This window comes from Diospyros lotus, chromosome 10 (assembly GCF_014633365.1).
Source record: "Diospyros lotus cultivar Yz01 chromosome 10, ASM1463336v1, whole genome shotgun sequence".
NCBI lineage: Eukaryota > Viridiplantae > Streptophyta > Magnoliopsida > Ericales > Ebenaceae > Diospyros > Diospyros lotus.
Window position 1 is genome coordinate 10,443,415 of NC_068347.1, and position 72,089 is coordinate 10,515,503.

Here is a 72,089-nt window from a genome sequence, read left to right on the forward strand (position 1 = left end):
ATATGTACAGTTGTAGAAGAATTATCCACTAATCCAAAGGATTTAAATTAGAATTTATTTCAGAATTATTAACAAAATACCTAATAGTTGGGCTGGATGATTTACCCCTCACAAAAACCATATTTGTTTGTGGTTTTTGAGCAAACTGAGGAACACGGTCTTTGGGTAGTTGGCCATTTCTATGATAGCAATCTTTTGCCTTGTGATTCGTCTTCCTACACACCCAACAAGCAACCACTTTATTCTGATTGGTTGTTTTCCCTTTCAGTTTTTTGTTATTATTATTGGTCTTATAAGATTTTTTCTTGAAATTATTGGCCTTAGGCTTATGGATATTTTCAACCCTATTTTCCCTCACACAAAAATCAGGATTAGGTGACATTTTTTGAGCATTTCCATGTCCTTCTTCAATTCTGATGGAAATTAAAAGATTAGTAAAAGAAAAATCCTTAGGTTTTTGTTTTAACATTCTTGCAAATTCATTCCATGAAGAAGGCAATTTGTTTTTATCAAAGATGTAACAAGTTGTAACGGCCCACCTCTCGGAGCTCCCGCTAGCTTATGAGATCCATGAAAAGGTTGTCAAAGAAGTGGTACAAAATCAAACTTAGCTAGAATCAAACATACGACCACTAAGATATAGCACTAATTTCCAAACAACTATTTGTTTCACCATGTATCCCACATTTTTAAGACAATAAATTACAACATTCAACATTTACATTAGGCTTGTACAAAAGAAATATCGCTTCAAGCCTAAAACACAAGGACCACTTTCCTTACAAAACAGCAGGACACGTAAGACTTTTTTACAAGGAGAGCTTTGTACGCAAGACTATCACCCAAGGATCAAACACAAGTTTTACCAGGCATATCCATCGCCTCAGATCCCATCTTAACAAGAATGATGGAAAGCAAGGGTGAGTCACAAGACTCATTAAGTATAAAGAAAGAATGAGAAATGGTTAAGGATTGAACCTCCCCAAAACATAACACATACCATGCCATGAACGAAAACATACACCAATCTTGCATACACATAAGTGTAGGAAGAGAAATAACCCAAGCCACCAGCACGCCTTGTGCACATCATATACACATCCAAATCATGAATCCTAAGCCATCCAATAAATGCATAAATAAATATGCACATAATGGTTCTTAGGGCCCACATAAGAAACACACATTAATGCCCAAGACCCTATATACAAGCTTGTTATCAACCATGAACAAGCTACAAAATCAACACTACAAACACCACCACATCATTACAAACCCCAGCCAACATCATCAACATGTGCCAAAGCACTCACAATAATATCACATCGAGCCTCTACTCGTATATCAAGATCATATGCATAACCACATCACATCGTGCCCCTGCTCGTATATCAAGATCATAAAATATGCGCTTCCTTTCCCCCAACTCAACCAATCACATCCTCATCATGCAATACAACACATAAGAAATGTAATGACTCTTGTAGCATAAATGCAATGACAAAGCTCACATAAGCTAAACATCAGGCCATACTACACCCACGTAGTAATTTACACATGTGAATGCTCTACATGCATATGCTTTCCTATCATACACGAGTCATCCCTCAACACTCCCAACAAATACAAAGCATAACCCCCAATGAATGCAACCCATAACCTAACATCACAATGCAATGCCATATAACAACAAGTTAAAATACAACAACAACCTAATAGAGACCATCTGGAACCTATCCCAATAAGGTGCGACATCGTTCCACAAAGAAATGTAGTGATAAACAAGCCTTATTTGGCTGTTGAATACAAAATGCATCAAGATGCTCATTAGACTCATTTCACTATCTAAGGAGTTCGATGTTAGAAAATACAATACATAGCCCATCAATAGCTCTCAACCATACTCCAAACATGCCCTAAAGAAATCTATTTATTCCCCAAAAACTAGAGCAAGGTAGACTACCCAGAATAAAAGAATTTCAAATTTTAGGCAAAGATTGACAGGGCTACTATGGGTTCAAAACATAACCAAATGATTAAGTAATATGTAAAAAAAAATATTATGAAGTCTAGTTTATGAACAAAAAGCGAATTTCAATTTGAATATCACCATAGAAAGTTATATTCAAAAAATCGGGGCATGGTCAGATTATGAGGAAATAGAGATTCCAGATTCGAGCATGTATTTCACAAGGCTCTAATAGGCTCAAACATGGCCAAATAATTCGAGTAATAAACCAAAATGAACCTTATGAAGTCTAGTTTACAACGTAAGAAGCATATCTCGAATCGGATATAACCACAAAAAGTTATATCCTAAAGAGTACAACATGTGCAACTTGTCAAACAAAAACGATTGACAGATGGGGAAGTATGTGTCGACTGACAAAGGCTTTTTTGTAGAAATTGTCGACAGATCAAGGAAAATAGTCTACCGATAGAGGCTTGGAACGTGAACGACAAATGAAAAACCGCAATTATAGAAATGTACACCCAAATTATTGCCTAAATCAAAACCCTAACCAATAAAAGAATCATTTCTTAAGGATCATAGGGTGAAACAAATCCTATTTTGAAACTCAAAAGACCCAAACAAGAATAATCAAGAATTGAGGGAGATTTACAAACCTTTCTACATAACTCACATGTAAGACCATCATCTTCAAAAATAGAGGTTTTTCATGCTTAAATCCTCAAAATACAACATAATCCAAGGGTTTAGAAGCGAAATAAAGGATTAGAACTTGCCTAGTTTAACTTCTCTTTTGATCTAAGCTTGAAAAGAGCTACTACACAAGAGAAAATCCTCAACCACCTTCAAAACAAGAGGAAACCAAGCCAAGAAGGAAGGAGAAGAATGAAAAATCAGCCACAAGCTTGCTTAATTTCTTCTTGGAACTTTGATCATCAAAGGAGGAGGAAAATGAGACTGGAAACCCTAGTTGTAACACCCCGTTCTTCCAAAGCGTGCGTTAACCCAAAATTTCGAGGATATATTTTTTTTTCAACATACACTCAACATAAAGTAAACCCCGACAATCCCAATTGACCTTCTCAGCATATCAACAAGGGAATGAGCTAAGACAAGTAATATCATCTCATCAACGGAAGCAAGATCAAAACCTCAATGATACATAATCGTAAATTCTTTATTCATAACATAGAATTCATATCATTGTTTGATATGACATTTCAAACCAAAATACAAGAGACTCATCTCTTAACAACAACTACTAACACCTCGATCATAGATAAAATATATGCTAAAGATTTCCAATGAAACAACAACTATGTCTCGAAAACCTTCTTTCCTTTGGCGCCGCTGCTTTCACCTAGAACGTTTGAATATTTCAAGGACAAAGTCCAAATTAGATGATGAATCATCTAAGTGAGAGTTCAAAAATATTTTCACAAATATATGCAAAACCATGAATAAAACTGACGTGTCCCAACCTAATACTTAACCCTAACTGGGGAAAATGCAATCTCTCTAAAGGCAACACAACCACATCGATACATTGGCATAAAAAAATCCTGCTTAAGAGGGACAACCTCAACGCATGAACTTGGGTATCACCCCACTATGATGTCAGGCTTTAAGCTCCGACTCAAAAGCATTTCGGATCTCAACACAACACAACCCTGGCCACAAGAAGATCACAATGGCACTATCTCTGGAATCAACGTCCACCTTAACAATAATGTTATCGCTCAAAGGAACCTGAGGTCGTGTCCACTCTTAGCCTCGCCACTTGAGCCAATCTGGGGTGGTGTCCACTCTCATCCCCACCACTTGTGGACCCATCAGGGTGGTGTCCACTCTCAGCCCTCGCCACAAGTGGGCATTACTCCTTAGCACGTATCCTTAGTGCTATCCCTTAAGGGCAACATCCCAAGTTGACATCCCACCTCCCACATGGAACAACACATAAACATGCCAATGCCACAACATGCATCATATAAAATTAACATTTTAATGCATGTATTTTAACTCATTAAATTCAATGCACATGTATGAAACATTTTGGGACAAATCTCCCACATGAAACAAACCATTCATAGGTTGAACCATTTGTATGAAATCAAATCAAGTATAGGGTCAAACCATCCACAATATACCATGTTTGAAGTAGAAATTCTCACAATAAAACAAAACTTTGGTTAGGAACTCTCACAATATACCAAGTTTGATAGTAAGACCACTTGCCTTGAAGGTTTACCCTTGGAAGTTATGGTTTCACAACAAACGACTTAGATTTCTCGCAGTTTTTCTGATTGTTCGGCACGAACTTCGGCGATGCTTCGGAAACTTTGGAGAGGCCCGTTCTCCTTCATTTCTCCTTTGATTCCTTCCCTTCTTCTTGCAGATTTCCCTCCTCTTTCTCTAGCACAAATCCCTCTCCTCAATCTCTCAAATGGATCTCAAATGGAATGATTTTATTTTATTTATCTTTTTTAGATGAATATGGAGCTTATTTAGGCATTGATTGACATCTTCTTTAGTTTTATCTCAATTCATAATTTGAAAACTAAGTCACTCTATTGTTAATCAAATATTAAAAATAAATAATTAAATTTGGTTTATTCCATCTAAATAATGAAAATCCTTCTATAAGCTTCAATTCATCCATCTTGTGGCCAGAACACTAGTGATGATTCATGACTTTGGGACCCAAGTACAACTCTAATAACCATTTGTCAAGCTCAAACGCCTGGTCATGCTCCTCAATGAGATGCTTCCCAAGTGACTTAGAATCATCACAAACTGTGGGCATTGCAAAGAAAAATTAACAATGAATTTCAACAACAGAAGAAAATTTACACCATAACAAAAAGAAGTGTTGAGAAGATCTTCATCTATGTTGAGTATTCTCACTTGAATGAAGCTCAGATTCTAGATCTATGAAGTGTGAACCACAGTACATAGAGTGTTGAATTTTCTCGTTATACTTCCTGTAGAAAGGAAGGGTGAAAATCCCACTCTCAGAATATGTCTGAATACTTCTTTCAAGGTTAAGAAACACCATACTTGAAGAAGAAAATCCCCTAGATGCTCTTGACTTTAATTTGCAGGAAAAATGAAGGAAAACTAATCAATGAATACACATTTAGGGGAAAATGTTCAAGATCATTCCTTGTATCAGGGAAAAGAAAAAATGGCAGGAAAATGGGGTCTTTAACTATAGTTTCCATTGAATACAAAAGTGCGTTAGCTAGCCAATAACCATAAGGACACAACCATCAGATGGAGTCCCGCACAAAGTCAAAAAGAACAAACTTGCAAGATTTTCAAGGTTGACAAAACAATCAACTAAGCAAAGGAACCAGGTTTAATGAAGCTAAAACATAAAGCCCTGAAAAGGTGTCCCAAACAGAATCTTACTCCGAATCCGTGATTTTAACTCCAACATGTTTAAGTTCCAAGAGCCACGAAGAAGTTTATCAGACTGAAAAATATATAAGGTTAAAACATATGGCTCTTTGAGAATTCCTGAATAATGCAAAAAGAAAATTTGACAGACCCTAATCACCTTTTCAGATGTGTGGAAAAAGAGACCAGAGAAGGAAATGAGGACTTGGTAATTTATCAAAAGCAGCAAGCGGTGTTATACAGAACAATGAGTAGACAAGAATATTACTTTTTTTCAAATGGTGTAGAGAAATATATAATGGATTTACAACGTAAAAAACAATAAATTATTGTATGCTTCTCTTATAAAAAGGTCAAAATTTTACCTTTCAACAAGCCTTGACTTCTCCCCATGCGGTTTCACAAGCACACGAACTCCACAGACAAAATGAGGATCCCCTCTCATCAAAATCCGTTTTAATTGTCTCAGCAAAGACAAAGGTTACAAACCCAAAGATCTTTTCCAGCTGGGAAGGAATCCTCACATGTAACACCCCCTCTCCTAGCACTACCCGAGAAGTGGTGCTATTAGGGAAAAGACTGAAATAAACAAAACTCATCATCAATTGAAATCCGATACCATAAATAACTCAACATGTCATAACTGGAAGCATCTCAAACAACTATAATAAAAACTTCGAATCCAAAATAAACTGGAAACATAATCTACTGATGAAGGAAAAATCCCTCAACTGATATATAAAGTAATCTAAACTCACAAGACACTATAAAACTAACAACTCCCAGACATCTTTGGTCTTGAGTGGCTCCATGTACACACACTACTAACCACTGCTGCTAGGCTCCACATTTGGTACTCCCCCGCTAAGACTTAGAATGGTGAAGAGTACAAGGTGAGCTACAAAGCTCAACAAGTAATAAGTTGGAAAGAATAACTGAAACTGAATCGAAGAATATTGATACTGATTAAATACTTACGGAACTTGTACTGAGCATAACCACTATCTGTCTACATTCACAAAATGTAATACACATAAACTGTAACTAAATGCAAGTATGCAACTTTGGCTCATAAGCCTACATAATCTGATAACACATACATGTCTGATCTGAGTCCTACATACATAAAAATTGTAAGCATATACTATGGGCAATATGCCCCTAGCCCCCTGGTCGACATCAGACGAGCAAAACATAAACTGAAACTGGTGAGATCCCCGCGGACTAGCTGCCTGGCGCGCATAATGCAATGCTCACATACATGGCACACGATATATAGTGCTCTATAGAAAGTCATGCTCAAGGCTCATACTAGAATGTATGCACATATTATCACACATATAATAATGCTAAACGTGTCTTATGATCATCATCAATTATATTGGAATACAAAGATTTACTTATATTTTCCCTTGAAATACAAAATTTATTGCTATTTATTTAATTATTTAGTTATTTATTTAGTTTACAGGTTGCAACATGAAGACTTCCCAGGGGGGTCATCCATCATAGAACTACTCCCACCTGAGCACGCTTAACTTTGGAGTTTTGAAAATATTGGAACCAAATATGAGAAGGATGGAAATTTGGTGTTAGTGTTATACACCATAGGCCCATTTGGACACATCCAGATACAAATGAGCAAGGTCTCATCTGGATACAAGACACAAACACGATTGGACACATCAAGATACAACACAAAGTATTCGGATATCACTCACAAAAAGTCTTAGACTCATCCGGATATAACACGAAGCATCCAGATATCACTCACAGACAACTAGACACATCTGGATACGACTCAAGGCATCCGAATACTACTCACAATCATTACTGGACACATCCGAATATGAAAACGAAGCATCCAAATATCACTGGGCCATCTGGATACGAACAAGAGCTATCCGGATACCATTAACATGAATCTTTTTGACTCATCCAGATAGCCTCTAACCCATCCGGATGCTACTCACATGCTCTGAAAAATCCATCCAGATATGAAGGAACTCATCTAAATGTAACGACCCATTAGAGGACCCAATATTTATTCAAGAATGATTTAATTAATTATTGAAGTATTGATTAAGAGATTTTGCCAATTAATTATTTAATGTGGCAATTTAGAGATTTTGAAGGAAAAGAATAGCATTTATTTCTATTTAATGTTGGAGTTAAAGGGATTTGCTAATGTGGCAATCTAGTAATTTTCAATTGAGAAAATAGCATTTAAAGGCATTTATTTATTATGAAAATTAAATGCAAGGACATGTTGGTCATTTAAGGATTTGATATTAGCATTTAATTATTAAATGGAGTTATTGTGATTAAGGGATTAAGAATCCATATGAAAGGAGGATTGTGATATCCATACGTGAATAGGATTGGGATTGAGAAGTCTCCTATTTGCATTAGGAGAAGGAGAAGTGGGCTTTAGGGCTGCCTTTTTTCTATATATATATATAGTCATAGCAAGGAGCTTCTCACGCCGCATGGATGAAGAACAGAGAAGCCAAGAATGAGCCACAGTTTCAAAGTGTTGCATAGAAGGCTCTCGTGAAGTCATTAGAATTGATCAAAAATGATTGAAAGGCAAGTATCCTATCTGTAATTCCTTTCATTACAGATTCAAGTTAGTTCATTCTCAGTTTATTCCAGCGCTTCAATGATTTCTTAGATTTATATCAGCTTGTTTTTATATGTTCCTATATGCGTGTTTAGATTAGCGTATCAAAGGCTTCATTGAGCAAGCATCTATCCCTGTAAAACATTCTTATGGGATCATGATTCGATGATTAATCTCAGTTTTTTTTAGTAACTCTTTTGTTGAGTTTCAGTTGTTACAGACAGTGCACGCATATATATATATATCTATATGTGTATGTGTATAACAGTGAGTGCATGAAGAAGTTGTGCATGATTCTTTATAGTGAATCTTTTAAATATGATCTTCAAATCATTTTAGCAGTGATCTCAAAATACCAAGACTCGTTGATTTGAGTTTCCAGTTTAATCAGATGGTATGTTTAAGTAGATGCATATAGATTCATGCGATATATCCTTATCCAGTGAGATGTGATAAGTCATGCAAAATTCTTTTCAGCGTTTTTCTTTCAAAAATGATTGATTTATCCATCTTGATATTATTTTATATCAATTGGGATTGTTCTCCCAAGATTTCTTTTGGAATGGTGTAGAAATGTTAAGTTTTGATTCAAGATGTAGTCTCTATTATCGTGAGTTTTATTTCTGATGAGATTCCAGTCATTCGAATGAGTCTTGTGTTGTCATTCGAATGAGTTTTGAGGCATCCGAATGAGTTTTTAGTGTTATCGTAAGTTTTTCCCTTATAATGTATCAGTCATTTGAATGAGTCCCTTGTCATTCGAATAAGTCATGTGATATCATATCATTCGTATGTGTTTTTGGTCTGTCATTCGAATGAGTTTTCTTATCATTCGAATGAGCCCTTGAAGATGTGAGTAAGTTGTTGCTTTGTATAGTCTAGCATTCGAATGAGCCTTCTTATCATTCGAATGATCCATAAATTGATTCGAATAAAGTTACTGTTGCATTCGAATGAGTCGCTTTTTGCCAGTTCAAAAGTTGGAAATTTTCAAAATTCATTCGAATGAATTTGTGAGTCATTCGAATGAGTCCCTGATCAGATCCGAATAGCCTTTGAACATCATCTGTCATTCGAATAAGCCCCCTGTCATTCGAATGAGTCTCTGTCATTCGAATGAGTTTTCTGCCATTCGAATGAGCTTGCTGAAATCCGTTTTTTTCATTCGAATGGGCTGCTTTTTCATTCAAATTGCTTCCTCAATCATCCAAATAGTATCAAATGGCATCCAAATGGCTTCCAATAAATTCTCGATTCAAGTCTTAAATTTAATATAAATATTCAATTATTCAAATATTGAATTTTTATGCCAAGATATGATAAAATCCAATATGCCACGCCTATACTCAGAAATCTCAGAATATTTGTATCTCAATATAGCTAGTAAAAATCATATACCATGTTTAGCAGTTAATTATGGCATGACCAGCATTATTTTGTGAGATTATGTGCATACATTTTGATAGGAGCATTGAGCATGACTTTATATGGAGCACTACATATCGTGTGCTAGCATTTATGTGAGCATTGCATTGCATTATGAGCGCTAGGAGGCTTGTCCGCGGGAATCCCATCAGTTTCAGTTTCAGCTCAGTTTATGAGTTGCTCGCCTGGTGGCAACCAGGGGACTAGGGGCTTTGCCCACAGTATGTGCTTACAGTTTTTATGTATGCAGGTTTCAGTTCAGACAGGTATGTATTATTAGATTATGTGGGCCTATGAGCCAAAGTTTGCATACCTGCGTTTAGTTTATAGTTTATGTGCATTACATTTTTATGAATGCAATTAGACAGTGATTATTTAGTTCAAGTTCAGTAAGTATTTATCAGTATCGATATTCTTCGATTTGGCTTCAGTATTCTTTCCAGCTTATTACTTGCTGAGCTTTTGTAGCTCACCTTGTACTCTTCACCCCTCCAAGTTCTAGCAGGGGAGTACCAGATGTGGGGCCTAGCAGCAGTGGTCTATAGTGTGTGTACGTGGAGCCGCTCAAGACCAAAGATGTCTGGGAGTTGTTAGTTTATTAGTTAATGCTTGATCAGTTTAGATTTATTTTATATTCCAGTTTAGGAATTTTCCCTTAGATGTAATTTATGGTTTTCAGTTATTACCTCAGAGTTTTATTTCAGTTGATTGAGATGTTCATTTTGGTATCAGATTTCAGTTTATCAGTCAGTTTATTTTATTTTTCCTCGTAGCACCTCTTCTCGGGCAGTTCTAGGAGAGGGGGTGTTACACTAAATGTCTGCAACCTGATAACCCAGAAACGAATGAACACAAAGACTCCGTTCTTGAACAAATCTTAATAAAGCTACACCATTCTGAATTAAAACTTGGGGAAACAAATCCCAACTGATATGAAACAACTTTAAGGATGATTCAACGATGATATTTAATTGAATCGTCGTAAAGAAATCATGCATGAACTGATATAAACTCATTGTATATGCATATATATATAACGTATCTGAAACTGGAACTGATACAACTTGATAACTAGAGCAATCAATCTGGAATAACTGAGATCAAATGCTAATATACTCCAGTAATAAAGGATTACAAGGAGAAGAAACTTGTCTTTCAATCTCTCTGATCGATTCAAACAACTCCAACGGAAGATCTAGACGTTACTGCAACTTGAAGACTTCTCTGTTCTTGGCTTCCTGCTCCTTCACGGCGTGAGAAGAAAGCTGAGGTTAATGGACTATATATATAGGGATAGAGCAACCCTAAAATCCATCTCTTCAATCGCCTATTACAACTAGGAGTCTTCCAATCCAAATCCTACTCACATATGGATATCCCAATCCCTTAGTCATAATAACTCTGATTAATTATTTAAATTCTAATAACTTCTTAAATGACCCTCATGTCCTTGCATTTAATTTTCACAATAAATAAATATAATTAAATGTTATTTAAATGTTATTTTCTCAATTAAAAATCTAAATTGCCACATTAAACAATTAATTGACAAATTTTCTTAATTAAATACCTCAATAATTAATTAAATAATTCTAATTAAATACTGGGCCCTCTAACGGGTCGTTACATCACATCTTGGACAGGCCCAAATTTACTACAGAAGAAACGATACAATAGCTTACATGCAATGAAACCAAATTCAGAATTGCACCAACTAGTATCAGTAGGACATCGATCGTTCCTACATGAAATAGTTGGAAACATCTTGCTCAGTGAAGGTACTCTCCCCTAGAAAAGTAAGATAAATCTACAGAGAGCCGGCAACAATTCCTCCATTATCACTTCTTTCACTGTTAAACTCCATGTACACTGGAAAATCTTTTACCAAAATTAATGAATGCTAGCCATGAGGTTTGTATGACAAGTGCAACCTAGATTGAGAAAGATTGTGATTCGGAAATAAAGCACCTCATCAAGAATGCAACTAAGCCTGAGACAACCAAAAACTCACTTGTCAATGAGACGAATGTTGTTCTTCAGTCGACCAAGAAGTTTAGTCAGGTTGTAACCAGCCTTACCATGTCTCTGGCTCTCTGTGAGGTATCCCTCAGCTTGTAGGGCTCTTCCATATTTTTCATAATATAACATTGGGAAAGAGGCAATTGGAACATGACACCCTCGTCTTGCTTTCAAGAGTTCTGTAACCTCCATCTCTAACTTCTCAAGCGACTTGGACATGAAAGAGTGATCATCGTTTGGGAGTTCATTCGAGAGGCTTCTCGGCATAGGAAGGTTGTGGAAATACCTACAGTTGATTCCATGCTTTCAAAACCCCTTAGTGAAGTAATGCCAGACCTTAATGGGAAATTCAACCAGAGCATGAGGCTTTTAGCTAGATCATGGGCCTAATACGGGTTTTGGATAATAGTAGTAGTTCGACAAATCTAAACCAACAGAATCGACAGAGTCTAACTGATCTTCCAGAGACAAGTTGGCTTTGGATGTGATAGTCACTGATGACCAAGTCAGACCAAGGTGGCACCAATTCCAAATTATTAACTGGTTGCAAATCAGCATTGACATGGGAATCCAAGTAGGGATTTGTACTCGAAGACTTGCCGGCAATGGAAAAGAATGAGATGAGGAGAATGCTATATATTATAAGGGAAGATCTGAGACAAATGCTTGGTTTACCTGAGAGGGTGAAATTGGCATTTAACCTATGATAATTGTAAAGAAAATTCCTTGCAAAATCCATAAACCCACAGATTAGACTAGAGAAAAAATACGAAAAATAGTAAGTTAAAAAAACTAAATGAGAAACCAAAAGAACAAAAGAAAAAGAACTCTCTATTATGGCCAGTGATGGAGGAGTTGAAAGTGGGACTTCAAGGCTCAGATCAATCGGTCCAAAACCCACTAAGGTAAAGCCAAGAATCAGTCTCAAGGGAAACCCAAAACTAGCCCTCAAATCAAACTCAAATCGGAAGAAAATAGCCCCCAACCCGAATGAATACCAACAGCCACTCGCGTCTCCTCTTCGACAATCTCTCTCACTCACTCTCACTCTCTCTTTCTCTCTCTCTCTCTCTCTCTCTCTCTCTCTCTCTTTCTTTCTTTTTCTTGCCTGTTAAAAAATCACTCCCATAAACACAATATATACGTTGATTGTTAGTGTTGGTTCCCGAATGATAGATTTAGATGGCATCTAGCATTTATAATTATGGGACTAATGATATAATTCTTGCAATATCTAATAAAATATGGTTTCATATTTTAAGGTCATATCTTCATTCATAGCTCTCCAATCATTATATATGAATTTTAATACCTAAATATTTTGGTAGGAATAGAAAATTTCACGAGAAATTGGTATCAAAATACCCTGAATAAGTGACCGAATCAACTGTAGGGAATGCCCCGAATCTTAGATATCAAAGGAGAATGATATAGGATTGTCGAGCATCTCGAGGCAAGAATTATGGCATCGAAAGCAATCAAATTGGAGATAATTTTTAGTATAACTATGAGTTAGGCTAAAAAATCGAATGGTCATATAAGGAATTTTTGAAAAGTCAACAGAACCTTGAGGAGACTTTGATTTTGTAAGTAGAACAAACCTGAGGTGGTTTTAGGATAAAACGAAAGGATTCTCGACCAAAATGTGATCCTACATATGTTCAGGCCTAAGTGCGAATTATTAATTTTGGCCAATTATGGTCAAAACAACGATTTTTCAGAATTTTTGGGGATGAAATGAGGAATTTAGAACTTATGGGCTTAATGAAATGTTGAAAAACTCAGGGGCTTCATGAAAGGGATGAAATGGTATTTGGAGAAGCTTGGGGGTCAAAGTGCAATTTTTTAAAACTTGGCAGTGTGAACACTACCATGGACGACCAGCCGCACTACCACTATTAGGGAGGGTTTATCTCTACTGGTGGGGACCGTCTAGGGCCATCAAGGCCTAAGCCGAGGCTTGGGGGCCAAGCTTGGCCTGTGATTTGCCGAGGGTGTGGCTGAAATAGCTATAAATAGAGGATTTTGACCAAAGGTTTCTTCACAACTTTTAAAAGCTAGATACCTGAGTTTGGGGAGAGATTGAGTGAAATAGATAAGAGGCTTTTGCTCTCGAGGTTCTAAAGATCATTTCTAGAAATTTTAAGGCATTTTTGTGTTAGTTTAAAAGGGTTTCGAAGGGTGGCCGAAAAATGCAAGCTCACTAGAAATTGAGGCTTTAAACGACTGATTAAGGGTCTTCTGGTTGGTGTTTCATGCAAAGGAAGGCACCATAGTGACCGACTTGAAGAGGTCTACAACGTGGTGTGATCGGGGAAGATTTTACGCACAAGGCATGTGGGTGGCGCGTGAGTGATAGGTATTTTCTGAATTTTTTTTTAATATTTTGAGAAAAATATTTTAAGAATTATGGTGTTGGAAAATTTGAAAAAATGTTTGAGGAGATATTTATTTTGGAATTTTTGAGGGAAAAATAGGAAGAAAATAGAGAAAATTATGATAAAATTAGGTGTCGATATTTCTTTGAATAAATATGATGGCCAGGGTAGGTTGAAGATCAGAATTGAGTGTGAGTACAATTATTGAGTTCGGACACAAAAATTAAGGTTGAGCACGAGAATCGAGGCGTTCTGAGATACGTTCGATGTGAGTGGTTCCAGTCGAAACTTGGTTTATTGTGGGTGTTTTGATCCCAAACTTGGTTCATCCCAAAATGTTTTATACATGTGTATTGAATTTTGTGTGATAAATGGTGTACATTGAAATATTATTTTTATATGATCCATCGAATCATGGTATGTGGCATTGGCATATTTATATGTTATCCATATGGGATGTGGGATGTCAACTTGTGTTGTGTCACTTGAGTGATAGCATTAGGGATGCGTGCCAAGGATTAATGCTCACTTATGGTGGCGCTGAGAGTGGACACCATCCTAGATGGACCGAAAGTGGCGAGATTGAGAGTGGACACCACCCTATATTGACTTAAGTAGTGGGGCTGAGAGTGGACACCACCCCAAGTTCCTTTAAGCGATAACATTGTTTTCGAGGGTGACGTGGTTTCCTAGGGATAGTCTTGATCATCTTGTGGCCAAGGTTTGTGTTGACTTAATGCAGAATGCTTTTGAGTGGAAATGTAATCCCTGACGTGATAATTGGGTGGTTCCCCAAATTCCTGTGCTGACGTTGACCTTTCCGTGTCAGAAGTGGTAACGATGTTTTCCTTTATGTCAGGGAGAGACGTTGATGTTACCCTCTTAAGCCAGGACTGTGTTATGCCAATGTGTCAATGTGGTTGTGTTGTCTTCAAAGAGATTGCTCTTTCCCCATGGTATGGGTTAAGTGTTGTATGGGATTCTCTTAGGCTGGGACATGTTGAGATATGTCAGTTTGTTTCATGGTGTAACGACCCGTTAGAAGGCCCAGTATTTAATTAGAATTATTTAATTAATTAGTGAGGTATTTAATAAAGAGAATTTGTCATTTAATTTTAATGTTGCAATTTAGAATATTTTTAATTGAGAGATTAGCATTTAAATAGCATTTAATTCTTTTTAAATTGTGGGAATTAGAATAAGGATATGTTTGTCTTTTAAGAAGTTCTTATTAGAACTTAATTAATTAATTAGAATTATTATCTTAAGGGATTGAGATATCCGAGCGTGAGAAGATTTTGGATTTGTAGGCTCCTAGTTGCGTTAGGAGAAGAAGAAGTGGGCTTTAGGGCTGCTTCTCTCGCGAGTATATAGAGAGAGAGAGAGTCATACCCTTAGTTTCTTCACGCCATGAAGAAGTAAGAAGCCAAGAACAGTGGAGTCTTCAAGTTACAGTAGTGTTTAGATCTTCCCTTACAATCGGTTGAATCGATAAGAGAGATTAAGGCAAGTATCGTTCCCCTGTAAACCTTTCTTACAGGTCTTGATTGAGTTTTGATATCAGATTTCTAGAGTTATATCAGTTCCAGTGCATGTATATATATATGCGTTACAGTGAGTTCATGGCAGATCATGCATGTTTTCTCTAGCGACTTTTATAAGATATGATCGTTAAATCATTCCTAAAGTTGTTTCATGTGGATTGGGATTTGTTTTCCCAAGATTTTGTTCGGAATGGTGTAGTTTTATTTAAGTTTGAATCAAGAACAAAGTCTCTATGAGCATTCGTCTCTGGGTTTAAAAGTTGCAAACATTCGGATAAGTTCCCTCATATCTGGATAGATTTTTTAGAGCATGTGAGTAGCATTCGGATAGGTTAGTGGCTATTCGGATGGGTCAAAAAGTTTTATGTGAGTGACATTCGGATAGATCTTGTTCATATCCGAATGGTCTAGTGATATTCGGATGCTTCGTTTCCGTATCCGAATGTGTCCAATAGTGATTGTGAGTAATATCCGGATGCCTTGAGTCGTATCTGGATGTGTTTAATTGTCTGTGAGTGATATCTAGATGCTTTGTGTCGTATCTGAATGAGTCTAAAGCTTTTTGATAGTGATATCCGGATACCTTGTGTTGTATCTGGATGTGTCCAAATAAGTTTGTGTCTCGTATCCGGATGAGACCTTGCTCATCCAGATGTCTCTCTAAGTTAAGCATGCTCGAGTATGAGTAATTCTTGTTAGTGTAGGTGCTCTAGATCCAATCAGATTGAGCATGTTATGCACTGACAATTGTAATCATGTTTATTATTTGTTTAAGGAGTTGTTCAAATTCACAAGAAGTCATTCTATTAGTTTCTTGTTATTATTGTAATAACCAAATGAAACTAGATAGAAGTCCATATGATGTATACTGTGATTAATCTATAAAGTTGTGAGATGATGTATCATAGTTTCTAGACATTATTAAACATCCCAAGTCGTAGCAATGTTAAGAATGGACATTGACAATTGTCATAAGACTTGTATGTGCTATGTTTTTGCTATGTGATAGTAATGGGGGTCTCACACCCATAGGCATGGGGATGTTTAGACAAGTATATAGGTGACTAATGTTAGAGAACGTGTCACTGGACATGACTCGCCATGAGAATCTATTTTGGTTATATGTTGATGGAATTTTCATACGAGATGGGTGTAACTAATCCTTGGAGCTGAGGTTGTCACGGTCATCTCATAAGAAGACTGGTATGCTTTGACATCGTTTCGATAGGCCTAGACAAAGGCTGCACGTGGGCAATCGTTGGGTATATTGTGAGGCTTATGGAGATGGGTGCATAGCCAAGATAGGACTCGTTTATCCCTTGATAGAGGATGATATATCTAAGGCACCTTCGGTGGATATTCACTTTAAATCCATGGCCATAGTGAAAGAGATCAATAAGGAGTTATTGATTCACTTTCTATTAAGTGAAGATATTCGAATGACCGAAGAAAAACTTATGTGATCATAATCAAGCAATACATTGCCAACTTGAGATCACATAGGATACATTGACGAGAGGATCGAATTACACAGTAATCATGCTTGTAAAAGGTTATTTAAGGATTATGAATCCTTCTGAATAATTGGGTAGGCATGATGCCTTGCTAGAGGCCAATCTTGTCTTATGTGTTTGTACCGACACATTGCCAACATATTAGGAAGCTTAATGAGTCATGCGCAATAGGCACGGTCCCTGACTTAAACCAGGAGAACGAACGTATGGTTAAGTGGGACACTTCGGCAAGAAGTTATGTCGTCGTAGGTTCTCACGAAAAAAAAACAAATAGACGTAATGACATCGATATGATGAGGGGTCGTCATAATGGAAAGAGTTTCCTAAAATGGCAATTGATTAAATTAGAAAGGAGGTTTTAATTTAATAATTTTCTATTTGCTAGAGTGGCAAATAAGAAATAAAATATATTTAGGCTTAAGTTAATATTTGGACTAAATTGGATTTGGGCCAAATATTAAATTAAATATTATATTTGGACTAAATTAGATTTGGGTCAAATATTAAATTAAATATTATATTTGGGCTAAATTAGATTTGGGTCAAATATTAAATATTATATTTGGACTAAATTAGAATTGGATTAAATATTAAATAATAAATATTTGGGCTTGAATTAGATTTGGGCTAAATATTTTATAAATGGAATTGGGCCACTTAATTATATTTCTAATTGGACTAGAATAAACCCACTTAAGATTCTAGTTTAACTAGGATTAATGGGTTAGCCCAATTCATTAAGGTTTAAGAAACCCTAGGATGTTTTCTCTATAAATATCCCTTTATAAGTTGCCCAAAAATAATGGTTGGTTGTGTGGTTTTTCAAGAGTTGAAAAACGAATGTCATTCACTCTTCCCCGTTTCTTTTTGGCATCGATTTGAAACGTGGGCGTTCTTTTCCGTCCATACACAAGCCGAAAAAAGGAGAAGGAGCTAGCACTCATATTCTGCTCTCCTTGCCAATGGACGCGTGCCGCGCATCATGAGTTAGAGGCCCGACGCTTGGACGGCTCGAATCCGCGAATGACTCGATAATCTAAATGTTAGATTTATTTATTTATATGTGAATGATTTGATTTCGACGTTAATCCAATCGCCAGGATCGGGGTAAGTTCAAAACATTTTGAACTATGTTGTTTGCCCCGTAGCGATCTTGCTTTACTTTCAATTCTATGATGAGTGACCCCCTGGGAAGTCTTCATGTTGCAATAAATAAATCATTAGATAATTAAATAAATGTCAGTAAATATTACAATTCAAGGGGAAATACGAGTAAATCTTTGTATTCCAATATATTAGATCAGATTACATGTTTAGCATTTATTTTGACATGATCAGCATTATTTTGTGAGATTATGTGCATACATCTTGGTATGAGCATTGAGCATGACTTTCTATGGAGCACTACATATCGTGTGCTAGCATGTATGTGAGCATTGCATTATGCATGCCAGGTAGCTAGTCTGCGGGGATCCCACCAGTTTCAGTTTCAGTTTGTGTGTCCCTTGCCTAATGTCGACTAGGGAGCTAGGGGCATATTGCCCATAATATGTGCTTACAGTTTTTATGTATGCAGGATTCAGATCAGTCAGGTATGTTTTATCAGATTATGTGGGCCTATGAGATAAAGTTGCATACCTGCATTTATCTTACAATTTATGTGCATGACATTTATGAATGCAAACAGATAGTGTTATACTCAGTTCAAGTTCAGTAAGTTTTTCTTCAGTATCGATATTCTTCAATTCAGCTTCAGTTATTCTTTCCAGCTTATTACTTGCTGAGCTTTGTAGCTCACCTTGTACTTTTCACCATTCCAGGTCTTAGTGGGGGAGTACTAGATGTGGGGCCTAGCAGCAGTGTCTAGTAGTGTGTGTACGTGGAGCCACTCAAGACAAAAGATGTATGGGAGTTAGTTAATTTGTCAGTTTATTTTACATTTCAGTTTAGGGATTTTCCCTTAGACAGAGTTTATGGTTTTCAGTTTTGTTGACTCAGAATTTTATTTCAGTTGATTAAGATATACATTATGGTATCAGATTTCAGTTTATCAGTTAGTTTTATTTTATTCCCCGTAGCACCTCTTCTCGAGCAGTTCTAGGAGATGAGGTGTTACACATGGTCTTGCATACATTCATGAAAATTTTTTTGTACCTTCACTTAGATGATTCAACATCTAATTTGGACTATATCCATAGAATATTCAAACGTTACAAGTGAAAGCAGTAGTGCCAAAGGAAAAGGGGTGATCGAGATGTAGCTACAATATTAGATCTTTTGTAGGTCTTTTTTGTCTATGTTTGAGATATCTAGATGTTATGTATTATTTTGATAACGTCATGAGAAACATCGATTCAGTTACTTTGTTATAAATGAGGAATTAACGATTATGGATCTTTGAGGTTTCAATCTTACTTCCGCATATGTGATCATTACCTGTCTTAGTTTATTGATTATTAAGTTTGATATGCTAAGAAGGTAGAACGGGATTGTTGGGAATGATTTATGTTGAGTGTATGTTGGGAAAAAAAATATTCTCGAAATCCTGAGTTAACGCACACCTGGGAAAAATGGGGTGTTACCTGAATAAGTCCTTAGATTTCCTATTAAATGTCTTATTCTTAAGTGTTAATAATATGTGACAAATGATCTTTGTGATAAGGATATCTTAATGATAATTTCCAGTCCTTAGACTTCTTAAAAGGGGAACTATGATTAGTCGATTACGGACTGGCATATGGGATACTACATTTGATTAGTATGAAAAGCTAATGCTGAAGGATGGTGTGTCGCATGCCATAATCCATGAAATAGATATAGTATGCATGTGGGTAGGTGTTAGTGGAACACTTACTGAATGTGATGCATGTGATAGATCACATGGCTGAGAGGATCTATGGTCTACCATAGGCTTCGATTGTGTTACTAGTCCTTAGACCGGAGGTAACACAGTTGTCTTGTATGTTGGTACCAAGGATTTGTCATTGCTAAGAATCATCTAGTTACTAAGTAGGAGATGCACTGTGTGGTCCCTATGTAGTGGTATATGGAGGCAGGTGATTGCTAATGGGATCCGTCGACCTCCGACGTAAGGTGAACATCCTATGCAATCAATGGTTGTCTTGATTGTAGAAACCCTTGACCAAGGTACACTTGACTGGAAAGTGTTCCAATGTCGGAAAGAGTTTCGATGTGTCATCTCAATCTCACCACACTAATTTTGGCATAGTCATCGAATTAGTGAGTTTGATTAGTCCATAACTCTCACTTGATCGGGATGATAACTAATAGAGGGATTATAGTATACAGGAATCGAAAGCCCAAATAAGTTCTATTCATGAAGTAAGATTTCATTACTGGTAGGATCACCCTAACATAATACTAGTTATCACTTAGAGTCTTTCGAGGTACTTCGAGGACATGGATAGATCCTTGTTGTAAACCAAAGGTGTTTGGTCAATGTCAAAGCTATTGACATTTCCTGATTGCTACTTAGTAATGAACCTAAAAGGTCACACGTATATCCGGTTGTGATGGTTAACTAAGTGATTAAGGCTGAAACCATCATTAAGAGTTAATGACGTTTACCTTTAAAGAGTTAATGGATTGGGTTTAAATGATTAATAATGAGCAAACATCAAGAGTTAACGGACATGCCATTAAGAGTTAATGGGGACCTCGGTTTGATCACGAGACAGTGAAAGTGTCATAAAATGTTAATGGCGGGGCCTAGATGTAATTTTTGAAAAGTTAGCATAAAGGGTAGCAAACTGTCGACAGCCTTGGGAAACTATCGACAGTTTCCTTTGAAATGTCGAGCCAAATTATCGACACTTCCTTGAAAACTGTTGACAGTTTCATTTCCAGAAGCTCGCAAATTGTACAACGTTTTGTCATTTTGTGCAAAGGAAAAGCTAGGGCATGTGACAATGACAGACAACAGAAGGACAAGGGAGGTTGGCGTGCATCCTTGACGCGTTTCCTTCTCACTCCCTTGTCCCTCTTCTGTCCCTTTGTTATTTTCCCAATTTGTTTGCCCTAGGATTTCCAATTTGGGGATATATATATGTTTAGTTTTCTATGTTGAAGAAGAGAGACAGTTGGAGCTAGTTCTGATTGATTTCTCTCCCGACCAACACCTCTTTTTCTTCCTCCAGAAACCCTAGCTCCCCAATTCATTGCTCCTTTGATTCTTCCTTAACTATTGTAGGTCATTGCTCTTGATAGTGAGACTATCAATCTTGGGAGTTCTTCTTCACTTAGATCCCATTTTGTTTTAGCCATTATATCCCTTACTCTCTCTATTTAGCACAAAGAGAGAGTAGTGGGATTCATTATCTCACCGAAGCGTGGATCCAATAGGCCCCTCGTAGTTTTAGGGGACGATTTCGGTCTAATCGAAAAGGAGTTCGGGAGCTATCTTTTGGAGCAAGTGTTGCTGCCTCAGGTGGATTTTAACCCTACATCAACCTGTTAAAAGGTAAAATATCTAAACCCTCTATGGCATGGTTCGGTTTTGATATGCATATGGACATTGGAAATGGGTCTTGCAAGGTGTTTTTAGTTCTTGTTTCCATTGCTATCTTTGATGTTTTCAAAAAATATTTTTGAAAATGGCTTAAACCCTTGCATTGATACACCTATTAATGGTGTTTCTCATCATTGATAACCATTGAAGCATCTCACAAAGATAAGCACCCTAGGTATTCGAAAGAGATGAGATGAGGGTGAGGAAAAATGGAGAGAAACAAACGTAGTTTGAATGGCAATGACCAAGTCTCCAACAACATCAAAAAACTGGATCAAATGAGTAATGGACTTACAGAGATGAGAGATGGGCTTTCTAATGGGCTAGACATATATAAGGAGAATAATGGGCTTTCAAATGGGCTTCAGATAAGGCAACTAGCAAAATGGGTTGGGCTTAGTTCTTGTTTTGAGCAACTGAGCCAAGCCTGCTTTCCTCAAAAAATAAGATAAACTTACTTGACCATCTTCTTATCAGGCTTCCTATAAGTGGGTTTGGACCTTTAAATCTGTCAACCCCAGGCCGAAGCCTATGATAGATTTATACTTACCTGATTTTACCATCATCGCCTTGGACTTGTTGGGTATCACATCCTAACAAATCTCTACCTTGATACCTAATAAGGCCTGCACACAAGCAAACAATATATTAGTTGACGAAAGTACCAAACAAATTGGAATGTTCACTTACTTTTACCAATGTTTAGAAGTGTAAGACAATTTCTAAACTTGGCCAACGTGAGAACCCGAGTTCCCATATCTGAAGGGTTATACTCAGACAATACCTTCTCAAGCCTAACAACATCTTGAGACACAATGTCGCGAATAAATTGAAGTCTAACATCTATGTGCTTAGTGCGTTCGTGAAACACTGGATTTTTACACAGATGAATAGCATATTGACTATCAGAATATACGATCACATTATTACTTAAAACACTTAGTTCTTTAAGTAATCCCTTAAACCACAATGCTTCTTTAATAGCTTCAATGGTAGTTATATATTCTGATTCGATGGTAAAGAGTGCAACAATGTGTTAAATTTGTGACTTCCAACTTGTAACACCTCACTCCAATCGAGCTCGGTGTTAATTCAAGACTTCAAGAACACATTTTTTTTCCACTCATACACTCATCCCAATATACATAAATCAATTCTCAACAATCCCGTTGTACCTTCACAGCATATCAAACTTTAAAGAAATAAGCTAAGATGGGTAATATAATCATAAATGCGGAAGCAAGATCGAAACCTCAAATGAAATATAACTGAAATCACTTTATTAATACACAGGGAAAATCGTACCATCGTTCAACATGATATTATCAAAATAATATACACCAAAAACTAGAATACAAGCTACGAACCAACTATAAAAAATCATCACTCCAGTCCCTTTGGCACCGCTGCTTTTAGTCGGAACGTTTGAATATTCTAGGGACATAGTCCAAATTAGATGTTGAATCATCTAAGTGAAAGATGAAAAACATTTTCATGAATATATGTAAGACCATGAACCAAACCAACATATTTTAACATGTCCTAGCCCAAGAGAATCCCACACAACACTTAATCTATACCACATCGACACATTGGCATAACACCTTCTGCCTTAAGAGGGAAACATCAATGCATCTTCCTGACACAATGGAAAACCATCATTACCACTTTCGACACAGAAAGGTCAACACAGGAACCCGGGGAATCACCCCACTATCATGTCAGGGATTGCGTTTCCACTCAAAAGTATTCTGGATCACATCAACCCTGGCCACAAGATGATCAACACTATCCCCGAGAATCCACATCACCCTTAGAAACAATGCTATCGCTCAAAGGAACTTGGGGTGGTGTCCACTCTTAGCCCCGCCACTCAACTCGATATGGGGTGGTGTTCACTTTCTGCCTCGCCACTTGTGGACCCGCCAGGGTGGTGTCCACTCTTAGCCCTTGCCACAAGTGGGCATTAATCCTTGCCACGCTTCCCTAGTGATATCACCTAAGTGCTACAACATAGGTTGACATTCCACATGGACAAACAAACACCCTAGTGTAACTTTCCTAGCAAATCAGCCTGACACGAAACCCCATGTAGTCATCCCAGCAAGCACAATCGGCCTAGGATACCCCTATACGTTATTCAGGCAAGCACCCTTGGGGAATTACAGCTACACTATCAGAGCAACATCCCATACAGACAACACATAAACATGCCAATGCCACATACCATGATTCGTTGCATCATATAAAATAATATTTTCATACACATAATTTAATACACAAAATTCAATGCATATGCATAAAACATTTTGGGACGAACCTCCCACTTGAAACCAACCATCCTTAGGTTAAACCATTCACATGCAACAAAACCATTTACATGAAATCATATCAATTTTGGGTCAAAACACCCACATTAAACCGATGTTTAAGATATAACCACTCACCTCGAAAGTATCTCAAAACACCTCAATTTTCGTGCACAACTTCGATTCTTGTGCCAAGACTCAAACAACCATACTATTACTCAACCTCGAGTCTCAACAATCCCTGGACATCATATTTATTCAAAGGAATATCAACATAAATTTTCCCACAATTTTCTCATAATTTCCTCTATTTTCTTCTTATTTTTCCCTCAATAATTCCAAAATAAATACCTTCTCAAACATTTTTTCAAATTTTCCAACACCATAATTTTTAAAAAATAATAAAAAAATTAAAAAATACCAATGGCTTACGCAACTTTGCCCGGGGATGTTATGACTACCGATCCCAGGCCAAAATAAAGGAGGAGAGTTGTGTTAGATAGCCGACAGCCAACGTAAAACCTAGTCGGATCCAAAACATGAACTCTAGACAAATTATGAAAAATCGTTAAGGCGTAACCTTTCATAGCGACGTGCTACACTACCCGCATGTAGTGTTAAGTGAGTTAGGGCCACTACATCGACGCCCAGATGTAGTGACAAATGAGCAAGGGTCCCCGGATTTGCTTGGACGGATGTGGGTAAAGAAGCTACTCCAAAATCAAAACCAAAATCAAATTCAAAGTCAAGGCCAAAACCAAAATCATAGATTAAGGATTGGGTCATGGAACATAGGAACATTAATAGGCAAAGCTACAAAAGTGGTAGATGTGATGATTAGGAGAAAGATTAATATTTTGTGCCTTTAAGAGATGAGATGCGTAGGGAAAAAAGCAAAAACTTTATCAAAAACTGAATATAAAATATGGTACATAGGAAATGATCGAGCAAAAAATGGAGTGGGGATTATTATGGATAAAAGCTTAGTAGATGAGGTAGTGGAAGTAAAGAGAATAGGGGATAGGATAATTATGGTAAAGGTTAGTCTAGGAAGAATGACTATAAATACCTTTAATACATATGCACCACAAGCAGGGTTAGGTGTGATGCCCCGTTCCCACTTACGGGTGTCACTCATGAACAATCATCTAAACTACTCACATGCCCAACCATTTGTGAAGGGCGGATTATGTTTCGACACGAAACGCCCTTGGTGGGAACTAGGCTTTGTTCTTCCCTTCCCTCAATCTCAGGATCGACTAGCAGACTTGGGCTTTAACCATACCACACTTGGCTAATTAATGGGCATTAGAATGACACTTCTGCGGTTGATCAATGCTAAGACATAGTTGTGTTTAATCAACGTAAAATCGTGGCCATGTGTAATTGGTAAGGGAAACGTTACCATGTGTGATCGATGTAAAATCATTGTTGACTGATAAATGATACAGTGTTGTTGAGTTTGATTGGCATTATCGTGTTTGGTTTTGCTTTGATGTGGAAAATGGGAAGTGGACTGCAAAGCGATGCTTTGAGGGAGTTGAAATCCATCAAGAGATGGACATCGTTGCAGTAGGCATGACTAGCCACTAATAGTGGGACTTGGCGGGAGGCCAAAGTGGCATCAATTGATGAATGTCCTCGAGAATCAGAGGACTAAAGGCCAAGGCAAAATCTCGAGGTGGGGATAGCCCAAGGAAAGGTGAGCAATGGCTAAACTTTGAGATTCTCGAGTATCAGAGTTTGATTATTTGCTTGAGAATGTGGTTGTCTTGGGCAGTTGAGTAAGGTAAAGTGAATTTCGAGGATGAAATTCTTTTAAAGAGGGTGGAATGTAATACCTAGTATTACATGGGATTGGAAAATAAATAATTTTTGCTTATTTTGAAAGGACCTCAGGAGGTATGGGAAGCCCAAGGGTCGATTTTGAGAAATTAATTAATAAAATTACCGAATCAACGGCAGAGAATGCCCCGGGACTTGGATGTCTAGGGAAGAGGGCATGAGATTGGTGAGTGTCTCGAGGTGAGGTTAATGAAGCTGAAAGCAATTAGACCGAGAATAATTTATGTATGAGCCTGAATGAGTGCTGGTATCGAATGGTTGCAGAGGACCTTCAGGAAGCTGAGAGGACCCTAGAGGTGATCCGATTTTGTGAGTAAAGCAACCCTAAGGTGTTTTAAGGTGGAATAAAGGTCTTGTGCATGCACAGGGACGATATTAGCATTTTCGAGTAAAAGCCGATTCTTAATTTTGGAAAATCGAGATTTTGGAGGCTTGAGAGTAAATTAAATTAAAACCTTGGGCAGGTCTAAGTGCTATTAACAAAATCCCCAAGTGGAATTATGGATAAATTGGGAGATTAATGTGTGTAATTTATATACTTAGATATATATATATATATAAATATGTATGCGCGAAAGTGGGGAGGACTTCGTCCCCCTGATATTTTGAATTTGAAAGGTAGAGCTCGGACATCAGAGAGCATAACAAAGGGAGAGAGCAAGAGTGCGAGAAAAAGAGAGAGAGAGAGAGAGAGAGAGAGAGAGAGAAGGAGAGAGGTCGTGAGGTTAGCCGGTGGCTGGAAGAAGAAGCTGCAATGATGAAGGCCATGGCCGATGTGAGATAAAGAGAGCAGCGGCAGACCAACGTTGATGTTGGGGGCGAGCGACCGGTAGCGCGGAGTGGCACATGGAGCTGGTCGCGATCATCAGTAGCAGAGGCGATGGCCGATCAAGGCTGAACCAGCGATAACAATGGCGATTAGCGCACTGGAGTTACAACGCGCAGATGTGCACGCGAGGAAGCTGGTTGCAGCAGTGTTAGCGAGTTGGTGGCGCACAGAAGGCTGAGTCGGCGTGGCTCGCGGCGGTCGAGGGAGCACGGCCAGTGGCCAGAGGCGCACGGCGAAAACGATGGCCAGGCTGTAACACCCCCTCTCCTAGAACTGCCCGAGAAGAGGTGTTACTGGGGATAATAAAATAAACCAACTGATAACTGAATTCTGATACCAATACTGTATATATCAATTAACTGTAATAAGACTCTAAGTCATCAAAAACTGAAATCATAATTGCATCTAAGGGAAATTCCCTAAACTGGAAATTAAAATGAATCTAAACTGATCAAGCACTAACTAACAACTAATAACTCCCAGACATCTTTGGTCTTGAGCGGCTCCACGTACACACACTACTGGACACTGCTGCTAGGCCCCACGTCTGGTACTCCCCCACTAGGACCTGGAATGGTGAAGAGTACAAGGTGAGCTACAAAGCTCAGCAAGTAATAAACTGGAAAGAATAACTGAAGCTGAATCGAAGAATATCGATACTGATAAAAATACTTACTGAACTTGTACTGAGAGATATAATAATCACTGGATGGCATTTATAAGATGTAATGCACATAAGTTGTAAACTAAATGCAGGTATGCAACTTTGGCCCATAGGCCCACATAACTGTAACACATACCTGACTGATCTGAGTCCTGCAAACATAAAAACTGTAAGCACATACTTTGGGCAATATGCCCCTAGCTCCCTGGTCGACATCAGGCGAGCAACTCATAACTGAGATATAATTGTACTGATACTAGTGGGATCTCCGCGGACAAGCCGCCTGGCGCGCATAATGCAATGCTCATATAAATGCTAGCACACGATATGTAGTGCTCCACATAAGTCATGCTCAATGCTCATACAATGTGTATGCACATAATCTCACAAAATAATACTGACCATGTCATAATGAACTGCTAAACATGGTATATGATTTTTACTAGAAATATTGAGATTCAAATATTCTGAAATTTCTAAGTATAGGCATGGCATATTGGATTTTATGATATCTTGGCATAAAAATTCAATATTTGAAAAATTGAATATTTATATTAAATTTAATACTTGAATCAAGAATTTATTGGAAGCTATTTGGATGCCATTTGATACTATTTGGATGATTGAGAAAGTCTAAGAAAGTAATTTGAATGAAAAAGCAGCCCATTCGAATAAAAAAGGGATTTCAGCAAGCTCATTCGAATGGCAGAAAACTCATTCGAATGACAAAGACTCATTCGAATGACAGAAGGCTCATTCGAATGATAGATGATATTCAAAGGCTATTCGGATCTGATCTGGGACTCATTCGAATGACTCTCAAATTCATTCGAATGAATTTTGAAAATTTCAAACTTTTGAACTGGCAAAAAGCGACTCATTCGAATGCAACAGTAACCTTATTTGAATCAATTTGAAGGTCATTCGAATGACAAGAAGGCTCATTCGAATGCTAAGCTATACAAAGCAACAACTTACTCACATCTTCAAGGGCTCATTCGAATGACAACAAGGCTCATTCGAATGACAGTCAAAAAACCTCAAAAATTCATACGAATGATACGATATCTCAGGACTCATTCGAATGACAAGGCACTCATTCGAATGACTGATACATTATAAGGGAAAAACATTACGATAACACTGAAACTTATTCGGATACCACTGAACTCATTCGAACGACAAAGAGGCTCATTCGAATGACTAGAAACTTGTACCAAACGAAGCTTACGATAATAGAGACCAAATCTTGAATTCAAAACTTAGCATTACTACACCATTCCAAAGGAAATCTTGGGAGGACAATCCCAATTGATATATAAACAACTTGAGGGATGATTTACTGATCATAACTAATGGAAAACGTTGCAAGGAACATGCATGAACTGGCCGGTACTCACTGTACGCATGTAATTACATATATAAACATGCACTGAACTGATATAACTCACTGTAACGCACATATATATATATATATACATGCACTGGAACTGATATAAATATTAAACTCAATGAAGAACTTGAATAAACTGAGAACGGACTAACTTAAATCTGTAATGAAAGGAATTACAGATAGGATACTTGCCTTATGATCTTCTTAATCGACTTAATGATCTCACGAGAGCCTCCTATGCAAAACTTGAACTCACTGATTGCTTCTTGGCTCTCTGTTCTTGCGGCGTGAAGAACATATGGCTTATGAACTATATATTCATTGATCTAAGAAGCCCTAACGCCATAACTCATTCTCCTATTATAACTAGGAGTCTTTCAATCCGAATCCTCCTCACGGCTGGGTTAATTAATCCCTTAAACGAAATAACTTTATTTAATAATTAAATGCTAATATCAAATCCTTAAATGACCAACACGTCCTTTCATTTAATCTTCTCAATAATTAAATATAATTAAATGCTATTTTCTCAATTAAATCTCTAAATTGCCACATTAACAATTAATTGGCAAAAATTCTCCAAACAAAACTAATTAAGAAATTCAATAATTTCCAAATAAAAATCTAAACCCTCTAATGGGTCGTTACACAGGCAATGGCCGGCGCTGGTGCATGGGAGAAGAAGAAGGCGCGAAGAAGAATACCCATGGAAGAAGATGGAAAAAAAAGAATAAAATAAAAAAGAGGAAATATGGAAAATAGAAAATTCTGAAAAACGGGAAAAATAGCCAAAAATTCCAAAAAAATTGGAAAAAGATTCTAGAAATTAAATTGGGGATCGATGAGAGTTCTAGAGGATCGAAAATGGGATTTTGAGCACAAGGTGGCATCCTAGGAGGCGATGCCAGTGTGGAGGTTTTTCAGATTTCTTCTCCAGTTTGATCGAGGTAATTAATTATTTCTTTTTGAATCCTTCGCTTTATGTGAGATGTTGTGGAATGATGTAATGTGGAGTGTTGGTTGGTTTAAATCATTGATTGAGGTAGTTTGGAAATGGTGGATGGGTGGGTTTTTGCGAGGTATAGCAAAAACAAATGCCCTGGTTTAATTTCTATTGTTGGGTTTTGTGATTTCATCTAAGTTCTACCGAGGAGGTGGTGGTCCTAGAAGAGTTCGAAGCAGGCTGGCGTTCTCGCATTTTGGAAGATGAGGCTTCGAGCCAGGTAAGGTGAGCTATATATTTTATTGACTTGATACAAAAGATGAAAAAAAGGGATATATATAAATTAGCTAAAGTAAGAGAAAGAAAAATAAGGGATCTAAACCAAGTAAAATGCATAAAAGATGAAAACCAAAATGTATTAGTGAATGAGGGAGCGATAAAGGAGAGATGGAATGAGTATTTCACTAAATTATTCAATGATGGTGGGGACACAAGAGTTAGGTTGGGACATCTTAGTAACTCCGAAAGGAACGTGAGCTATACATTTTATCGACGCATAAGTTCAAATGAAATAAGACAAGCATTAAAAAAGATGAAAAATCATAAGGCGGTGGGACCGGATAATATACCAATAGAAGCATGAAAATGCATGGGAGAAAAGAGCATATCCTGGCTAACGAAATTATTTAACACGATCCTTAAATCAAAAAAGATGTCAGATGAGTAGAGGAAGAGTACTTTGGTTCCTATATACAAGAACAAAGAAGATGTTCAAAACTATGAAAACTATAAAGGAATTAAGTTAATAAGCCATACCATAAAAATAGAGCAGAGGCTCAGAAAAGAAATAGATGTCTCAGAAAATCAGTTTGGTTCCATGCCTGGTAGGTCAACAATGAAAGCTATATACCTACTGAGGCGCCTAATAGAAAGGTATCAGGATTAGTAGAAGGACCTGCATATGGTGTTTATAGATCTAGAAAAGGCCTATGATCAGGTCCCTAGAGAAGTTTTATGGAGGGTTTTAGAGAAAAAAAGAGTACGAATAGCCTATATACAAGCCCTTAAGGACATGTATCATGGTGCAAAAACAAGGGTCATAACATGCGAAGGGGATACTGAACCGTTTAAAATTACAATGGGACTGCACCAAGGTTCTGCACTAAGTCCATACTTATTTGCTTTAGTAATTGATGAACTCACTAAACACATTCAGACAGAGGTGTCATGATGTATGCTATTTGCAAATAACATAGTGTTAGTGGATGAAACAAAAGAGGGAGTGAACACTAAGTTTGAGTTGTGGAGAAACAATTTAGAATCTAATGGATTTAAATTAAGTAGAAGGAAAACAGAATATATGGAATGTAAATTTAGTAAGAATGCAAGAGTGGAGGATGTTATAATAAAATTGAAAGACCAAATCTTATAAATAAAATACCATTTTCGATATTTGGGATCAATGATTCAAAAAGATGGAGAAATTCACAAGGATGTCACACATCGAATTAAGCCAGGTTGGCTAAAATGGAGAAATACATCGGGGGTGTTATGTGATGGTAAAATCCCATTAAAACTGAAAAGAAAATTCTATAGGACAGCTATAAGACTAGTCTTGTTGAATGGTTCAAAATGTTAGGTAGTCAAATACCATCATGAGCAAAAGACGAGCGTAGCAGAGATGAGGATGCTAAGATGAATGTGCGGCCATACAAGAAGAGATAAAATTAGAAATGAGGTTATTCGTAATAAGATAGGAGTAGTGTCAATCAAGGAGAAGATGAGAGAGACTAAACTAAGATGGTTTGATCATGTAAGAAGGAGACCAAGAGACGCTCCTATGATGAGAGTTGATGAAATGGAACAATTAGTCAAAAAAAGAGGTAGAGGCAGACCCAAGAAAACTTTGGGAGAGACATTAAAGTTTGATATGAAGTGTATGGGCCTAAATGAAGATATGAAAAAAGAAAGAAATATATGGAAGTCTAGAATTCATGTAGCCGACCCCACATAGTGGGATGAAGGCTAGATATGTTGTTGTTATTGTTGTATCAATGGCTCACGTGCCCTCACGTGCTAGCGCGTGCACTAAGAATGAAAACTAGCTTACGCGTTAGTTGTCATTTCTGGCTCTGGTTACTAGCGATTACTCCGATGCTCAATCTGATCCCACCCCCTTGAAGTACTCTTCAAGTCAATCCTATGGGTAACCTCATTAGCCTAAAAACACCATCAAAAGCACTCCAAACAGTCGATTATAGGTTCGGTTCCGGCAAGTCACCCGATTTTCCAGCCAGGCTTGAAATACCCTCAAACCAATATGAAACCTCACCAAACTCTCCAAAAATGGTCTCTTAGACACGAGGAACAAAAGCCCTCTATCTAATCCTTTAAAACAGCCCAAAACCCAAGCAATTTGTTGCCCAAAACCTTGAAACCCTCGACCCTATTTATAGCCAAAACTTGGCAACCCTCAACCAATCAACGGCCAAGGCTTGGCCTCCAAGCATCGACCTAAGCCTTGCTGGCCCTAAGAGGTCTCCACCACCCACAAATTCCAAAATTGCATTTGGGCCCTTTCTATAAAGCCCCTAAGTTTTCCAATAATTCCATTAAGACCCACAAGTTATAAACTCTTCATTCCACCCCCAAAAATTCAGGAAAAATATCTTTTCGTCCTGCCTCAAGCAAAATTAAGAATTTATACTTAAGCCCAAATACACGATTTGATCGCTAATCCTTTTGTTTCAACCCAAAACCACTTCAGGGTTGTTTTACTTACAAAATCAAAGTCTTCTCAGGGTTCCATTGACCTTTCAAAAGTCTCCTACGACCATTCAATTTTTCAGCCTGAATCACAATTGTACCAAAAACTATTTCTGATTCGATTTCTTTTGATACCATAAATCTTGTCTCAAAATTCTCGTCAATACCATATCAATTTCCTTAGATATCTAGGCTCCAAGGCATTTCCTGCAGTCAATTCGGTCACTCATAACTATGAAAAAGTACACTATAACCTCAAATCTTCTAAAAATTTCACTTACACCCCAATGGAAATTACACTTAAGTCCTTTAGAATTTCTCGGGTGTTACACAACTAATGCAAGAATTACACAAAGTAAACACATAGGAAGATGTAGATTTCCTATTATTCCCTATCACCAGCATAGTCAGAATGTATAAAACCCTTTAGTTGTGTGTTTGTACACCAAGCCAATATCATAAGAACCCTTCAAATATATTAATAACCATTTCAGCACCTCCCAATGTTTAGGACTAGGATCAAACATAAACCTACTAAGTGTACTAATTGCGTGAGCTAAGTCAGGTCTAGTACACACCATTAAATACATTATCGATCCAATGACATTAGTGTACGGTATTTTACTCATGTATTCTTTTTCTTCGTCATTAGCAGGGGACTGTTCCTTAGACAATATAAAATGTTTTAGCTAGAGGTAAGGTGACAGTCTTACAATCATGCATGCTAAATTTTTTTAATATTTTCAAGACATAAGATGATTGATGTAAAAATAAACATGAATTTAATTCATCCCTTTCAATTTCAATGCCTAGGATTTTTCAAGCATTCCCTAGATCTTTCATATCAAATTCTTTATTTAGAGTTATTTTTATCTCATTTACCATCTTTAAATTCGGACCAATTAAAAGCATATCGCCAACATATAATAATAAAAACACACAGTTATTATCATGTTGTTAAAATATAGGCAGTGATCAAATTCACTTTTTTTAAACCCAATGGAATGCACAAAAGAGTCAAAGTATTTATACCATTGCTTAGGGGACTATTTCAAACCATATAACGATTTTTTAAGATAACACACATGATTAGGTTTATCTTTATCTTCAAAACCCCTGGGTTGAGACATGAAAATCTTTTCTTCAAGATCACCATGCAAGAATGCAGTTTTCACATCAAGTTGTTCAAGTTCCCAGCTAAAATGTGCAACTAAGGATAGCATGACACATATAGTGGTATACTTGACCACCCATCCATGTTGCAATTACACGAAACCCAAATCTTTGAGCTCTCGAAAGCTCTCCTTGCATCTGGCATACCATTCTCACTTGACTCTCTTCATAAATCTTGTTATGGATACAACTATTCTAGAGAAATTTCTTCACAAATCTTCGACAATGGTTTCCCAACCTAAAAAATTTTCAACCATTTCATAGACAGATAGGGATACTATCACAATGCTCTAGTCCCTTGGGACTTGGATTCTAGTCCAAATATAACAGCCACAATGTTGCCCAAACTTTGGAATCTGACCGTCTTCGCAATTCACTGTGTCGCTCTGACCCAAGAGTCTCACACCCCTATCATGAGCTAGCTCACAATCCTCCTACTGTGTCAAACATGCTGCTCTAGTGATCATCACGAGCCCATCACCAGGCTTCTGCCTTGGTCCCTAGGCACAGGTCCGCTGTTACAAGCCATGCATGTAACAACACGTTAGAGGGTCCAGAATTTATTTAGAATTATTTAAGTATTTATTTAATTTTTGGGAATTTTCCAAGGTGGTAATTTAGAGATTTTTAATTGAAAAATAGCATTTAATGGAATTTAATTATGTGGAAATTAAATGCAAGGACATGATGGTCATTAAAGAATTTATTATTAAAATTTAATTATTTAGTTAAAGTTATTAAGAGATTGGGAGTTCATACATTAGAAGGAGGAGGATTGAGAAGTCTCCTAGTTGTATTAGGCAAGAGAGAGAGATGGGCTTTTAGGGTTGCCTCTCCATTATATATATGCATTCATAGCTTAGTTTTCTCCTTATGCTGTGAAGGAGCAGGAAGCCAAGAAGCCGCAATAGAGTTTGCATAGGGAGAATCGTTTGGCAAGTCATTGAATCTGATCAGAGAGATTGAAAGGCAAGTATCTATCCCTGTAAACCATTCTTATGGGATCATTTTTCAGTACTAATCTCAGTTTTTCAGTAACTCTTTGATTGAATTTCAGATTTTACAAACAGTGTATATCTATATATATGTATGCATTTATAGTGAGTTTCAAGGCAGTACATGCATGAACTTTATAATGATTCAATCAAATATAATCGTTGAATCATTCATAAAGTTGTTTCATGTTGATTGGGACTGTTTTCCCAAGTTTTCTTTCAGAATGGTGTAGTTATGTTAATAATTGAATCAAGTTTCAATCACTGTGAGTGTTTGTTTCTGGGTTTAATAGTTGTAGATATCTAGATAGGTTCCCTCATATCCAGATAGATTTATCAAAGTTTGTGAGTGACATCTGGATAGCTCTTATTCGTATCCGAATGGCCTAGTAATATCTAGATACCTTGTTTCCGTATCTGGATGTGTCCAGTAATGTTTGTGAGTAATATCCGAATGCCGTAGGTCATATCCGAATGTGTCTAACATGATATGTGAGTGATATCTGGATGGCTTCTTCATACATCCGAATAGGTCAAAAGTAATTTCTGGATATCTTCTATCATATCTGGATGTTCCTCTTAAGAAAATTGAATATCATATCCGGATGCCCTTTCTTTCTATCTGCATAGATCTAACATATCCGGATGCCTTGTTTTGTATCCGGATACCTCTCTCATGTTTTGAAACTTCATATCCAAATAGTCCGGCGCGAGATTCCTACCAGACATTCGAGTTTGCCGGGAGACCTAGGCGTCAGATCAACCAAGAACTTGGGTATAACTAAAAAGGCATAGCACCAAACTCAAGCGAGGGATTTGGGTGAGTTTGCGGGCATAGGCATCAGATGTTCTGGTGATCCCTAGCCAGCTCATAGTCATCGGCACCAAATTGCCACTAGGCGACTTGACATTCGAGAGCGATCCCATGGTAGAGTCGTGGCCGCTTCACCTCTTTTCCGCCTTCCTAGAGCCAATCTACCTCAGGGAATCTGGGTTTGGCTAGTGGCCCGGCGCGGTACTCTTACCAGACATCCGAGTTTGCTGGGAGACATAGGCGTCAGATCAACCATGGAGTTAGGTCTAGCTAAAAAGGGCATAGCACCGAACTAAAATGAGGGATCTGGGTGAGTCTGCGAACATAGGCATCAGATGTTCTGGTGATCCCAAGCCAGCTCATGGTCATCGGCACCAGATTGCCACTAGGCTACTTGACCTTTGAGAGCGGGCTGTGCCTGAGCCACCGTACCTGCATCATATTCTATGACACATACAAATAATATGGGCCCATGGAGATTTTACGTGGTTCGGCTTATAGTTTTACCTACTCCACGAGAATACAAGGGGTATATACTATAATCTTTTCATATCGTCTCGCCTTGTAGCGTCTATAGTGTGCACATGTTGGGTCCTAACATCTTCTGAATTTTGTAGGGTCCTTCGCAATTCGGGTTAGGTTTCCCTTACTCTTTTATTACCTTCCCCTGCATCCAAAATTTTCATTTGGATGATAAACTGTTCTACTAGGTCGAATAATTCAGTCACAGAATTTGGCTTGGAGAAGGCTAAGGATCTTCTAAGTGGGGCATATGTAGTTCTGTTTAGCAAGGTTGACACCGCCAATCTGACTGGGAGATCCCATACTTCCTACGTCGCAGATCTGAATTCTTGATATATTGCTTTAGGGATTCATTCCGCTTCTACTGCAAGCTCATTAGATATATAACACTCTTCTTCTTTGGGAGATAGACGAAGAATGCATTTAGGAATTCTTTCTTCAACTGCTCGAACAATCATATATATCCTACTGGTAAAAGAACTCAGGCCTAGTCCAAACATAAACTATAGTGCGCTCCAGGTCTTTAGCATCTAATCGTCTCCACAGCAGAGTGGTTACTCCACATAGAGGGTTACAGTCCCTCATCATGAGCTAACCCATTGGCCACCTGCCATCTACATTTAGTGGTCCCTAACATTAGACCTGTCACTGGTAGGCATCACCTGTACTATTATTCCCACGCTAGACCCATTCTTTTTCCAATAGGTTCAATCTTTGAACAACTCGAACCACCACATGGTCTTAACATTCGTCAAACCATTTCATTACCGTTTCATCGAAACAAAGGGCTTAACCCCCACTTGGGCCTTCGTGCACTTTGCCCAACTTAGCCTCCATGCACTTACCCAACTCAACCCTCATGAGTTTGGTATCCCTTCTCATCATGGTTTATCACCATGTCCCCGCCGGCTTTACTTCCTTTATCAAACCTATTTCTAGACAATCTTTACTCACATAGATGACTACATCACCCCATGCGTAGAATAGATTTGATTCCCAACTCGCAATCCCTCAACTACTCAACTATGCTCGCTCTTTGACTCTTAAGCGTCTAATCATCTTGGCACACGGGTCACTATCATTAACCGTGACACCCTAGTCCCCCAGTCGCCTTGACCTTCATGAAAGATTAACGATCCTACGGAACATAGACCCTTACCCAACATAATTCCTATGGTATTGCTCAGATTTGTGTCTCATAAGATACACATAACCAAAACATGATATATCATCAGTAAAGGTTATAAAGTAGACATATCCACCTCTAGCTTTGGTGGACATGGGTCTACACACATCAATGTGCACAAACCCTAGCACTTATGTAGCCTCTCTTTACTTTAAAAAGAGACTTAGTCATCTTGCCAAGTAAACAAGATTCGCAAGCACCATATGATTCATAATCAAATGTGCCAAGATATCCAGCTTTATACAAGTTGGATGTGCGGGTCTCATTTATATGGCCAAGGCAACAATGCCAGAAATAAGTGCTATTTAAATCACCTGATTTAAGTCGCTTAATATTTATGTTATTGATAGCAGTATCAACATCAAGGACATACAAACCATTACATACTGTTGTTTTACCATAAAACAACTCATTTTTATAAAATGAACAACTATTGTCCTTGAATGAAAATGAATCTCCATTCTTGTCAAACAAGAATTAGAAATTATATTCCTAGTCAAACTAAGATTGTAGTAACAGTTATGTAATTCCAATACAAGCCCTGTGGGCAATGTCAAGAAATAGGTCCCTACAACTAATGGAACAACTTTTGATCCATTTACCACGTGTAGGTACACTTCTCCTATTATTAATCTCCTCGTACTCCCAAGCCCATACACGAAAGTGTAAATATGAGCATTAGATCCAGTATCTAATACTCATGTGGACTGATCAGAAGTAGATAGATTAATTCCAATAACATAAATACCTGAAGTGTCATGAGTAAAACTCTTCTTACTCTACACCTCTCGGTTTATCACGGTGGAGATAGATTGCATCCTCCTTGACCTTTGGGTTTTAGTCTTCTGGACTCTTCCAGATTGCGTTATGGAAGAACTTTTCTTCCTTTTGGCTTTCTTACTCTTGGGTTTGCCCCTGTGCGCCTTGGGCCCTTCAACTAAGAGAACACTTCCCTTGGCCTATAATCAATTTTAGGCTTGGTCTCCCTAAGTATGGACAACCATTCTCCAAGAGTCTTTTCCATAGCCGTTAGGGAGGGACTGTAGCACCAAATGTAGGGTAAGTTTCGACATCCATACCCAAGTTGAGCTCTAGCAACCTATTGATAAAACGTATCATCTCCATGACATGCTTCTCAATAGATGATCCTTGAGCCTAGCCATGATCTCATAGGCATCATAACTCTTATGATACGACCTATGTCTTGGGGTCATGACAGCCAAGACGATATATCAAGCGATGATCATATCGCCCATGTGCATCATCCAGGCCTAATGTGCTATTATTTCTTTAACCGGTGGCTTCGAAGAAGATAGCTCTTTATTGCATAAAGAATCTTATCATACATGAGGACTATCCTCAAGATGATCTCCCAGTCATAGAAATTAGTCTCATTGAAGGTATAATTGCCCTCGAGTATCAATCTTATCGACATGTTTCCAGACATTCTGGATCAACAACTGAATAGAGATATTATTATAATCATATTGAATACGAAATCATAAATTGCAAGAAGTAACATTTTATGATTACTCCCACTATTTTCTACGAGTTTGCCACCCTCTAGACATAACTCGGGAAATCCCGTTGGAAGATTTCCTAGCAGGCTAGGATCCCATCTCCCCTCGCACAACCTTGAGTGACTCAACAAATTGTGTTAAGATCGATTAGGTAGGTACTTGCTACCAATTGCATCTCCATGCAACTCCTAGATTCATTGGGTTGACAACTCCTTGTCAAGCACATCATATGTGACTCCCAATCTTTGCCTCTATACTCAGTAAGGCCTTGAGTGACTCAACAAACCCCACCTTTCTAGTTAAGTCGGACCCATCATTTAGGGACATCTCATGGCCCATGAAGCATAGGAATCATAGGTGACACATGACCTTGAGTGACTCAACAAATCAAGTGCCAGCTAGAAACCTAATGCTTCATAATGATGGAAGGCAAGTTGGCTTAATATTAATGAGGGATTTATTATTTATTTACTTAGGTCTCATCACATGCAATTAATCAAATTAATAATGCATAATAAACGACTCAAACCGGTGTATGGTATGGATAACTACGGCTAGCCCCCTCGAGCCGTAGAAGGAAAGCTAGCGGGTCAAACCTAGGTGAAGAATCACATCTTGCTTCATAAGCACATTCTTCAAGCCTTCATTGGTCTTCGAATCTTGTCTTCAATTTGGCTCCATCTCTTGCTCTTCATACAAACTACAACTATCGCTACTCTATTTTATTCTATATACATTACATAGAATCAGAAACCCCGAGTTACATTCAGAGGGAGTGAGATGAGAAGAGAATGTACATTAGAGTATAAGAGAGGCAGGACACGCAGGCCCTATTTCAAAAACCAAATTTACAAGCATTCATTCCCAACATAAAATAAATGGTCGACTCGATCCATACCATACACCCATGCAATCAATCACATTGATTCATTTAAATTATGTTAATTAATTATCGCATCTATTTCAATCTTAATGAAACGCTTTCAATAAATTGAAAATTTGTATAATTTTGAAAAAACAAAATTGTTTTAATTGTGTTGGGCTTGGGCTCCATCCATTAGTCTAACTAACAAGGCTTAACAGGCCTTGGATCAACCAATGTATGTCAAACATACATTAGAAGCCCAATAATTAATAAATAACCCAATTAATGGCCCTGGCCTATTTTTAATCATGGCCCATAAGTGTCATACACTCATGGATCAGATAAAAATAATAAAAATAGCCAAACAATTTGGCTGAGCCCCACCAAAGAGAACGGAATGCACTAGGCCACCGAAGGGTCGGCCCGGGTGCTTCACGGGGACCCCCGGGAAGGGTCAAACCGAAGCCCGAGGGAGCGGGAGGGGTCGGGAGGCGGCTGGACAGCATGTCGAACATGCTGCCAGGCCGCAAGGCCCATGGGGCGCGCCTGGGCGCGCTGGGCCCGGCTGGCCTGTGTCTGGCGCGCGTTGGGCACGCTTGGGCCGCGCCTGGCACGCCCGGCCACGCGGTAGGGGCCGCTAGGGGGGCGAGCGCGGCCCACTGGGGCCGCGCACGGGTCGCGGGTCGCGCCCGCGCCAGGCAGCGCCCCAGCGCGCGCGGCCACGCCAGGCCGGGCCATGCACGCGCCCGGGCCGCCCCAGGCCGTGCCCAGTGCACGGGCCCCGTTCGGCCACGTCTTTCGACGCCCCGGTGCATCCGTATGCACCCCGAACCCCGTTTTGCCCTTTTTCGTGTCATACACGATCTTTTGCCCCTCACCCAAAAACGTTTTGCAATCCAAAAAAAATACAAACGCAACAATTATTTAATTATTTCATAAATAACAACATAACTGAATCCGCATGTAAGGAATTGAAATATTTCGACGATGGCTCTGATACCACTGAAAGTAAAGCAAGATCGCTACGGGGCAAGCAGCGTAGTTCAAAATTTTTGAACCTTACCCCGATCCCGGCGATTGGATCAACGTCGAAATTAAATCATTCACAAACAAATAAATAAATCTAACCTTTAGATTATCGAGTCGTTCGCGGATTTGAGCCGTCCAAGCATCCGGCCTCTAACTCATGATACGCGGCACGCGTCCGTTGGCAAGGAGAGCGGAATAGGAGTGCTAGCTCCTTCTCCTTTGTGCGGCTTGTGTATAAACGGTAAAAGAACGCCCACGTTTCAAATTGATGCCAAAAAGAAACGGGAAGAGTGAATGGCAATACATTTTTCAACTCTTGAAAAACGACACCAAAAATTCCCTTAATTTTGGGCAACCCATAAAGGGATATTTATAAGGAAATATCCTAGGGTTTCTAAAACCCTAATGGATTGGGCTATCCCATTAATTCTAATTTAATTAGAATCTTAAGTGGGCTTATTCTAGTTCAACTAGAAATATAATTAAATGGCCCAATCCTTTTATAGGTTAAATAAAATATTATGGCCCAAATATAATTCAAGCCCAAATATATTTTATTTAACATTTGGCCCAAATCTAATTTGGTCCAAATATAATATTTAATATTTGTCTCAAATCTAATTTAGTCCAAATATAATATTTATTTTAATATTTAGCCCAAATCCAATTTAGTCCAAATATAATATTTAATTTAATATTTGGCCCAAATCTAATTTAGTCCAAATATTAACTTAAGCCCAAATATATTTTATTTCCTATTTGCCACTCCAACAAATAGAAAATTATTAAATTAGAAACTCCTTCCTAATTTAATCAATTGTCATTTTTAGGAAACTCTTTCCATTATGACGACTCCTCGTCATATCGACGTCATTACGTCTATTTGTTCTTTTTCCGTGAGAACCTACGACGGCAAAACTTCTTGCCGAAGTGTCCCACTTAACCATACGTCCACTCTCCTGGTTTAAGCCAGGGACCGTGCCTATTGCGTATGACTCATTAGGCTTTCGAATATGTTAGCAATGTGTCGGTACAAACACATAAGACAAGATTGGCCTCTAGTAAGGCATCATGCCTACCCAATTATTCAGAAGGATTCATAATCCGCAAATAACCTTTCACGAGCATGGTTACCGTGTAATTCGATCCTCTCGTCAATGTATCTTATGTGATCTCAAGTATGGCGATGTGTTGCTTGATAACGATCACATGAGTTTTCTTCGGTCTTCTGGATATCTTCACTTAATAGAAAGTAAATCAATAACTCCTTATTGATCTCTTTTACCATGGCCATGGATTTAAAGTGAATATCCACCGAATGCGCCTTAGATACATCATCCTCTATCAAGGGATAGACGAGTCCCATCTTGGTTATGCACCCATCTCCATAAGCCTCACGATATACCCAACAATCGCCCACGTGCAGCCTTTATCTAGGCCCATCGAAACGATGTCAAAGCATATCGGTCTTCTTATGAGATGACCGTGACAACCTCAGGTCCAAGGATTAGTTACACCCATCTCGTATAAGAATTCTATCAACATATAACCAAAATGGATTCTCATGGCGAGTCATGTCCAGTGACACGTTCTCCAACATTGGTCACCTATGTACTTGTCTAGGCATCCCCATGCCTATGGGTGTGAGACCCCCATTGCTATCACATCGCAAAAACATAGCACATACAAGTCTTACCGCAATTGTCAATGTCCATTCTTGACATTGCTACGACTTGGAACGTTTAATGATGTCTAGAAACTGTGATGCATCATCTCACATCTTTATAGATTATTCACAGTATACATCATATGGACTTCTATCTAGTTTCATTATGTTATTACAATAATAACAAGAAACTAATAGAATGACTTCTTGTGAATTTGAATAACTCCTTATTCAAATAATAACATGATTACAATTGTCAGTGTACAACATACCCAATCTGATTGGGTCTAGAGCACCTACACTAACAACACAACACCACTAATGCGCTAGCTTTCCTCACTCATATTGCTAGCCATGCTCTGATACCAACTATGACGACCAAATCCCACCTACGGGCACCATTGGTGAATAATCGACTGGATTACTCATGAAAGTGAAGTAAGATCGCTACGGGGCAAGCAGCGTAGTTCAAAAATTTTGAACTTTACCCCAATCCTAACAATTGGATCAACGTCGAAATCAAATCATTCACAAACAAATAAATAAATCTAACCTTTAGATTATCGAGTCATTTGCGGATTCGAGTCGTCCAAGCATCTGGCCTCTAACTCATGATATGCGGCACGCATCCATTGGCAAGGAGAGCGAAATAAGAGTGTTAGCTCCTTCTCCTTTTTGCAGCTTGTGTATGGACGGAAAAGAACGCCCACATTTCAAATTGATGCCGAAAGAAACGTGGAAGAGTGAACGACAATACGTTTTTCAACTCTTGAAAAATGATACCAAAACTCACTACAATTTTGGGCAACCCATAAAAGGATATTTATAGAGAAATATCCTAGGATTTCTAAAACCCTAATGGATTGGGCTAGCCCATTAATTCTAATTTAATTAGAATCTTAAGTGGGCTTATTCTAGTCCAACTAGAAATATAATTAAATGGCCCAAATCTTTTTATAGGTTTAAATAAAATATTTTGGCCCAAATTTAAATCAAGCCCAAATATAATATTTAATATTTAGCCCAAATTTAATTTGGTCCAAATATAATATTTAATATTTAGCCCAAATCAAATTTAGTCCAAATATAATATTTATTTTAATATTTGGCCCAAATCCAATTTAGTCCAAATATAATATTTAATTTAATATTTGTCCCAAATCTAATTTAGTCCAAATATTAACTTAAGCCCGAATATGTTTTATTTCCTATTTGTCACTCCAACAAATAGAAAATTATTAAATTAGAAACTCCTTCCTAATTTAATTAATTGTCATTTTAGGAAACTCTTTCCATTATGACGACTCCTCGTCATATCGACGTCATTACGTCTATTTGTTCTTTTTTCATGAGAGCCTACGACAGCACAACTTCTTACCGAAGTGTCCCACTTAACCATACGTCCACTCTCCTGGTTTAAGCCAGGGACCGTGTCTATTGCGTATGACTCATTAGGCTTCCGAATATGTTGGCAATGTGTCGGTACAAACACATAAGACAAGACTGGCCTTTAGCAAGGCATCATGCCTACCCAATTATTCAGAAGGATTCATAATCCGCAAATAACCTTTCACAAGCATGGTTATCGTGTAATACGATCCTCTCATCAATGTATCTTATGTGATCTCAAGTCTGGCAATGTGTTGCTTGATTATGATCACATAAGTTTTCTTCGATCTTCTAGATATCTTCACTTAATAGAAAGTGAATCAGTAACTCTTTATTGATCTCTTTCACCATGGCCATGGATTTAAAGTGAATATCCACCGAAGGCACCTTAGATACATCATCTTCTATCAAGGGACAGACGAGTCCTATCTTGGCTATGTACCCATCTCCATAAGCCTCACGATATGCCCAACAATCGCCCACGTGCAGCCTTTATCTAAGCCCATCGAAATGATGTCAAAGCATATCGGTCTTCTTATGAGATGACCGTGACAACCTCAAGTCCAAGGATTAGTTACACCCATCTCGTATGAGAATTTCATCAACATATAACCAAAATGGATTCTCATGGCGAGTCATGTCCAGTGACACGTTCTCCAACATTGGTCACCTATGTACTTGTCTAGACATCCCCATGTCTATGGGTGTGAGACCCCCATTGCTATCACATAGCACATACAAGTCTTACCTCAATTGTCAATGTCCATTCTTGACATTGCTATGACTTGGGACGTTTAATGATGTCTAGAAACTGTGATGCATCATCTCACATCTTTATAGATTAATCACAGTATATATCATATGGACTTCTATCTAGTTTCATTCGGTTATTACAATAATAATAAGAAACTAATAGAATGACTTCTTGTGAATTTGAACAACTCCTTATTCAAATAATAAACATGATTACAACTGTCAGTGTACAACATACCCAATCTAATTGGGTCTAGAGCACCTACACTAACAACTCACACATAGAAAGCCATTAATGAAAAGATGGACTGTGTTTTAACAAGAAATGCCCTAGGTGGGACTAAGTTTCATCCTTCTCTTCGCTCCACTCGAGGAATCGATCCCAAAATAATAAAAAGAAGCATAGCAGATGGGACCCAAAACTTGAGTCAGCTTCACCTTTCTTCAGCTCATCTCACAATAAGCCAAAGGTGACCCAAGCACAAAATATAACATATCACAAATCTACTGGGTACTGGGATTTATGGAAAATTCATTTTCAATTCATACATAATCACATTCTTGGCTCACCCAAACCAAAGCCACATACAATAATAAATCTGCATAATCACATATACACTATGCTGATTACAACCAACTAGATACATCTAGTGCAGCATCATTACTGCTTCCATCTGGACTTGCAATATCTGAACATACATGTATGTAAACAAGATAATATATGAGATCCAACGACACGTATGTATGCATGAATGGCAAAGCATCACTAGCCTCTGAACATACATGTTCAAGGCATTAACCTCTCATATTACCCCTCGCATGCATCTAGTCTCTCCCATGGCCATAGGACTCCACTAGACAACCTATAAAACATGCATAACACATAGCTGCACACAACGTATATTTATTAATTTTACCAGACATTCGCAAGGCTGCCACCCTTGGGTCGTCCCTTACCTGGCTTGAAGCCTCTTTTCCCAAGAGCAAGAATGTCAGGCTAAACTCCGAACTCTTCTATGATCACCAATTCCTCGATAGAACCTAGATGTCATCACACAAAACCTAGATGTCATCAACCCTACTACATTAGAATATAAACAATGCTTATACTTTTTTCATACACCACAAAAACCACCAATTAACAATTTCCAACCAACCCCAACCAAGGGTATAATTCAACCAACACTTATTCTACATTATCTCACATAATGCAATTAACTCGAAAAGAATTAATTAATTTACCTCAATCAATCTGGAGGAGAAAATCGACAAAACACCCACCCTATCGTTGCCTCATTGGCTACCACCCAGTGCCTAAATTCTATCTCCAAGCCTCTAGCACACTTCTTGAGGCCCAAATTAATTTTCAGAATATTCTCCAATTTTATGGAATTTTTCTCCTTTTTTCTAGATTTTTCTATTTCTTTTTTTTTCTTGTTCTTTTTCTTTTTTTTCTTCTTTCTCTTTCCTCCTTCTTTTTCTTCACCGCACGTGTACAGCCTGCGTGCAGCAACTCCGTTGACCACCCTCCACTAGCTCCGCTAGCCACTACCTTCGCTTGAGCATCCACAATCGCCGCCACTGACTGCCCCACAACCACCGCAGACAACCGTTGCCACCGCCGCGAACAGTCATGGCCAAGCTTTCCCTACGCATTGTTGCTATTATAGCATCTTTAGCCACCATCACCATCCCAAAGCGGTCTTCTTTCCCTACGCACTGCTGCTATTGTAGTGCCTTCAGCCACCATCATTATCCCAAAGCAGCCTCTTACCGTCGTTCGCAGCCACTGGACTCTCAAAGCTACTGTTGCCAGCCTCCCTCACCGACCATGTTGTTGCTCCAGGTCGTTACAGTTGGCCGCTACTGCCTCTTCCGATCGGCTCCCTCGTTCGCCACCGGCCACCTCCTACATCATTTCTCTCTTTCTAGCCATTTCTCTACTTCATGCTCAACCCCCTAGCTCTCAAATGGAAGAAACCATTTTCAAATTTTGATTTCTAAATTTCACAACAAGCTTGGCCCCTAATCCACGCATATACTCATATATATATATAAATTACACATTTAACCCTCCAAACTTTCATTAATTTCACTTGAGGACTTGCTTAACTGCAATTTCACCCTCCAAGGGCAATTAAGATTGCAAGACATCCCCAAATCCATCAATTAAATACCATCAAGCCACTCAAATCTTGATTTCTTCAAAATTATTAATCAAGAATTACTTAGAAAGACCGATTTCATCCCTACACCTGCACAGGGCCTTTATTCCACCTGAAACCACTTTAGGGTTGCCTCTTTAACAAAACCGGACCACCCTCAAGGTCTCCTCAGCTTCCCAGAGGTCCTTATTTGTTGGACATTTAATTGTTTGTTAAATGATTTTTACCAATTAAAAATTTAATGTGGCAATTTAAGAATTTTTAAGTGAGAAAATAACATTTAAGGGCATTTAGTTTATGTGAAAATAAATGCAAGGACATGATGGTAATTTAAGGATTTAAATAATAATTAGAATTTAACTATTAATTAGAGATATTATGAATTGAGGAAGTATTTGTGCATGAGGAGAATTGGAAGTCTCCAAGTTATAAAAGGAGAGTGAGATATGGGTCTAGAAGCAAAGAACTCAAGAAGTTGCAGTCTCTGTGAGTTCTTCAGAGGAGGAGTTGCTTGGTAAATCATTGCAATCCAGTCAAGAAGATCATAAGGCAAGTATCCATCCCTATAATCCATTCTTATGGGATCATGTTTCAGTAATATTCTCAATTGATTCAGAATTATTTAGTCTGTTTCTTAGATTTTTACAGTCAGTATATATATGCACGAATAGTGAGTGCATGAGCAAGATATGCATTGTCCTTGCATTGATTCTTTTAAATATGACCGTTGAAACATCCATGATGTTGTTTCATGTCGATTGGGATTTGTTTTCCCGGGAGTTTATTCAAAATGGTGTAGTTACATTAAGTTTTGTTTCAGATCAATGCCTCTGTAAGTATTCGTGTTTGTCAAAAATAAGTGCAGACATCCAAATGGGGGTCCTCATATCCGGATGGGTCTGTCAATAATTGTGAGAAGTATCCGGATAGGTTAGAAGATATCCAGATGAGTAGAAAGATCTCTGTGAATGACATCCAGATTGCTCTTGTTCATATCCGGATGCTTTGTATCGTATCAAGATGTGTCCAGTGTTTATTGTGAGTAATATCTGGATGCCTTGAGTCATATCCGGATGAGTCTAATAAGTTTTGTAAGTGATATCCAGATGCCTTGAATCATATCCGAAGGGGTCCAAATATTTTTATGTGTGATAACTGGATGGTTTCCTCATATATCCGGATAGGTCAAGCTGATATCCGGATGTCTTATATCATATCCGGATGCCTCTCTCATAAAATTGAATCTTCATCCGAATGAACTTCCTGTAGCATGCGAAAGACTTAGTGAGATATCTGGATGGCCTGAATCATATTCGGATGTCCTGCCCATATCAGAATACCTCTCAACATATCTAAATAGCTTGTGTTATCAAGGCTCAATGTATCCAAATGAGATTGCAACACATCCGGATGATTTGTTTCATATCCGGATGTCTTTTCCCATATCCGAATGTCTTCCTTCATATCCGGATGGTTTTTCCTGAAATATGAATGGGCCTTCCAGTGGGCTTATTTCAAGTTTTATTTAAATTAAAAAATTTAATATTTTTTAATACTTCCAAATATTGAATTCTTATGCCAGAATATGATAAATCTAATATGGCTATAATCATAATTCATAGAATCTTTGTATTTTAATAATGTTGATAATGATCATATGGCATGTTTAGCATTATTATGTGGCATGTATGATATTATGTGCATACATTCTGGTATGAGCATGGAGCATCACTTTCTATGGAGCACTACATATTGTGTGTGAGCATGTATATGAACATTGCATTCCAGTATGCGTGCTAGGCAGCTAGTCCATTGGGCTCCCATAAGTTTCAGTTACAATTCAGTTTATGTGTTGCTCACCTGGTGACAACTAGAGGGCTAGGTGCTCATTGCCCATAGTATGTACATACAGTTTTTATGGTTGCAGGATTCAGATCAGACATGTATGTATTATCAGATTATGTGAGCCTAAGGGTCAAAATTGTATACATGCATTTATTTTACAGTTTATGTGCATTAACATCTTGTAAATGCAACCCCACAGTGTTCAATATTCCCTTAGTACAAGGACAATTAGTATTTTATGTGTATCAATATTCTTTGATTTAGGTACAGATATTCTTTCATGATTATTACTTACTGACCTTTGTAGCTCACCTTATACTCTTCACCATTCTAGGTCCTTGCGAGGGAGTACTAGATGTGGGGCCTAGCAGTGTTGGACAATAGAGTGTGTCATGGAGATACTCAAGAATAAAAGATGTCTAGGTGTTGGAGTTATTTTTATGTCTTGTCAGTTTAGGAGTATTTATACTTTTAGTTGAGGGTTTTCCTTAGTCGGTATTTATTGTCTTCAGTTTATGTTGAACTTCTCGTAGGTCAGAGTTTTGATAAAGCATGTTGAGATACTTTCAGATATGATTAGTTGAGTTAATTATTATAACACCCCAATCCAAACTAGGACATATGGTATAAAATGAATATAATATTTATATAGACATTATGGAAATCCCATAAAATGCAATAAGGATCGTAACCTGAAACATATTGGGACTTCATCCAAACAGTCATTCTCACACACCACTGTTTAATGTAGTTTAAAAATTCAGTCCTCACGCAACAAGATAACATTAAAGTTAAAATACATCCCTTGTGACTTCATTACAACTTTATGAGAAAACAGTAAAATAGGACAACTAAACTTGCACAACCTCCTTGCCTTTTCCTCTCGAGACTGAGCCTGACAAATCTCGAACATTTCCATATTCCAGGGGTATAAAACACTCGTGTTAGATTGTTAAATCTACGTGAGGGTTTGAAATAACTTTATGCGTGCAAATGCAAAATGCAGAGATGCATACTCTAGGTGGATGTGACGCCGGGTGTTGCAATCACCTCTGCCCAACAATATCATGTAACATGACTTAACAATACGACCAAGTGAAGACTCCCTTCACCCATGATAATCACAACCAATCACAAGCCACACGTAGTGATGCATGAAAATACAGGAAAGAAACATGCGTACCAAACAAAAGAGCGTGTTATGCACATGAAATCACCACCAACATGCTCAAAAGTAAGTTCAACATGCAAGAAATGCATTTTAGGAAACCACTCATCTTCGGGCTCACCAGAAAGTATCATTTTTACGCAAATCGATACTGTTTGCCGCCAAAACATGAGTTTTTGTAAGGAAAATTCCAAATATTTTCTCATAAAATGGTGGGTATTAAATCAAGGGTAACTACTGCAAAATTTCAAGAAAAATAAGACCCAATGGGCCCTCAAATGCCCCGAGAAGGGGCTTCATGCACTACCACATGCAGCCTCTTTCGGCATGTGAAGATCACGCACCGCCCTTCCTGCCTCGACCAGCTTCCGTTTTTCCCACTCTTTCGACCATAACTTGGTCGTTTTAACTCCGATTCGACCTCCATTTTTTCCTATAGCTCCATTTTTCAATGATCTATAAGATTATAACAAAAAATGGGACTTACCTAGATGGTTTTTGATTGATTTGGCCTAAACTTTGGTGAGGTTCTATTTTCCATCAAACTTTCATATCTTCTTCGTTTCTCAACCAAATTCACCCCCGTCTTTTGCAGAACCTCCCTCTCTCTTTTAGGAACAAAATTCCCACTTAAAATCCTCTCAAAATGACATTTTTCCCCTTTGGATATGGCCAAATTCTTCCCCCCAATAGCCTATTTATAGAAGTGCTCAACTAATCCCATTTTGCCACGTGTCACCCTTAATTATAACTCATCATTACTCTTCTATCCTTTACCATGTGTCACCATAAGATTTGGCCACTTGGCCTTGAGATTTGAGCCCCATAATTTCTTTTCCATGTGTCCCAATCCCATGGTGCCAAGTGTCATCTAGATCATCATTACTTAGATTTGGAGATTTGGCTTCATCATACTTACACCACTTGTCATTACTTGATAAGCCCTTTTTGATCATGTAAATTTAGTGATAATTATGGCTCATCATTGCTTATTCACATGGCACATCCCTAAGGTGCCAAGTGTCCCATAATCATGACTTATCATTGCTCCACCATGTGGCACATCCCCAAGGTGCCAAGGGTCCCGTCCCTACTTTATCGAAAGGTCAATTCATTTGGTTTGATTAGCCTAATTCCGTAGTTATGAGTTCAAGAATTTTCGCTTATACATGCATCGTGTATCTTCCAAAATAAACCAATCTCATAAGGATTTGGGATATTACATTTATGATTTCATATTTTAGTTTATGGTGAGTTTTATTCTACTTTAACTCTTTTTCCGTAGCACCTCTTCCTCGGCAGTTCTAGGAGAGGGGGTGTTACACTTACGACCATTCAGTTCTGTCAACAATTCGGGCTTATATAAAAACTATTTCGAAAACTATTCCCAATTTGATTTGCTTCCATCGTTATTAGCCTCACCTTGAGACACTCGCTAACCACGTGTCCTCTTTCTTAGACATCCCAATCCTGGGGCATTCTGCCATCGATTCAATAATTTTTATTAATTAATTTCTTGAAACTCACTTTTGGGCTCTTCGAACCACCCAAGGTCCTTTAAAAATAACTGGAAATCCTATTTTTCCCAACACCATGTAATATTAGGTATTACAAAACATGAACTTATCAAAGATCTAGGAAGTCTTTCTGGCGTTCAACAACACAATTCTTAGTTCTTATTTTCGCATATCAACGGGTCGAGAATTCTTTCCCTTATATCCGAGAATTCTTTGCCTCAATCTTTCGTGGGTTTCTTTGGTTTCATTCCATCGCAGGTTCGCATTAGTTGGTATTAGAGCACTGGATTTTGCATTAGTTGAATACTGAGAATCATGGAGGCTCGACTAATAATAACGCAATTGGATCAATCAATCCAATCAACCGTGTCAAAATTGGATGAATAGTATGTGTTTTCCAAGTAGAAACGAGCCCCTAGCCCATTGGGTTTTTGGCCAAATTCCATCATTTAGGATTTCAAATTGGCACTTTAATTATTCTAGCGAAAAATTTGTTATTTTCCTCGATTTTTGAATTTTTGTTTCCTTTTTAGTTTAGAAGTCTAATTATATGATTTTTAATTCCTTTTTAACAAGGATTCTTATTTAGCTCTGTTTAGGTTTATTATTTCAACTTGTAGTTGGATTGGGCTAGTTTTATTATTCCAACTTGTAGTTGGATTGGGCTAACTAAAACCCATTAGGTTTATGATTAGGTTTAGGATTTTTATTAGTTTCTAAATATAATTAGGATTTAATTATGTTTGCCTATAAAAAGGCTATATCAATATGTAAATAAGACATATAATTTTGAAGGAAAATTTGAGAGCTTTTCTCTTGTTCTTTGAAGAACTTTCTGATCTTATTAAGTTAATGCTTGTGGCGATCAAATCTAACTTATCTTCCACCTTCTCATCTTGTTCTTGGGAGTGGCGTCTATGCCTTTGGTTCGTGATTCTCCAAAAATCATCAGGTCAAGGTTCTTTCTTTCTAGATTTTATAAATATATTTTAATCTTTCTTAGGGTTTTGTTCCAATTTGATTTGTGGGTGCCATATTGGTATATGAGGTTCGCATCACTTGGTATCAAAGCACCGGGTTCACATCACATTTTATATACCTTTCTTAAATTGAAAAACTTCATGCTCATATATATTTCAATTTAGCTAAAATATGTTTTGTAAAAAGTAAAGCATTATTAATCAAGGTGTTTTGTAGCTTATGAAAATATTTTTTCTTAAATTGGAGGACTGTAGTCTTGTATACTCTTATATTATTCAAAACAACAAGATATTTTTTCATATTTATTGAGCTTGATGTAAAATGTTTGAGAAAATATTTTTAAAGTTCGACTAAGTATAAAATCCTTTTTGAAGGCAAAGTATTCAATCATTCTTTTAAAAGCCTATACACTTAATTTTCACATCTTAAAATGGTTTTTGAGTTAATTGAGTATTGCTCAACTTATTTTGTAAGAACCCACTGAAAGGCCCAGTATTTATTTAGAATTATTTGAGTATTTATTTAAGTTTTTAGAATTTGCCAATTAATAATTTAATGTGGCAATTTAGATTTTTAATTGAGAAATAGCATTTAAATGGTATTTAATTATTTAAGAATTAAATGCAAGGACATGAAGGTAATTCTGGAGTTCCATTATTAATTAAGAGATTTTGTAATAATTTATTTTAATAGGAATTATTAGTTATTTAATTAAAGTGGGAATCCATGCGTGAGATGGAGTTGGATTGAGAGTCTCCTGGTTGTAGTAGGAGAAGGATTCCAAGTTATAAAGGGAGTGTGATCTAGGGCTTTTATGTGTATATATAGCCCATTAGCCATAGTTTTCTCCTCACGCCGTGAAGGAGAAAGAAGCCAAGAACAGAGAGAGCCTAGATAGATAGCAGTGTCTTGCACCGGAGAGTTTGCAAGTTTGATCATGAATCCAATCAGAGAGTTATCAAGACAAGTATCTTCCCTGTATTTCCTTCCATTACAAGTCCTTCTTAGTTCTATTTTTAGATTATTCAGAAACTCTTATTGAGTTTGCAGTTTATATCGTTCAGTAGATACGTCATATATATATGCGTATAACAGTGAGTACATGAAGAAAATATGCATAATTTCCTTATAGCGATTCAATCAGATATAATCTTTGAATCATCTTGATATTGTTTCTTGTCGATTAGGATTGTTTTCTCAATATTCCCTTCGGAATGGTGTAGTGATAATAAGCTTGCATCAGATTGAGTCTTCTATGATCGTTCATAACCTGTTCTTTGTGGGCAGGCTTGAAAGGCCACAACTCAATAACGGATCTTACGAGCTTTAGTAGCTTGCAAGCAGATCCTAAGTGTCAGTTAGCTCGATGCATGTAGCTTGCCAGCGAACCCTTAGTGTCACGTAGCTCGCTTGCGGACCTTACGAGCTTTTTGTAGCTCGCTAGCCTTGTAGCTCGCTAGGGGATCCTTTCGAGCTTGTAGCTCGCCAGCAGATCTTACGAGCTTTATAGCTCGCCAAATATGTCTAAGTAGTCCTTAAGACTTAATCTTCAGTATTGAGTCGACTAGCGAGCTAAATCCAAAGCTTTTAGTTAAATCTTTAATACTCCCAAATATTGAATTCACATGCCAAGTATGATAAAATCTAATATGCCCATACCAAAATACATAAATCACATAATCTTGTATTCCAATATATTAAAGATCAGTTAACATGTTTAGTAATTCTTATAACATGTTCAGCATTATTTCATGAGATTATGTGCATACATATTTGTATGAGCATTGAGCATAACTTTATATAGAGCAGTACATATCGCATGCCAGCATGTATATGAGCATTGCATTGCATTATGCGCGTCAGGCAGCTAGTCCGCGGGGATTCCACCATTTTCAGTTCAGCTCAGTTTATGAGATCGCTCACCTGGTGACAACCAGGGGGCCAATTGCCTACAATATGTGCTTACAGTTTTATGTACGCAGGATTCAGATAAGACAGATATGTGTTATCAGTTATGTGGGCTTTTGAGCCAAAGTTGGATACTTACATTTAGTTTATAGTTTATGTTCATTACATTATTATGAATGTTAACAGCCAGTATTTATACTCAGTGTAAGTTCAACTAGTATTTTATCAGTATCGATATTCTTTGATTCAGCTTTAGTTATTCTTTCCAACTTATTACTTGCTAAGCTTTGTAGCTCACCTTGTACTCTTCACCATTACAGGTCCTAGTGGGGGAGTACCAGAGGTGGGGCCTAGCAGCAGTGGTTAGTAGTGTGTGTATATGGAGCTGCTCAAGATTAAAGATGTCTGGGAGTCTGTTAGTGTCTAGTCAATTTTGGATTGTTTATTATTTCAGTTGAGGGATTTTCCCTTAGACAAAGATTATCGTTTTAGTTTTTCAGTTCAGTTAGAGATGTTTTAGTTATGATCAGTTGAGTTATTAATGGTATCAGATTTCAGGTTGTGATGAGTTGGAGTTTTATGTTATTTTATTCAATTTTCCCTAGTAGCACCTCTTCTCGGGCAGTTTTGGGAGAAGGGGTGTTACATATTTTTCGTATTAATCGAGCATTGATATATTTCAATTGAGTATCATAAAACCTACTTGAGTATGTTCTTATAAAACTATGTTTCTTGAAGCTATAATCGACTATGGTTCATCACTCGAGTAAGTCTTTGATAAAATCGAGTATCTTTATAACCATAAAGTCTGTGCATATTTTCAGTCAAGTAATGTTTTGTATATCTTTCAAATCAGTTGATTATGTGTTTCAGCAAAACCTATTTTCAATCGATTATTAAGGTTTCCTACTAGAGTATTTTATGTAAACTCTTTGTTTTTCTAAAATCAATCGAGTAAGGACTTTTTTTAATTATCTCTTTGGTATCAAAATTCCAAACTTCTCCTTAGTTGAGTATATCTATCTCATCAATCGACTAAAGTATTTTCTGTTAGTCGAGTAAAGATTAGATGGAACCTGGCTAAGTCTCTGTGCTTAAGATTAATCGAGTATCAATTATCTGTACTCGAGTATATGCATGTGTTAGTTAAGTAAGCTTAGCTTGGTAATCGAGTGCTTAATGCAAAGTGTCTATGGATTTTAAGTCAGTCGAATAATGACTTGGTCATACACGAGTAAGGCTTCTATCTAATTGATTACATGAGATATCCAATCGAGTATGCTCTTATATTAGTTGAGTATCTCTAGGAGTTAGTTGAGTAACCGGCATCTGTTTTTAAATTTTATAGTCATTACTTAGAAAGCAAAAAGAGGATAGTTTTAACTGTTAGAGCTTTAATTCTTTATTCTATGAATTCTAACTGTGTTCTCTTATAAAAGATTGATAAATGTATTTATGCATAACATTCTTAATGCTTATCCATATAATATGCATATGGTTTCAAACAAATTTAACCATTATTAGTCAAATCAAAGAAGTTGTGAGTATGTGCAGGTATCAATACTAAATCTCAAGTCTTAAGCTTGTGTAAAAGGCCAAGAGCGGCAAAAGATGAAGCTAACACTCACAGAATAACCTAAGGCTGATGCCATGGCATCGACTGAAAGAAATTATTGTTGTTGTTCGAGTAACAAAAAGCCAACCTAACCATTGCATGCCTTATTCTTTCCAGGCCTATAACAAATTCTTGAAGTGAGTGTTCTTCATATTTATTTCTCTTCACTTCAAAGCTATTATCTGGTGAGATTTCAAGTATATATTTTTTAGGCTAGAATTAATTAAGAGAATGGAGTGCTTTATTATTCATATTATTTTCCCTTTTCTTGTAGTACTTCATGTGTTGTATTTCTTATTATTTGAGGGAAATTCTTGTTATGAGCTTAAGTCTTATCTCTTCATCCAACAAGTGTTTGTAAGGGTTCTACCTAAGCCTGTAAAAGGTATGTAAAGATTACTGCTTAATCTGTAAAAGCATGGGTTCCTACTTAGTCTGTGAAAAGTGGAGGTTACTGCTTAATCTACAAAAGTTAGGGTTCCTACTTAACCCATTAAAAGTGGAGGTTATAGTTGAACCTATAAAAACTATATATGGGTTATAGTTGAGCCCTAAAAGCTAAATCCTTTAAGGATGTTTTCAAAATCCTTAATGAAGAACTAAGGTAGTGGACTAGGCAGTTGGTTGAACCACTCTAAATTGTTGCGTTTATGTGTGGTTTATTTTTATACTTTGTTAACATTATTTTTCAGTTATCATTCAAATGTTTTCATGATTGAAATCATCTTAAAAACATATTAGTTTTAATCTTCATACTTCTCATTTACATAAAAGAACTTTTCTTCTATTTGCATTCATACCTTTCAAGTGGATACAGTTTTTTTTTTTAAGAAAACTAAAAAAACAAACTTAGAAGAGTTAATAAAATCTTTTCTTACCTTTATAATAATTTTAATTATTATTATCATCAAATGCTGCTCTTCGTCTTTACATAATCATTTTATGATTAGAACATATCTACATCTGATTTTTCATAAAAACAATCTTTTTATCCTTTATGATGTATTCTCATTTTATTTCAATCATCATCAATCATTTCTATTATGTTTTTATTGTGCATACTCAAATATATTTCAAACATCAGTTTGCATTGCATTAAGAAAATCTTTTCAAATATATCTTCTTGCATTCTCATTTATTAAAGCATACATCTTTATATCAATATTTCCATGCATATCAAATCTCTTTCTTTATGATGCATACATACTTGTATTTATATTATCCACTTATGCATCTATTTTTAGTTTAATACAAATGATAATTTCAAATAACTTTAATGCATATAATCTCTAATAGTTCAAATATGTTAAAAACTAATCAAAACACCCAATTCACCCCCCCCCCTCTTGGGTGATTTTTTAGTTGGGTTGAGCCTAACCATAAATCTCTTGTGTCTATTTCATTCTTTGCTTTGATTTTTTTATGCTCTACAAATATTGATTTATACTCACTATTTCATTACACTAAAATCAATTTTCAAGACAAAATTTGTAAAACTGTTTAATTTTTAAAACACCCAATTCATCCCCCCTCCCCTCTTGGGTATGTGATGATATACTTGTGTCAATTTAACAATTCGTATCAAAGCAGGTTTTCTAGATTTTAAAGTTTAATTACTTAAGGAAGATCCTCAAATGGCACATCTTTTCAGCTCGCAGCAAGCTGAAGGCCAAAGCACATCCTGACACCCTTCTTTGATGGAACTAACTATGGGTATTGAAAAAAGAGAATTTCTTATTTTCTTATGCAGGGCATTAACATCTTGCAGATCGTAATGGATGTGGTAATCCTACTGGACATAGGGAGAATTAAAGAATGAATTGATGAATAGAGAAAAGAAATGGAAATCAACGCCAAAGCCATAAATACTATGTTCTATCCACTAAGTCCAAAAGAATTTAATCGGGTGTCCACATGCAAGACCGCCAAAGAAATTTGGGATAAGTTGGAGGTCACACATGAGGGAACAAAGCAGGTAAAAGAAACAAAAATAAATTTGCTAACTCATGATTATGAATTGTTCTCTATGAAGGATAAAGAAACAATTAAAGATATGTTCACACAATTTAACGACATCATCACCAAGCTAAAATCATTGGGAAAAATCTATTCAAACGGTGAAAAGGTGAGAAAAATCCTAAGAAGTCTTCCAAGGTCTTGGGATCCTAAGGTAATTGCTGTATCCAAAGTTAAAGACTCAAATACTTTGTTTTTTTGATAATTTGCTTGATTCTTTAATAACTCATAAAGTTATGTCAAAAAGGGATGTAGGAGAGGGATCAAAGAAAATTAAAAATCTTGCTTTCAAAGTTAATAAAGAATAAGATGAAAGTATTGATAGTGACAATGAAAATATTGCCTTGTCAACTAGAAAATTTAATAGATCTTTGAAAAGAGGAAAATTCAACCAAAGAAGAAAATTTCAACGGGGAAAAGGATAATGAAGAAGACACTACTACAAATGAATTTTGTTGTTTTTAGTGTAAGAAACTAGGGTATATAAGGATGGAATGTCCTTTTTAAAGAAAAACTCAAAGAAAGGCAAGAAAAATGCATAAGGATGGAATGTCCCTCTTTACTCTCTGCAATTGTTGTCCACGCCTTCCCAATCCCATACCCTCTCTCATCATTTGCATCAGAGCATTAAATGCTCTGATGTGACAAAGCTGCGTCGCATTTAATGAAAGAAATGGTAGACAACACAAAGCACCTGGTTGACAATTTGGAGGTGGTCGACTTTCCTCATGCACTAGTTAACAACATGCAACTTGTCGACAACATGCGAGCACCGGTCGACCGTTCCATGAACCTATCAACCGATTCCTTCTACCAACCACCAGCTTTATCTAATTGCCTCTAAGGCCCTGCTATCCAATGGAAATCTCCCATAACCATAGATCCATGTGTCCCACACATCATATATCAACCGACGTCATTGTCCACCAGCGATGAGGAACACAATAATAGCAACGATCACTAGTTTGCTACATTACTCGATATGTGTGTGACTTTCTAGGTTCACAGCTATGTAGCAATCAAGACACGTCAACTCCTTGATGTCGATTGATCCCATCAGTATACTAAATGGATCTCTCCAAATCCCCATAGCACCCAGAAAGATCTTGAGTATCCTCTAGTTAGGACTCAGGATGATCCTAATGGCAATGAAGTCCAACTTTATATGAATCTATTAAGGCTCCTCAATTGCCATGCACTAAAGTCCTTTCACTGACTAACATTCCGACCGAGGAGAGTCATGAACTGATTAAACTCACAAGACTCGATAATTATAACTGATTCAATACTGTGTGTGATATAGGTAGCATATTAGATCTAATTTGACATTGGAACTCTTTCCAATCTCATGCTCACCCTAACCAGGGGATTTCCAATCACAATCACCTACATGGATTATATAGGATGTTTGCCCCAAACAAATGGAGGTCAATGGATCCCATCGACGAACATCTACCTCCATACACCACTACATAGAGACCGCACAGAGAGCATTCTTACCTCTTACATCGGATGGTTCCTCTCAACAGCAAATCACTGACACCATTACACAAGATACTATGTCGCCTCTAGTCAAAGGACTAGATACACAATCAAGAGCCAATGACAAATCATTAATCCTCAAGCCATGTGATATGTCGCAAGCATCACATTCAATAGATGTTCTTCTGATACCCACTCACATGTAGACTATATGCATCCCATGTAATGTAGCGTGTGACTCAGCACCCAATCTCATTAACATCTCCATGCTAAATAATGGTAGTAACCCATGTGCCAGTCCACTAGTCGACTAATCATAGTTCCCTTCTGATAAGTTTAAGGACCGGGAATACCTTTAAGAAATCCTAGACTAGATATCCAAGTCACACAGTCTCTAACCTTTGAGAGTAGAATGTCTACCAGGAAGTCTAGAGACTCATTCATAAAGATAAGGGGGAGATATGAATGAAGATATGACATTTTATTAATATCAAGAATAATCAACGATGCCATTCACATACATCCCATGTAATGTAAATCTAGCATCTAGGACACCATCATTAACACCACCCACCAGTGCAGACCTAACTCCTATTTTCTCGTCAAGCTCTACTGAGTTGATTCTTAGGATAAACAAATTTTAATTATTGTATCCCTACAACAAAAATTTGGCGACATTTATTGAAAATGAACTAAAAATCTCCAAGATGGTGAGAAAAATAAGGTCTTCTTGCACAAGAGCATCCTAGCTGAGGCCACGCATACCAATTTCCCCAGATAACAAGAGACTACTACTAGGGATCACCCTTCAATCATTTCCCCAGGATTGTGGGCTACGAGCCTTGTAGCGGCTTCATAGGAGCAAGGGTGGTCCACTGATCATTCATTGCCAGCACATGCTTTCTCTGTGCACCCCGCTTCAACACATTTAGGGCAGACCTCCGGACAACGAGGACATCCCTATGGGTAAGTTTCTGAGTCTGACCAACCCAGTTGTGTAGGAGATTTTGGGTCCAGGATGATGTGCCAGGAACCTCCAAAGTTAGGAAGTTGTCAACTGTGTCTCTTGTGGAATTCTAGAAATTAGAGTAAAGGGTATGAGGGCTTGAGGAAAAATGAAGAAGACAAGTCTAAGGTGATGAAGCATTTGTTTGAGTTGTTACACATACTTCTGCCAACCCCAGGAAGGCCCACACCACTAAGCCTTCTACCTCAGGGGAATTCAAATTGGTGTCTCCCCTAGGCAGACTCCAACATCACCACCATAGTAATCACTGCAACAACCAATGGCCCTGCCAAAGTTACAATTGTATACCCCTAAATGAGTTGTACATAGAGAGGCATAGGAATACTGGCAAGGGAGTTGCACAAGAGAAGACGGTGGGGAGCACTACCTCCACTAAAGATGTGCGGAGGCCCACATGGGACTCTAGTCTAGGAGCCCTCCCAGCTTCATGGAGTTCTGAGATTAAGAAGCTAATTAAAGAATTCTTTGAATGGAAGATGGTTGTGACAACTCATCATGATAAGCGGCCTCAAAGAGTCCCATTTTCTGCGAAAATATTAAGCCACTCCTTTCCCCCCAAGTTCAAGCTCCTATAGTTGCCCGACCTATTCTTCATGCATAGCGGTTGAATCCTTGGCATATCTACATAAGTGGAATTATGCCACTATATGCCTAGTTTTTCCACATCTTCCTACTCAAGCTCCTCAGTCATCTACTCAAGCTCCTACATCGTCCTCTCAGCCTACACCAATCAGAGTCCACATCAATGACTTCCTCACAAGATCCATTACAAGACTTTTGGATAGGCAAGAAGCAATTATTAAGAGATTAGATGGTCTTGAGGAAAGACAGAGACATGTGGAGGCAAACATAGCTGAAATCAAATAAGCTATGAAATCATCTCGTGCGATAAAGTCTACTGCTCAAACAAAATCAAGAATAATAGTGGAGGAAGAAGACAAAGAAAACCCTCCAGCAAGTTTAGAATAGTATTCTTGTATTTCAATGTACTAAAATTATCTCAATGTAATTTTTATGTACTCAATGAAATGTTTCAAGCTCAATGCACTTCTCTTCCTTTTCAATCCAATGAAATGCTTAATAAAAATCTTCTAAACATATCTATGTATGTGCATTCAAACCTATAAGATAAGGAGAGCAATCAAATGACAAAATCATATAAACCAGGGGGAGCATTAGAATGCAACCTCTCATCTTGATAGGGGGAGCCCTTTTTGGTAATGAAAAAAAGAAGGAGAAGAGAAATGATGTAAGTAAAGGGGGAGAAGAAAGTAAAATATTTCAGTAAATGGGAGAAGATATCAAATTTTTTTACTTGTTATTTTTTCCTGTGTCTCGTCATTATCAAAAAGAGCTCATCAATCAAAAAGGGGGCGATTGTTGAGTCATCTATTAAGTTTTGATTTGATGAGAAATTAAGAATATGTTTATTGATGATGATGAACAAAATAGTGTATTAAGAGATAGAAAATGATATAAAAAATAATCGAGTAAGCCTTGTAATCAATCAAGTATATCAATTTCATTTTACTCGAATAATATAATGGTCAATTATATCAACTTAGAAGTTTGTTCTTTCAATCGATACTCGAGTAATTGTAATACCCGGTATTACATGGTATTGAAAATAAATGAATTTTGGATTATTTTGAAAGGATCCCGGGTGGCCCGGGAAGCCCAAGAGTAAATTTCGAGTAATTAATTAAAAAAAATTGCCGAATTAGCGGCCGGGAGTGCCTCGAGACTTGGATGTCCAGAGAAGAGGGCAAGGGATTGATGAGAGTCTCGAGATGAGGTTAAGGAGGCTGACAGCGGTCCGACCGGGAAGAATTTTCGGAATAAATTCTGTATAAGCCCGAGTGGGTGCCAATACCGAATAGTCGGAGGGGACCTCCTGGAAGCTGAGGAGACCCTAGGGGTGGTTCGGTTTTCTGAGTAAAGAAACCCTTAAGTGGTTTCGGGTCGAATAGAGGTCCCACGCAGGCGCAGGGACGAAATCGATATTCCCGAGTAGGTGCCGGCAATTAATTGTAGAGAAATCAAGTTATCGTGAGGCTTTAATAATAATTAATTAAAGCTTAAAGGGTCCAAGTGCAATTATAGAAATCCCCAAGTGTAATTTAAATTTCTTAAGTTGGGTTAATGTGAAATTGGGGAATTAAATTAATTTGTGTATTATATATATATGAGTGAGTGCGCGTGAGGAAGCTTCCTTGAAGCTTCCTAAATGTGCCTCGGCTATTTCAAAAATCAGAGAGGGAGGCAGAGAACTCGGAAGAGAGCGTTCGAGCGATTGAGAGAGAGATCACGAGTGAGAGTGCGAGATAGAGATCAAGAGAGAGAGCTGGCCGAGTTCGGCCATGGGAGAAGCTGCCATTGAAGACGACGAATGAAGCTGGAGCGGCGTCGGGCAGCGGCCAGCGATGGCCATGGCCGAGGCAGAGGCGGCCCTCGGCAGCTCGAGGTGGCGGGCATAGTGCGGCCGGCGGCATTGGCAAGGGGAGCCAGAGGCAGCAGCGGCGGAGCTGGGCTAGTGCGGCCATGGCAGTCGCGCACGCTGGTGTTGCAGCGCGCAGGGAAGCCAGCCGCGGCAGTGATGGCCGACGGCTGGCGTTCGTGCGATGCTCAGGAGCGGCCGGCGGTGGTGGTCGGAGCTGCGGCATGGGCTGGTGGAGCCGTGGCGGTGGCAGGAGGCGCGCACAGGCGCTGTGCGCGCGCCAGAGAAGAAGTAAGAAGAACAGTGGCTGCGCGCGGGAGAAAGAGAGGAGAAGAGAAAGAAAAAAAAAAAAGAAAATAGAAAATGAGAAAAATCTGGAAAAATAGGGGAAAAATCCCGAAAAATTCCAGAAAATTGGGGAAAGGTCCTGGAAATTATATTGAGGCTCGTAGAGCATACCGGAAGCTCGAGAATGGGATTTCGAGCATGTGATGGTAGCTCGGGAAGCAACGTCGGCGTGGGCGATTAACCGATTTTCTCTTCTCGATTTAACCGAGGTAAGTAAATAAATTCTTTTTGGAATACTTCCTTTATGTGAGTCATTGAATTGTGTAATGTTGTTGGATTTAACCCCGTGACGGGGTGGTTGGAAATTATTAAACGGATGATGTATGCCGTGGTTCGTTGTTTGGAAATAATGTTGATGGTGATTTTGCAATGTGTGGCGAAATTGAGGGCATTGGTTTAATGCCGGATGTTGATAGAGTTGGGTTTGGGTGTATTTGTATCTAGGTTCGTCCAAGGAGGCGATGATCCTAGAAGAGCTCGGAGTTCAGGCGGGAGTTCGTGCCGAGGCAGAGAGGAGGCTTCGAGCCAGGTAAGGGATGGCCCCATGTGGAGGTGGCCTTGCAAGTTGGTAAATGTGTTTGATAATGTTTTTATGTTGCATTAGCATGTAGTGGTTATATCTTGTGTGATGCAAGACCTAGTGGACCTATGGCCATAAGGAGGACTAGTGGTGGGGGCTGATAGGTTGATGCCTCAAACCTTAGTGGGTTGTGAGAATGTGTGAGCCTAGCCTCATTTGCATGCATTTGGCATACATAAACATGATTATATTCATATTTACATGCATTGCACCCTTATTGAGTCTTTATGACTCATGAGGTTTTACCTCATGTGTAGATGATGAAAGTCTGGATGCAAGCAGGGATGGCGCCGGGAGGCTGTTGTGGCAACTAGCTGTGTTGCCTGAGTTATGTATATTTGATATTGCTTGTATGTAGCCAGGGGGTGTGGTGTATGTATACCCTTGTGAGTAAATGTCTATGTCATTGAGCTTAAATGTATTTAATTGTGTAATTATCATAGTGTGATAGATGATTGTGAGATTGCTCGTTGAATGTGGCATAGTTGGTAAAGCCAAGTTTCGGGCCGAGTCAAGATCAGCAAGGTATGTTCTCATAAATCCCCAATACTCAGCGAAGTGTTTGTATGCTAGCTTTGTGCCTGGGTCACCTCTGGCTTGTTATGGGGTGAGCTGAAGAGAGGTGAAGCTCACTCAGGTTTCGGGTCTTGGTCCGCTGGATTTTTCTTATTTGAGTTGGGATCGATTCTTGAGTGGAGCGAAGGGAAGGACGAAGCCTAGTTCCCACCTAGGGCGTTTCCTGTTGAAACATAGTCCAACCCTTCAGTTGTGGTTGTCGGGTGAGTAATCTGGTCGATTATTTACCGGTGGCGCCCGTAAGTGGGAGCGGGTCGTTACAGTAATGATCTCATTAAAATAAGCCTTAAAGCTAAATCAAACAAGTCCTATCATTTTAATTGGGTAGAGATTATTTGTAATCGAGTTGTTGAGAAATTTGTATTTTGAATTATGGAGAAAATAATTTTGAAAAATATATTTTTCTTAAATTTGGTTTATTGATGATTTCTAAAACATTTTATAAAAATCCTTTTATATATGTATATTGGAAAACCTCATACTCATATGATTATGTAAGTCTTTTAAAACATCTAACTATTGATTTTGGTTAATTAAGGAGTATGAAGCTTATAAATATATTCTTCTTTAAATTGGAGAACTTCGAACTCTTATACTCTTATATTCTTCAAAACAGCAAATCTAGTTTTATAACAATCGAGCTTGATATAAAATGTTTTGAGAAAATATTTTGAAAGTTCAGCTAAGTACAAAAGCCTTTTGTTAAACTAAGTTTATGTATTTTTGAAGCTTTTGAAGGCAAAGTATTCAAACATTCTTTTAAATCTTCTTCACCTAGCTTCGATCAAAAATAGCTTTTGAATCAATTACTCAATATATTTTTAGATTAATCGAGTGTTTCAAAAACCTACTCAAATATGTGTTATACAAATCTTATATCTTTCAAAGCTACTGTAACACCCTGATAGTCTGTTATAGCTAAGAAATATACCTTTATTTGAGTTAGAACATAGCTTAATTCAAGCATCAAATATGTCTAGATCGAGTATCTAAGTTAAAATTACAATTGGTTGTGAAAACAACTTTGTAATTGAGTATTCAATGTCCCACTTGAGTGAGAATCTTTGAACAAAGTGTTATTCTCTATATTTGGAATAGTAATTGAGTAAGAGGAATATATAATCAAGTGGTGTATGTTCTACTCAAGTATCAAAAAGCATGCAATCGAGTATTATTCTTTTGGAATCAAGTGAGAAAAATGCTCACTTGAGTAGATTTGAACTAATAGAAACTAGGTATTTGTTTCTAAAAAAGTAATCGAGTATCAGGAATCCCCACTAGAGTAGATGATGGATCCACTCAAGTATCAATTTACTTAATATAAAAAATTATAGCCAATAAACTTGTAACACCCCCTTCCCCAAGCTATCCCATTCCAAGGCAACCTGGAAAAGCGGGTGCTAGGGAACATAGACAAAACAACACTTAGCCACATGCATGCATATATTTAACATCCATCAAACTCAAACCCAAAATAAATACTTCCAAGGGGTATAGGCACAACTTTTCTTTGAGTTACATTACACACAAAATAATGTCTATACATCAACCAACACAGCTTCCCAAGACCATTTAGATCAAGAGGGGACCCACATGCGCACATGTCTACCCATCCTTCTTGCTTGACTCCCCACCTGCCACCTCTTTACCTTTACCTTTACCTAGAATGGAGGAGAGTACAACGTGAGCTACAAAGCTCTGCAAGCATAAGAAATAAGAAGAAAGAGCATGGCAGATAATAATAGGATACAAGTGTGGTGAACATGCATATCGACGGAAATGACAGGTGATAACTCAGGAGTTACACTCACACATATAATGATAATGTCATGCATAACACACATATAAGTCTATCAACATATAAATGGCTAGTGGCCTCACATAGCAAATAAAATGCATCATAATACATACCAGTCTGTAGCTGAGTCTAGCAACCAGAGAAACTGTGATACCATGTGGGCCATAGGTCCTATCTCATATATTAGGCTATAGCCATAAATACATATATATATATAATCTCACCCATGGTCGTCACCACTGGGCGTGCCCCTCAGTCGTCACTGCAGGAGGGTAACCCCAGTCAGGCTAATGCCTACTGGTTTTGGGGGATAAATCCAGGCGGTACACAACCGCAGCGCGCATAATCATTTATGTCCATGCCTTTTCCAATGCACATGAAACACATAAAGTGGCCACATACAAATTGCACGTGTGCTAAAAATAAGAACTGATGCTCGTGCACACTCATGAGATGTTATGCAAGAGGTCAAGCCAAGACATGCTCATGATGCACAATTATCACTCATTCAGGACATGCCATGACAGTACGTATATTAGCAATATATAGTCATTCTCTGTTTATAAATATGTTCAACATAGTTAGCCAATAACATTGAGTTATGGATTTCTTGCGTAGGCTCAAGTTTACAGTGAGATATATTAAGCAGGGCATGAAGAATAAACAAGTCTCTCATGCAAAATTCCATTTAAAACTCCATTCCCTAGGATTAGTGGGGAGAAACAAGCCCCACATGGCTATTAGAAACCTTCCCTCAAGCTTAAATACCCTAACCCCAATCATGCTCTTAAGACACGTAACCAACCCATAACACAATAAAATCCAAGAGAAAAGAGGAAGGAAGAGAGAACTTGCCTTTTATTTCACTTATCAACCACTAAGAACTCCTTGGTTGAAAGGATCTAGCTTGCTGTGAGAAGAAGAATGAGGGTTTGAAGAAGAACAGAGAATTTACGAGAAAGAGAAAAGGAGAGTGCTCTGTTCCAGTGAGATTTTTCTCACAAATTTCTCTTTATATTTTCTTCATAAGTCATCTTTATCCATCTAATTATTTCCCAATTTCTCTATATATTTATTATTTTTTTTTTATATTTCAGTTCTAGAATTTTCTACGTGTTTCCAGAATTAATGAGGTATCAGGCGATATATATATATATGAATCGCTGAGGGAGGCATTCAAATATAATTTAAGGCATTCGTATGATATTTACATATATATATATAGTTGTATGAAAGTCATTCGGATGATCTGGGAACATCCGAATGTGTTTTGAAGCTTTTAATAGAAGAATTGATAAAATGGAGAAGGCATTCGAATGACATAGCAAACCATTCGAATGAATTTTGAATAGTAGAATAAAAAGCTGAAGGAAAAATAGGGATATTCGAATGCAACAGTGCCCTCATTCGGATGAATTTTTCAATTTTCGCATGACTTATTCGAATGTAAAGGCAACTCATTCGAATGTGAAGGCTCAAATGAATTCTGGATAGCTTTGACACCCTTTCTAATTTTAAGCATAACTCTCTCATCCGAACTCTGACTGAGGTGATTCAAAATGATATAGAACGAATAGAGAAATATCTACAACTTTTATGTTTTAAGTTTTGAAAGATTCAGGCTGGAACATAGTATAAATTGGGTTACAATGAAATAGCACCACCTAGCAAAACAGACCATTCGAATGGATCACCCCCCATTCAAATGACTCACACCCCATTCGAATGGGGTTGCTCTCATTCGAATGATACTTCCACCATTTGAATATCTAGCCTCCCAAAGCCCCACACATTCGGATGTCTCTTCATAAACCCTCATAACTCTTAACTGTTGAGTGTAGATTTTGATGATTGATAATTGGCATGTGTGAATGTGAATTTATATTTTATGTTCTAACAAAGCATGAAGCCTTCATAAGGCTTACAAAGCTATTCTTTAGTGATTTCATGACACAGGTTATATATAGAAACTTCTTATACTTATATAGAGATTTCATTATATATGGAAACAAGTTTTTAGAGAGCTTTCTAGAAATTTGAGTATTTGAGCTATGAATGGAAAGTTCTTCTTAGAATGGAAAGTCTAGAAGATATATTGAATCCTTGTTCATATATGGGAAGTTCAAAAGATATATATGGAAGTTTTTGAGGAGATTGGAGTAGTCCACTATATGGAGTTGCCATATATGTAACTTGGCGACATGGCATTGTTAATGTGGCATTTTGATGACATGGCAGCCACATGGAGCACACTCATCAAGGTTACATCTTCTCGTTGGTCTAAATATGGTAAGAGAATCATGGAGTAAATTTAAAGGTTCTTAGAAGCTTCTTTTCTTAGTTAAATATGGAAGAATTTTTGAATTGCATTCAAATGGAGAAGTTAAAGATTCAGCATTATTGTTCATCATTAATAGAGGAAATTAAGGTTTGAAAGTTAAACCTTGATTGATATTACTTTCCTTTATTGTTGATTCTATCTCATTAAAAGGATCCTCTACTCAAATCATGGAATCAATTATCCTACTCATTATGACTAATTGATATCTTCATTATGGGAGAATATTCTAAGGATATCTTGCATATATTCAGCTACACAAATTGATTCTCTTCTTGTTGTCAACATTTTTAGTATGGAAACTTGATCAATTAAGGGCTTTTGAAGTTATGATTGATATCTTCATTGTTGGACAAATTTGCTTCATTATTTGAGAATATTTGGATGGATTTTCCACCATTTGGAGGTTTAAATTCAAATTTCAAATTAGCTATACTTGTTATGGAAGCTAAGGGGCCAATTGCACAATCAAAGGTGATTGAAGATTCAACTAGAAGTCAGAATTGATTAGTTCTTATTTATGGTCGATTTTGCAAGAATTATGAAGGATTTTGTTGATATTTTAATCCTTAAAGTCAACCATGCATTATTGGAATTGATTTGCTCATTCAAGGCTGATTGGAGATCAACAAAAGTCAAAGATCTTGATGATCAATCAAGTTAGCTGATTATAGAAGGAAAATCAAGAATTCAAATGAAGGGCTGAGATTGGCTTGAAGACTTGACACATGGAGGGCTGAGATTGATCAAGGAAAGCCTTCTCTAGCACTATATAAAAGGGTCTCTTGAAGGCTTTGGAATAATTTTTGGAAGCCCTATCATTTTCTACATCATTAGCCAAGATTCTCATTCTCTCCAAGTCTTTTTTTTTTCTCTATCTTCTTGAGAGAAAACTAAGAGAGTTCTCTACACTTCATTGTATTATTTTTGAGAGAACCCTATTTTTCAATCTCTACTATCTTGTAAAGAGCGTACAAAATCCAAACTAGTGAGTTCACGACTCCAGAAATAGTTTGGTGGTGGTGAAGCCAAGTGAAGGCTTTGGTGGTTGTAAGAAAAGTTTCATATAGTGGATTTGATTGAAAATCCTAAGGAAGGGAATCCTTAGGTAGTGGATGTAAGCCATAAGGGCCGAACCACTATAAATCGCTGTGTCCTTCTTCTCTTCACTCTTTACTTATTCTTGCTTGATTATACTTATTTGTTTTTGTTTTTGTGTGGCCAAATCCTAAGGCCTACATTCTTGTTGGCTATTATATTCTGATTTGCTTTAATTGATCATTCTTTGTACTCATTTAATATTCCATTTGGTTTATTTAAAGTCTTGTTATTGTGTGCATTCAAATCACATGTTTTTCACCAAGTTGTAATTTGAAGAGTATATTGGATCTAAGCACATACTAGCACAGCTGGCGGATATCATATTATCCATCTAGTATTTAAGTGCTCCCGTACTCTCAACTACAATTTTGGTTTATATTAAATTTGTTTTCTCATATATATACGTGCATAAGTTTTGCATTAAAGTTTTTAAAAGGTGTCAATTCACCCCCCCTCTTGACTAAGTTAGAACTCAACAAGTGGTATCAGAGCGAGGTTCCTAAGAGAGTGATTAATCATCACTAGGTGTATCCATGGCATCGAGTTCACGTTTTTATGAAAATGAGGGTCGTTCTTTATCTAGGGCACCATTCTTTGATGGCACCGATTATGCATATTGGAAAACAATGATGGAAGATTTTTTAACTGCATATAGTCTTGATTTGTGGGAAATAGTTAGAGATGGTCCATATGTCCCTAAGGAAAAGGTAAAGAGAGGAGAAGTAGAAGAGATAGTAGAAAAGAGTAGAGATAAGTACACGGATGAAGATAAGAGATTAATTGCTTTAAATGCTAAGGCTAAGAGTGCATTTCATTGTGCTTTAAGTAGATCCGAATTTAATTATGTACAGTGTTGTAAATCTGCTTATGAAATTTGGAAGAAGTTAGAGTTAAAATATGAAGGTACTAGTCAAGTTAGAGAAACAAAAATAAACATGTACATACATGATTTTGAATTGTTTTCTATGAAACCTAATGAATCTATCTCTGAAATGTATACTCGTTTGACTGATATTCTTAACTCTCTTGAGTCTCTTGGTAAATCATTTTCAGATTTTGAAAAGGTACAAAAGGTTCTAAGATCTTTACCGGAGGCATGGGATCCAAAGGTGACAGCCATTCAAGAGGCCAAGGATACTAAGAAGTTGTCACTAGATGAACTAATGGGTTCACTAATGACACATGAGCTTACTCTCAAAAACAGGTATAAAAACAAAGAAGATTCTTTAAAATCTAAATCAATTGCTTTACCTGTTGCACAGGAATCCAATGGAGAGGAGGATTCAGAAGAGGAGATTGCCATGTTGGCTAGGAGGCTTCGAAACTTTATGAAAAAGAATAAAAGGAGTTTCAGCAAGACTAAGCCTGTAGAAGCCTCAAATGAAAAGAAAGTGGAGGTTACTTGCTACAAGTGTGGTAAGATTGGACACTACAAGTCCGAATGTCCCAAATCAAAGAAGGGTAGATCCAAAGGAAGGAGAAAGGAAGAGAAGAAAGATAGAAAAGCATTCAAAGCAACTTGGGATGATTCTAGTGAATCTGAATCATCTTCGAGCGATGAAGAAGAAGAAAAGGCCAACTTTTGTTTGATGACCAAAGGAGAAAAGAACTCATCTTCCACAGATGAGGAGGTAAACACTTCCGAAATGGATGCGTTATTAGAAGAGTTTGATTTTCTGTTTAAAAAACATAAATCGGCTATTAGAGAAATCAAGGAGCTTAAGAGAGAAAATGGTAGATTAGAAAAGAAAGAGGAAGAGTACATGGAAGAAATAGATGAGTTAAACTCTAAAATTAGGAAAATGGAAGAAAATAAACCAAATGAAGTGTGTGCATTAAAAGATACTATAAATGAATTGCATGACACTATTGATAGTCTTAGGGAGCATGAATGCATTGTATGTGATCATTCTGAGTTACTAAATGAAATAACATGTTTAAAAGAAAAGAATGAGCACTTGGAAAAATCATTTTTAAAATTCTCTTTGAGTTCCAGTAAATTGGATTCTTTGCTTGCATCTCAAAAACCATATTTTGAAAAAGCTGGTCTTGGTTTTGACCCTAGTAAACTAAAAGAGAAAATCCAAAAAACTGGTTCTTCCACTCATCTTACTCATTCTAGGTGTGTGCATCATGCTAGAATCATTAAAGGAGCAAAATATCTCCCTAGAGCTAAATATGCAAAACTAGCTAGAACTAGAAATAATAAAGTTGTTAAAACTAGGAGTTTTTGGATTCCTAAGGGTTTAAATGATCAAAAAGCTAAGGAACATATATTTGATACATATGGCTATGATTTCATGTTCTCTAACCCCCAAGGACCCAAAGTTTGGGTACCTAAGGTTCCTTGATTTGCTTAATAGGTGTGCTTGAAGGCCAAAGGTACTTCAAGCCAATGGTTCTTGGACAGCGGATGTTCAAGGCACATGACTGGAGATGCCACCTTATTTTCGTCTCTTAAAGCTAAAAAGCATGGAGGTAATGTTACTTTTGGTGATGGCTCAAAAGGGAAAATTGTAGGTATTGGAAATGTGGGTAATCCTTCTAAACTCATGTTTGAAGATGTCTTATTTGTGAGTGGCTTATCCTACAACTTGCTTAGCATAAGTCAATTAATTGACAAAGGCTACATGGTTGCATTTGAAGGTAATGAGTGCTTGATTAAAGATTCTTTAAATAAGATTGTTTTAAAAGGCATTAGAGAAGGAAACATTTATGTGCTAAATCTGAATTCTTTATGTGTTAATGATGCTACTTGTCTTATGGTGAATGATAACTCTATGGATCTATGGCATAGAAGATTAGGTCATATTAGCACATCTACTCTTTCTAAACTAATAAAGAAAAATCTGATTAGAGGAGTGCCTAAATTGAATTTGAATGACCTACATATGTGTGATGCATGCATTAGAGGAAAACAAGTTAGAGAGTCATTTAAATCAAAACAAGATGTTACCACAACTAGGCCATTAGAATTACTTCATTTAGATTTGTTTGGTCCTAGTAGGGTTAAAAGTTTAGGTGGTAAATCATATGCATTTGTGATTGTGGATGACTTTTCTCGTTTTACTTGGTGCTTGTTTATTTCTCATAAAAGTGAGACATTACATGTTTTTGATAGTCA

The 72,089-nt window shown here is 37.5% G+C and overlaps 1 pseudogene; it reads right to left on the reverse strand.

The window, feature by feature from the left end:
• Window positions 1-4,646: 4,646 nt before the first annotated feature.
• LOC127811086 (zinc finger CCCH domain-containing protein 18-like) lies at window positions 4,647-34,787 on the reverse strand (annotated as a pseudogene).
• Window positions 34,788-72,089: the final 37,302 nt, after the last annotated feature.